Source organism: Pelobates fuscus, chromosome 12 (assembly GCF_036172605.1).
Source record: "Pelobates fuscus isolate aPelFus1 chromosome 12, aPelFus1.pri, whole genome shotgun sequence".
In the NCBI taxonomy this organism is placed as follows: Eukaryota; Metazoa; Chordata; class Amphibia; order Anura; family Pelobatidae; genus Pelobates; species Pelobates fuscus.
In genome coordinates this window covers 32,516,103-32,588,191 of record NC_086328.1, presented here as the reverse complement: position 1 = coordinate 32,588,191, position 72,089 = coordinate 32,516,103, and the positions used below count along the sequence as shown (strand labels likewise).

Below are 72,089 nucleotides of genomic sequence, written 5' to 3'. Positions count from 1 at the left end.
TCTATTCCACGAAACAAAATTGGAGTTATGGTGCAGTGTAAGTGACAGAAAACTTATACCAGCAAGTGGAGCACTTTATCATAAATAGCTTACCAAATGGTCTCTCATTCAGTCACAAAGTATACGGTACATGTTAAAAGATATAAAAAATACATTATAGTGCAGATGGTTTGGAATGATGATGCAGTTATAGTAGAAATTATATTGGTGATTTCTAAATGAATGAAACACTCACATTTAAAGGAGCCTTCGGTGTATGATGTTTCTCAAAGACAAAAATGGAGAGAGCGGACCAATGTGCAGAAGGTGTTTTAAAACACAAAATATTTAGGAATAAGTGGTGTGCTCACCTGGTCCTGAGCCTGTGGGTCCCGGCTCTAGGAATAAGTGGTGTGCTCACCTGGTCCTGAGCCTGTGGGGTAAGTGGTGTGCTCACCTGGTCCTGACCCTGTGGGGTAAGTGGTGTGCTCACCTGGTCCTGAGCCTGTTTATCTACTCTGTCTATAAAAAACAAAACAAAAAAAAACAACTCTTGCTAATGTATAAATTGCAACTTTTGTTGTATTGCATTTTATTGGAAAATCTTAATAAAAATACAATAAACAAAAAAAATGACAAATAAGGTATGCATCAGAATGTAAAAACTTCAGCCTGGTGAATAAGCAGATAGAAATAATAGGAAAAGCATTCTAGCATCAGATAACTGTAGGTGGCGGAGACTAGTAGAAAGTTGACAAAGTGTCCTATGTTATTACATGGAAATTGGGTATAATTCAGACCATCTAGCCTAGGTCTTGTAAACAACGTCTCTCTGATGGTATCTTTTTATTATATTGCACATTTTTTTAAATGATCTATTTAAAGTTATAAAAATTGGGTGCAATTTTTTTGCACAGTCACTGTTTTAAAGGACCACTCTAGGCACCCAGACCACTTCAGCTTAATGAGGTGGTCTGGGTGCCAGGTCCCTCTAGGATTAACCCTTTTTTTTATAAACATAGCAGTTTCAGAGAAACTGCTATGTTTATACTGAGGGTTAATCCAGCCTCCAAAACCTCTAGTGGCTGTCTCATTGACAGCTGCTAGAGGCGCTTGCGTGATTCTCACTGTGAAAATCACAGTGAGAGCACGCAAGCGTCCATAGGAAAGCATTGTAAATGCTTTCCTATGCGACCGGCTGAATGCGAGCGTGGCTCCTGCAACGCATGCGCATTCAGCCGATGACGTCGCAGGGAAGAAGGAGAGGAGGAGGAAAGCTCCCCGCCCGGCGCTGGAGAAAGAGGTAAGTTTAACCCCTTCCTCCCCCCAGAGCCCGGCGGGAGTGGGTCCCTGAGGGTGGGGGCACCCTCAGGGCACTCTAGTGCCAGGAAAACGAGTATGTTTTCCTGGCACTAGAGTGGTCCTTTAAGTATAAACATCTAAAATGTGAAGACTTCATAGCATGTCTAATCCCCTGTTTGCATGTATTACTTTTTTTTTTATTTATTCCTTTTTAATGTTGCTCATATACTGTTATGTCCTAAAAAGGACATCGTACTGGAGACCTGACATTATACTGAGACATTATAAATACAGGAAACATGATATTATACGTTTACAGTGAATACAGGCGGCACAAAGATATACTGAATTATAGTGAATACATAAGAGATAACCCTTCAAAGCAGTGGTAGTCAACCTGGTCCCTACCGCCCACTAGTGGGCGATTCAAGCTTTCATGGTGGGCGGTGGTGGGTTTTATCCGTGACCCTCGGTTCTCCAGCACAACCACATGCTCTGCGCATGTGCATGCCTCCCTCAAGCCATCGAGAGAAACCTCTCAAAAACGCCCAATATGCATGAGTAAACATTCTGTTTGCTAAAACTCTCTCGATGGCTAAAAGGAAGCATGCAGGCATGCGTGTTGGGCACCACTGTGAAATCTCCCCTGACAACCAAAAGGAAACATGCGCATGCATAGAACATCACAACTTGTCATCAGCTTGTCCCGTTTTGTTGCATTGTATAGTGTCATACAGTTTTTTGAAAGTATAAGCTGGTCTCTATGAACAATTAAAAACAGTAAATAATTATGCCTTTTATTTGGCTGACATTTTTAAGAGATGTAATTACATTAATTTGCAACTTCAAGGAGCCAATATAACTCTTATAAGTTGCAAAAATATTTATTACTTATCGAAAAACTTGATCTTCTCCATCATAATCTTTTGAAGAGAGAGTTTCCTAAATTGTCATCTATGAATGTGATGTAACTTCAGAGGAGATTGAAAGGTTCAGTGGCCACCTCAACGAACGTAAATTGGATATGGAAAAACGATTTAAAAACATTTTGAACTTGAAGGTGTATGACTGGATGATAAATCCTTTTACAGCAAATATTGCTGACGTTGATATAACTTGCCAAGAAGAACTATTAGAACCTAAATATGATGAAGAGAGTAAATGTAATTTCGACAGTTGTGGATACCAAAAACTCTGGCAAAATAAAAATAAAAATAAAATACCTGCGTCATATACAATTATGTGAAAAATTATATTCAATTTATTGATACCTTTTTCCTAAAACATATCTTGTAGAATCAGGATTTAGTGCTGGTATTTAGATGGTTTCTCTGTTTGGTGATAATAATATGATATGATAATATGATTATCACCTTTGTTTGTTAAAAAATCGAACCAGATATCAAATATTTAGTCTCGCAGCATCAGCCTCAAAGATCTCATTAATCATCAGTTAAAGGTAATTTCAATAAACTTTATTGTGTTTACATTTAACTTTTCTTTTGCTTCAATTTAAGCAGCTCCCGCACTAGTAGTCGCTGTATCGATAGAAATGGATAAATTCATTAAATTTAAATTATATATGTATAAACATAAAGTAGAAATAATTTTTTACCGTACATATTTTTTTAAAACTGTTTGACTACTTACAATGGGGGATTACCAGGGCACTCCGAGCACTATAGCCACTACAGCGCACAGTAGTGGTTATGGTGTGTGGCATTTTCCATTAATGGGTACAGTAAATACAAGAGGTATCACACTATACAGCACTGCTGTGAATAGAGGAAGTATAATCATATACTTCCTCTAAATATAAATACAGGAGGGGTGTGTGGCAGAAAAAAAAACAAACTACACTATAACTAACATAACTAAGTATTGGACAGCTGGTTCTATTCTCGGAATACAGTAAACACTAACTAACTTGTGTTTAGGTCGGCTGAATTAATTAATGCTACATTATTAATTATAAAAAGCGTTGTACTCACTTTTTAAGGCTTTTTTTTTTTTTTTTAAGGCTTTTCCTGTTTGCATCTATTTATTATCTTATTTGTGCCAAAATATTCCTTAGTGCTCCTGTTCCATCAGTTTAATTTATTTTAATTAATTTTTTCTTTCATTATTTATTGTGGTACACTACAGATAATGCAGAAAAATGTACCAATGCACAAAGGGTGGAGTTATATTTTTACACATACGATAATGGTGTGTGTGCAACTTAAAGTGATTTTTTTTTTAAACACAGCCTCTACAATGTTACGTGGCAACAAGCCATTATCAGCCACTCGGAAAAAAATGCAAGAGCTTGCAAACTCCACCCTCTGGCTTGAATTGAAAATGCAGCTTAACTATAGATTGCTTCCAAAAGTTATAAGGAAAGAATTCTTTCCTAGCCCTTAGATCTCCGTAAATTCACTGCTGCAAATGATTTATTACTGCGTGTGGGGAAAAGCTAATTAATTAATGTCTCCATCCTCCATAATCCTGAAAGGGCTAGGCTTTAGATCTGCAGACTAGCCCTCGCTATTACTCCACATATGCAGGAGGGATACAAACTGTCCATAGATTATCTTAGCATATTAAGAAACAGTTGAGCTCACTGTGGTGGGTAAATTGCCCGAGTGTCCTGGCACCTCCTTTCCCCAGTTTAATCTTATGTTGTCAGGAAAGGTTTGACATATACTTGGACTCTTGTTGACGCCAGAAGACCACCCCCTTCTCTGGCATATTGATAATCGAGTATTATCAGTATTATTGCAATATCAATGACAGTGTCATCCAAATTTGATGGTAGTGACTGACTGAGAGGTCTGCGGGTGGATTAACCCAGTACTCTCTGCCAATCAATGCCACCCAGTTTGAATAAAAAATGGTAGCACACAAATGTTGACATTAACAGGGTATGGGGTTGGAGGGAGTAGAGAGGGAGCCTTTAAAATAAAAAGCTGATGGAAACAGAGGGAGGTGCGAGGGATCATTCAGAGGGTGAGAGGGCAGTCGCTTTGCCTCTAAGGGGGAAAGATTAGCATGTCTGTTAGCAGCAGGGCCGGCCTTAGGTCTCTAGGCAACCTGTGCGATAAATCTTAACAGTGCCCTCCCACCTCCAGTTATCCCCCTTCATCCATGAATAGTGTGCGTCTGTGTGTATATAGGGGTGTCATTTTTTGTATAGGGGATTTATTAAATTAATGATTTATATGAAAATATTCATTCCTCCATCCCTGTTGTCACCTTGTTGGGAGAGGCTACAGTCACACACACAGGCAGACAGTCACATACAGTTACAGTCATACACACAGGCAGACAGTCACACACACAGTTACAGTCACACAGTTGCAGTAACACACACACACACACACACACAGTTGCAGTCACACACACAGGAAACAGTCACACTCGCACACAGTTTCAGTCACACAGACAGACAGTCACACAGTTACAGTCACACACAGGCAGACAGTCACAGACACAGTTTCAGTCACAAACAGTCAGACAGTTACACACACAGTTTCAGTCACACACGGGCAGACAGTCACACACACACACACACACACACACACAGGCAGACAGTCATAAACACTGTTTCAGTCATACAGAGGCAGACAGTCACACACACAGTTTCAGTTACACACAGGCAGACAGACACACATACACACACACACACACACACGCAGTTACAGTCACACACACTCATAGGCAGACAGTCACACATACAGTGACAGTCACACACAGGCAGACAGTAACACACACACACAGTTTCAGTTACACAGAGGCAGACAGTCACACAGTTTCAGTCACATACATGCAGGGCCGGTACAAAGAATTTTGGGTACATAGGCGAAGATGCATTTTTCCGCCCCCCCCCCCAAAAAAAACATCTTCACCTGTGCCTCTTAACCTCTCTTTTGTGTTTCTTATCCCGTCTTTAAATATCTGACTACCTTTACGTCCTCCCACATTTTGTGTGTCTTACTCCTCCCAGACCCTTTGTGGGACTCCTTTTCTCCCAGCCCCTTTGTGTCTTTTACTCTTCCCAGCTCCTTTGTGTGTGTCTCTTTCCTTCTCAAGCCCCGCTGTGTGTTTTTCACATCCAGCCCCTCTCCCCGTCCCTTAATGGTCTCCTCCCTTCTCTGACCCTTACTGCTCCTATCCCCTCTCTCCTCTTTTCCCTGTCGCTTAGTGTTCCTCTCCCCTCCCCCCTCTGTTCACTGTCGCTTAGTGTTCCTCTCCCCCCTCCCTCCTTTTCCTGTACCTCAGGGTATCTCTCCCCTCCTCTCCCTGTCCCTTGGTGCGCCATCCACCCCCATAGTGGTCCCCTCCCCTTCCTGGTGTGCCTCCTACCTTTCTTGTAGCGTGGCTGAGTGGAGCGAATCCCGGTACAGTAAGCTTTTCCTGTCAGTCCTGCCAGGAACAGGAAACAGAAGTTCCTGTACCACGGTACACTCCGCTTGGCCACACTACAGTCAGGGGTGTATAAACACTGACAGTCACACACACTCAATGACAAACACAGACGTCTCTGATAGCCAGACTCACTTATCTGACACACTCATTCATTGACAGACACTCACACGCACACTGACAGACACACAAATACTGACAGACTCATTGACAAACACACACACTCACATGCCCATACAGACACACATACTCACATGCACACATACACACACACACACTGACAGACACACACTCACTCACACACACTGACAGACACACACACACACAAACTCACAGACACACACACAAACTCACAGACACACATACTCACACACACTGACAGACACACATACTCACACACACACACACACACACACTGACATACACACTCACTCACACACACACTGACATACACACTCACTCACACACACACTGACAGACACACACAAACTCACAGACACACATACTCACACATAAACTCACAGACACACATACTCACATGCACACACACATACACTGACAGACACACACAAACTCACAGACACACAAACTCACAAACACACATACTCACAGACACACATACTCACACACACACACTGACAGACACACTCACATGCACACACACATACACACACTCACAGTAATAAATAAATAAATTTTATTTAAATTTCCCTTCAAGCCTCCCTACCTGGAGAGCTGGCGTGGGTCTCTCATTGGTGGCCCAGTGGGGCTGCTGGGAGGCGTGCGGCTGAATAGGATTCCGAGGTGGCGAGGGAGCTCTGATCTCTCTAATCTGCTCCCTCGTAGCCTGTTTTCTGATGCCGCGGGAGCCGGAATATGACATCATATTCCGGCTCCCGCGGCATCAGAAAAAGGCGCGCGAGGGAGCCGGTCAGAGAGATCAGAGCTCCCTCGCCACCTTGGAATCCAGTCCAGCCGGACGCCGTGCCAGGGATCCAGGAGGTGACCTGGCAGGAGGGAGCACTTCCCTCCTGCCGGTCACTGGAATTTTGTGCCCCCAGAGCCGGTGCGCGGCCGCCTGTGCCGCTTTCCATTATGGGCTGGAAGCAAGGAGTGGAGGCAGTTGCAGCTCTGCGATTGCAGATCTGCAAATTCTGCGATTACTAGCGCTTTCCTTATACTGCTGCACTGTAAATCTAAACATTTTTTTCTAACAGTTACTGGGAACTATTTTTTTTTTTTTTGTAAATCTTTCTTTTATTATGGCACATGCGTTATGGGGTACAGAATAGAGAGAGGAGGCATTGTAGGGTAACACAGGTTAATAGTAACAAGAAGGTACATACTGCACTCCGCAGAAAGATTTCCATATTTTGTGTTTTAAAGAACATTGGGGTACAAGCTTGATAACAGTAGTGAATCATGTTAATTCAAAGAGGATACTTGATGTTTAACAAAACTAGTATAGTAGACATATCTGTACAATCAGTAACCGTCAGATTGAAAGCGACCCTATTCGCTGCTTCTGGTTAGGCTTGGCTCTCAGGGTTTGATATACAAAATAACATCGCAATAAAATGATAATGAGAATAATTGTCATTCCCGAAGATTTAACAATAGGTTACTGAGCTGGTTACGTTAGCCATGCTAGCCCAAGTATACGTTTGATGCGCTACTCGTGAGGAGGTTAAGTATGGTGAGAAAAAATGTTTCATCTGGATGAACTGGGCGGGTGGCGTTTACCCGTGCTTAGTTAACTGCGCTAGTGCAACTCTGGGGGATAGGGTGAACTGTTGTGATTTACAGCATGCATATTAATTGCGCTAGGCTACCTGCGCTGAATTATAAGTGTGAGCATTAACCTAGGTCAGCAACAAGTTATACGGCATGCGCGTGTTGTACATGGTAAAATGCTAAGCGAGATACACATTATTAATAGACATAACAGTACATTGCATCAAGATCGGTTGTCTGTCTCAGAGAGGTCAGGCATGAAGTTTATCAGGACATAGTCCATTGCAACTGCGTAGCTGCGGTGGCGTGGCAGCGGTCTAGGCCGCCATGCAGCAGTGATAGTTAATGAGTCACCCTATGCCTGCAGTCGGCATTGGCAAGGCACATGTTGAATAGTCCCAAGTGTAGGAAAGGTCAGCACAGGGCGCGGGCCCCCTCCAGCCCCAGGCCCTCTTTGAGGGTGGCATCTTCTGACCACTGGCTCGATGTCTCCATGAGGTCGAGGCAATCCCATTGTGGGTGCAGTTGGTGCCGGATCTCTTTCGCCGCCAGCGGCGGGCGTTCCTCCTGCAGGGTGGCCGATGCTTTGGGGGTATTACCCTCCTGGCCTCCGGCCTGGGTGGGCTGCGTGTTTTCGCGGTTAGCCTGTGGGTATTTGCTGTGCCCGGAGTGGGACACCTCTTCCCCGTGTCTCTCGCTCCATGCTTGCGGCCTGGCCTTGGTCGCGGCTGTGCTGTTCTCTGCACACCGTGAGGTCGGTTCGGTCGGTATGCTGCCGGTTCGGGTGGCTTGCTTGCCATCGATGCTTGAAGCCTCTGCTCCAACCTGTGCCAGAAACTTGCAAAGGCTGCGTTTATGCGTTGGTGGATATCGCAGAGCTCCCCTGTTTCAGGTAAGCGGTTCAATACATGAGGATTGCTTGACGCCGCCATTTTGGAATTACCATGCGGTAGGCTGTCTTGATGTTGCACTGTGCAGGGCTGCATGCTTTGGTCGTGCTCGTTAATCCAGTCGCTTGGTTTGGACCGAGATGTCCCCCATCGGTCCATAGGGGGGGGGGGGGGGTAGGAGTTGACTCTATCGAGGGATCTTTGTCCGGGTCGGTCAGGCTGGGGAGCGGCCGTCTCCCTGCCGTCCGATCTCCGGTAGGTCTCTGGGTGTGCTGCTCGGTCTCCGGGTGATGGCTGGTCAGAGTTTGGTACCGGGCGGTACCCCTGAGTGTCCCCAACATATTAGAAGCCTTCCAGTTGTGCTCGTGGCGATATTTGGGGGGATTATCCCCGAAAATTGTCGGTTGTAGCGGGAGCCGAGGCACAGCATGACCGCTCTGTCCGGACGCTAGGCTCCGCCCCCTACTGGAAACTATTAATCCTCTGTAGTACTGGCCTGCTTACTTATTTCCAGAGTACACACTACCCGAGGCCGTGTAATCGTCTCTCCTGTGCTGTAAAGTCCATTTAACTTATGAAGATAGAAAAAAATGTGGATAAGGATTTGCTACTAGGTGCTAGGGTACTTACATGGTTTTAAAATTTTCTTTGAGGCATATTTTGGAGTTTGGAATTATTACTATTTGTGTGTATGATTTTATATATATATATATATATATATATACATATAATTTCCAAAAATGTGGCTGCACTCACGGTCCTTTCAGTTTCCAATCTTTATTCAATAATTAAAAACGAATCATCAACGTTTCAGTCCTCCGTTCGGGACTTTCATCAAGATTTATCTATTCATCAACAATAATGAATTCACATCTTCTGTTTCCTACATCATACACCACGATATTTGAATGCATATTATAAAACTCTTTTTCAGGTAAGCGGTTCAATACATGAGGATTGCTTGACGCCGCCATTTTGGAATTACCATGCGGTAGGCTGTCTTGATGTTGCACTGTGCAGGGCTGCATGCTTTGGTCGTGCTCGTTAATCCAGTCGCTTGGTTTGGACCGAGATGTCCCCCATCGGTCCATAGGGGGGGGGGGGGGTAGGAGTTGACTCTATCGAGGGATCTTTGTCCGGGTCGGTCAGGCTGGGGAGCGGCCGTCTCCCTGCCGTCCGATCTCCGGTAGGTCTCTGGGTGTGCTGCTCGGTCTCCGGGTGATGGCTGGTCAGAGTTTGGTACCGGGCGGTACCCCTGAGTGTCCCCAACATATTAGAAGCCTTCCAGTTGTGCTCGTGGCGATATTTGGGGGGATTATCCCCGAAAATTGTCGGTTGTAGCGGGAGCCGAGGCACAGCATGACCGCTCTGTCCGGACGCTAGGCTCCGCCCCCTACTGGAAACTATTAATCCTCTGTAGTACTGGCCTGCTTACTTATTTCCAGAGTACACACTACCCGAGGCCGTGTAATCGTCTCTCCTGTGCTGTAAAGTCCATTTAACTTATGAAGATAGAAAAAAATGTGGATAAGGATTTGCTACTAGGTGCTAGGGTACTTACATGGTTTTAAAATTTTCTTTGAGGCATATTTTGGAGTTTGGAATTATTACTATTTGTGTGTATGATTTTATATATATATATATATATATATATACATATAATTTCCAAAAATGTGGCTGCACTCACGGTCCTTTCAGTTTCCAATCTTTATTCAATAATTAAAAACGAATCATCAACGTTTCAGTCCTCCGTTCGGGACTTTCATCAAGATTTATCTATTCATCAACAATAATGAATTCACATCTTCTGTTTCCTACATCATACACCACGATATTTGAATGCATATTATAAAACTCTTAGCCTTCTCAATGACATCCTATAAGAGGACGTCTGTGACACCAAGGATGTCAAAGTAAATCCCTACTGGTCCTAGTGGATTTGCCTCATCATGGGCTGTGATGAAGACTACACATGCAAACTCGCTAGGAGTATCCTATACTACAGAAAGACATATTACTGATCCATAGGGTGGGTTTTACATATGAAAGTATAGAACAGAGTCTGCAAGCAGACAAGAGTAAACCGGAACAAATCGAGGTCAAGGAGTACAGAGAATAGGGAGTATGGTTAAACAGAGCCAAAGTCAGGGATTCCAGAGGTCAGAATAGTCCAAGATCAAAGCCGAATCAATAACCAAATCACATGGGCGGGGCCTGAGCTCCATTGTGGCTGGATGTGCCTCATGCAAGCTCTGAGCCTGATTCTCACAATCGGCTACTAAAATCGGCTACCAGCCAGCCATATCGATACAGTTTAAGACTTACCTGTATCTGGAGCCGGTTGTGTGGCCTCAGATCTCTGTCTGATTGTGCACAGTGCATTTGACAGAGGTTTCAAGTGGGGTGTCAGGTTTTGCATCATTTCAGACAAGAGACGTATGCCGGGGTTAACTTTATGTTCTTTATTTTGAACTTTAGACATGATTTGACAACAAAATAATAAGAGTAGCAGAAATTAAGGGAAAAGGAAACAATACAGACAAAAGGAAATAATAGAAATGTAGGTTTAGGCAATATGCCCTAAAAAGAGATAAATAGAAGTAGAACCTATAAACAAAATTATAGGTAAGTATGAAGGAGAACCTATAAACGAAATTATAGGTAATATAAGCGAAGACAACAGAAACAGAGGTTTAGGCAATACGCCCTAAGCAGGTTATCAGGATACAGGCTGAGAGAGAGAAGTACAACCTATAAACGAAAATATAGGGGTGTACAAAGGAGAACCTATAAACCAAATTATAAGGGAGTACAAAGGAGAACCTATAAACCAAATTATAGCGGAGTACAAAGAACCTATAAATGAAATTATAGGGGAGTACAAAGGAGAACCTATAAACCAAATTATAGGGGAGTACAAAGGAGAACCTATAAACAAAATTATAGGGGAGTACAAAGGAGAACCTATAAATCAAATTATAAGGGAGTACAAAGGAGAACCTATGAACAAAATTATAGGGGAGTACAAAGGAGAACCTGAGAAAAAATGAAAAGCCTCTAGGGGCCAGAGAAGACTGGGAAGAAAATTCCGAACCCAACTTCCGTACCCCTGGAGAGACGGTCACCTAGACTGGGTAATAGGGCATAACCCTGAAATTACAAACATGAAAGGGAGAAATTACCCAACCCGGGTGTCTTATAATAAGGCAACCAGATGGGTAGAAGCCCAGTCCAATCTTAAGCTAAACGTAGCAAAAAAAAAAAAAAAAAACTTTATTAAAGTCTATTAAAAGACTGGGTCAGGATAGTAGTGGACAGAGTCCTATAAGGAGAACGATAGCTGCATAGGTAATCAGCTTTCAATAGGCTGATTCTATTAGACGAGCACCTTGCTTATAGGTCGGGGCAGTATGCTAAGCCATGCAGTAATCCGGGAAACAAAACAGCAGTAGGGACAGGAGGGGGGAGAGAAAAAATAAAGTAAATAATCTCACACACAAATCCCCTAAAGTCCTGTGCTAGCCCTTATTCTCCTAAATAACACCTTCGTGGGTGTTCTATTCTAAGACTAGACTAAGTCCATACATATATAGCCCCAGTTAAATCGCTAAACGAACATGAGTGCAAAGAAAGGTGCTGAAGTGCTCAAGTAAGTGAAGACTGACTGAACCCGACGCGCGTTTCGGCGTAACCGTACGCCGTCATCAGGGGTATCTGAAGGGAGGCTGTCCCCGCGGTTTATTTAAACCGGTATCTCAATTAGGTCCACCTGGGTATCTACCAATCCCGTGTGCTCGGAGCATTAGCCGGCTGACGAATGGAACAAAGAGGGGGCGTGGCATGAATATGCCGTAAGTCCAGCCCCTCACGTGTTCACCGACCAAAAACAGAGACCAGTGCATTTAGACCGGGAGGATTTAACCCTTGGAGTGCCCAGTTGTTTCCACTGAAAATGTAATTAAGTATCTTATTAAATAAATGTGTATAAACAGGAGCCAACAGCTAGTTTGGAGTATAATTTACACATATCCGTTATAGCCGGTTTTATAACAACCTGGCAACATAGAAACAGATACTGTATTATCACTGACAAATAACTATAGATTTCCTCCAAGTTTATATATTTAAGTGAATGGTCTTAGATTGACAGGGGGTATAATAGAGCACTCAGAACAAGGGAAGCAAGGTAACCCACAGGTATACAGGGCATAGTGAGAGTATAATTTGGGGGTAGCCTGGAGGTGCCAAAAATAGAAATCAATAAAGAAATATATACATATATACAAGCTTGTTATTAAGATAACATTGTTTATCAGAATACGGCAGTACTTTAAATGAATGGAGAGTAAGAGAAGCCCTCATTCAACCCCATAGGTGAACGTGTTTTAAGATGATAGATCCAGAAAGCTTCTCTCTGTCTCAGTCTCAGATCCCAGTTCCCTTTCCTAGGGGGTTGTGGTATATGCTCAAGACCCATAAATCGAATACCCGCTGAGGAGTGGTTATGGTATCTCAACATGGGTGACTCAAAGATGTTCAAACCTCGTTCCTTTTTTAATTGTCATACAACAGGAGTAATTTACTTGCTGATTTGCTCCTGTGGTCTTAAATATGTGGGAAAGACCTTTCGCCATTTCAGACTTAGGATACGCGAACACGTCAACTCAGTTAGGCGACATCTGGAGACGCCTGTCTCAAGACACCTACACCAATACCATAACCACTCCTCAGCGGGTATTCGATTTATGGGTCTTGAGCATATACCACAACCCCCTAGGAAAGGGAACTGGGATCTGAGACTGAGACAGAGAGAAGCTTTCTGGATCTATCATCTTAAAACACGTTCACCTATGGGGTTGAATGAGGGCTTCTCTTACTCTCCATTCATTTAAAGTACTGCCGTATTCTGATAAACAATGTTATCTTAATAACAAGCTTGTATATATGTATATATTTCTTTATTGATTTCTATTTTTGGCACCTCCAGGCTACCCCCAAATTATACTCTCACTATGCCCTGTATACCTGTGGGTTACCTTGCTTCCCTTGTTCTGAGTGCTCTATTATACCCCCTGTCAATCTAAGACCATTCACTTAAACATATAAACTTGGAGGAAATCTATAGTTATTTGTCAGTGATAATACAGTATCTGTTTCTATGTTGCCAGGTTGTTATAAAACCGGCTATAACGGATATGTGTAAATTATACTCCAAACTAGCTGTTGGCTCCTGTTTATACACATTTATTTAATAAGATACTTAATTACATTTTCAGTGGAAACAACTGGGCACTCCAAGGGTTAAATCCTGCCGGTCTAAATGCACTGGTCTCTGTTTTTGGTCGGTGAACACGTGAGGGGCTGGACTTACGGCATATTCATGCCACGCCCCCTCTTTGTTCCATTCGTCAGCCGGCTAATGCTCCGAGCACACGGGATTGGTAGATACCCAGGTGGACCTAATTGAGATACCGGTTTAAATAAACCGCGGGGACAGCCTCCCTTCAGATACCCCTGATGACGGCGTACGGTTACGCCGAAACGCGCGTAGGGTTCAGTCAGTCTTCACTTACTTGAGCACTTCAGCACCTTTCTTTGCACTCATGTTCGTTTAGCGATTTAACTGGGGCTATATATGTATGGACTTAGTCTAGTCTTAGAATAGAACACCCACGAAGGTGTTATTTAGGAGAATAAGGGCTAGCACAGGACTTTAGGGGATTTGTGTGTGAGATTATTTACTTTATTTTTTCTCTCCCCCCTCCTGTCCCTACTGCTGTTTTGTTTCCCAGATTACTGCATGGCTTAGCATACTGCCCCGACCTATAAGCAAGGGGCTCGTCTAATAGAATCAGCCTATTGAAAGCTGATTACCTATGCAGCTATCGTTCTCCTTATAGGACTCTGTCCACTACTATCCTGACCCAGTCTTTTAATAGACTTTAATAAAGTTTTTTTGTTTTTTTTGCTACGTTTAGCTTAAGATTGGACTGGGCTTCTACCCATCTGGTTGCCTTATTATAAGACACCCGGGTTGGGTAATTTCTCCCTTTCACAAAGGAGAACCTATAAACAAAATTATAGGGGAGTACAAAGGAGAACCTATAAACAAAATTATAGGGGAGTACAAAGGAGAACCTAAATCAAATTATAGGGGAGTACAAAGGAGAACCTATAAACAAAATTATAGGGGAGTACAAAGGAGAACCTATAAACAAAATTATAGGGGAGTACAAAGGAGAACCTAAATCAAATTATAGGGGAGTACAAAGGAGAACCTATAAACAAAATTATAGGGGAGTACAAAGGAGAACCTATAAACAAAATTATAGGGGAGTACAAAGGAGAACCTATAAATCAAATTATAAGGGAGTACAAAGGATCTATAAACAAAATTATAGGTGAGTACAAAGGAGAACCTATAAACAAAATTATAGGGGAGTACAAAGGAGAACCTATAAATCAAATTATAGGGGAGTACAAAGGAGAACCTATAAATCAAATTATAGGGGAGTACAAAGGAGAACCTATAAATCAAATTATAGGGGAGTACAAAGGAGAACCTATAAATCAAATTATAAGGGAGTACAAAGGAGAACCTATAAACAAAATTATAGGGGAGTACAAAGGAGAACCTATGAACAAAATTATAGGGGAGTACAAAGGAGAACCTATAAACAAAATTATAGGGGAGTACAAAGGAGAACCTATAAATCAAATTATAAGGGAGTACAAAGGAGAACCTATAAACCAAATTATAAGGGAGTACAAAGGAGAACCTATAAACCAAATTATAGCGGAGTACAAAGAACCTATAAATGAAATTATAGGGGAGTACAAAGGAGAACCTATAAACCAAATTATAGGTGAGTACAAAGGAGAACCTATAAACAAAATTATAGGGGAGTACAAAGGAGAACCTATAAACAAAATTATAGGGGAGTACAAAGGAGAACCTATAAATCAAATTATAAGGGAGTACAAAGGAGAACCTATGAACAAAATTATAGGGGAGTACAAAGGAGAACCTATAAACAAAATTATAGGGGAGTACAAAGGAGAACCTATAAACAAAATTATAGGGGAGTACAAAGGAGAACCTATAAATCAAATTATAGGGGAGTACAAAGGAGAACCTATAAATCAAATTATAGGGGAGTACAAAGGAGAACCTATAAATCAAAGTATAAGGGAGTACAAAGGAGAACCTATAAACAAAGTTATAGGTGAGTATGAAGGAGAACCTAAAAAACAAATTATAGAGGAGTACAAAGGACCTATAAACCAAATTATAAGGGAGTACAAAGGAGAACCTATAAACCAAATCATAGGGGAGTACATAGGAGAACCTATAAACCAACTTATAGGGGAGTACAAAGGAGAACCTATAAACCAAATTATAAGGGAGTACAAAGGAGAACCTATAAACAAAATTATAGGGGAGTACAAAGGAGAACCTATAAACAAAATTATAGGGGAGTACTGTCAGGGTACCTGAAGCCTCTACCTCCGAAAGAGGTAGAGACTTAGTAGTTTACTCCTCCAGCAGGTCGGCTTCCTCCATCCCTCGCGGCTCTCCTACACACTCTCACGCCGGCCGCGAGGGATCCGTCTCATTTTATGACGTCACGCACGCTGCCCGAAGTCATGACGTCAGTCCGGACCGATCTGTCACTCAAGTGACTGGAAGCCACTCAGGACTCGTCGGAGGCGGGTATACTCACTGTAACCAGGGTATTTAAACCTGTTTCTCCCATTCACTCATTGCCCTGTCGTGGTTCTAGCCTGTCTAGTCACACAGTGCTCTGGCGATTTCAGTTATTCCTTTGGTTCCGACCCGGCTAGTTTGACTTACTCTGTTTCCCTTTGGTATCTTTGACCCGGCTTGTTCCTCGCTCACCTGTCCTCTCGTTCCCTCGACCTCGGCTTGTTTCTGACCATTCTCTTTACTCTCCGTACGTTAGTCCGGCCATTCTAAGGTCCGGTATACGTACCCTGTCCTGTTTGTACTTTGCGTGTTGGATCCCTGTCCCGATCCTGACATTACGACAGGGCCAATGGATCCTGCAGGTACAAACAGTCAGGTTGGTTCCTCTGATTCCAGGTTTGACGCCATGGAACACAGAATGGACCAGATGGCACTAGCACTACAGGCGCTATTATCTCGTGCCAATAACCCACCTGAGGAGATCCGTACTACTTACATCTCTCCTGTAAGTTCTGGTCTAGAGGTAGCCACTGTAGGTGCCTCTTCCCGTATTACCCCACCTGTACGTTATGGTGGTTCACCGGAGAAGTGTCGTGGTTTTTTGAACCAGATTAGTATCCACTTCGAACTACAACCTCGCTCCTATCCCACAGATAGGGCGAAAGTTGGATTTATTATCACCCTACTCATTGAGAAAGCTCTGAGATGGGCCAACCCACTATGGGAGAATGATAACCCATTGGTATATAATTATAATGCCTTTGTAGCTGCATTTAGAAGAACTTTTGACCCTCCTGGTAGGAAGGTTAATGCAGCCAGATTACTGTTGCGCCTGAGACAGGAGAACCGAACACTTGTGGATTATGCACTAGAGTTCAGGTCTCTGGCGGCAGAAGTCAAGTGGAATGAGCAGGCTTATATAGATGTATTTTTGAACGGGCTATCAGATATTATCCTTGATGAGGTTGCTACTAGGGAGCTTCCTGAGAATTTAGAGGACTTAATTTAGTTCATTTCTCGTATTGATGAGCGTTTAAGAGAGAGACAGAATACTAGAGAGAGGAACTTCAGACCTGCCTTTAAGTTAGCCCCTACATTTCAAAGTCCTGATTCCAATACCTCACTGTATCCTGAACCTATGCAGATAGGCAATACTCGCCTCTCTGAAGAGGAGAGGCAGTACAGGAGAAGGGAGGGTTTATGTATGTATTGTGGAGCCAGAGGTCATTTGCGTCTGAATTGTCCTACTCGCTCGGGAAACGCCCGCACCTAAGTTTCTCTAGAGGACAGGCCTTGGGTGTTTCTATTTTGTCCTCTACGCATAATTATAAAGATCACAGGCTTCTGCTACCAATTTCTTTAACGTGGGAGAAGGGAATGCTAAAGACCTTGGCCTTGATAGATTCCGGAGCTGCTGAGAATTTTATCGACCAAGTCTTTGCTACTAAACACACTATCCCATCCCAGTTAAGGGATACACCCTTGGCCGTTGAGGCCATAGATGGTAGACCTTTACTTGAGCCTGTTATCTCTCGTGAGACTATACCCATTAACTTAACTATTGGTATCTTACACGAGGAGAACTTATCACTTATGCTCATTTCATCTCCTTCTGTTCCCATAGTCCTGGGCTACCCATGGTTAAAGAGACATAACCCTATTATCGATTGGGAATTAGGGGAGATAATCTCATGGGGCCAGGGTTGTCAGGAGAGGTGTTTACGCAGGGTGTCTCCATTGGCTATGATTAACACACCAGATAGTTCTACCCAGTCTACAGGGAGACAGATACCTCCTCTGTACATAGACTTGAAAGCAGTGTTCGATAAGAAGAACGCTGATACACTACCCCCCCACAGGACCTTTGATTGTAAAATTAATCTTTTGCCCGGCACCATGCCCCCCAGGGGTAATGTATATCCTCTATCCATTAAAGAGAATTCTGTTTTAGAGGAATATATTCAGGAGAATTTAGACAAGGGATTCATTAGGAGATCCTCTTCTCCCGCCGGGGCTGGATTTTTTTTTTGTTAAAAAGAAGGATGGCTCACTCAGACCATGTATTGATTACCGAGGTTTGAATAAAATAACCATTAGGAATGCCTATCCGATCCCCTTGATTACCGAGCTCTTTGATCGGCTAAAAGGTTCTAAGATTTTCACCAAGTTGGACCTCAGAGGGGCATATAACTTGGTGAGAATTCAACAAGGTCACGAGTGGAAGACGGCGTTTAATACCCGCTACGGGCATTATGAGTACACGGTCATGCCTTTTGGCCTTTGTAACGCACCGGCAGTATTCCAGGATCTAATTAACGAAGTTCTTAGGGAATTTCAACAGGATTGTGTTATTGTATACCTGGATGACATTCTCATACACTCTAGAGAGATTGAGACCCACCATAGACAAGTCAGAAAGGTATTACACAAACTTCTACAACACGGCTTATACTGCAAATTGGAGAAATGCAGCTTTGACCAGACCCAGATAGATTTTCTTGGATACGTGATTTCTGGGGAAGGCTTTAAGATGGATCCTGACAAACTCCAGTCTATTCTAGATTGGCTATTGCCTAAGGGACTCAAGGCTATCCAGAGGTTTATTGGGTTCTCCAATTATTATAGGCGCTTCATTAAGGGTTACTCTTCTATTATTGCACCTATTACCAATATGACCAAACAAGGGGCTGATACTAAGACTTGGTCTACTGAAGCTCTCGTTGCTTTCAAAAATCTCAAAGAACTTTTTGCTTCTGCTCCAATATTAGTCCATCCTGATACATCCTTGCCGTTCCTACTTGAGATCGATGCCTCTGAGACAGGAGTAGGTGCCGTTCTCTCACAAAGGTTGGGGGTGGATAAACCGTTACATCCTTGTGTTTTTTTTTCCAAGAAACTTTCTGGGCCTGAGAGCAGGTATGACATCGGAGACAGGGAATTGTTAGCAGTCATTAAAGCCTTGAAAGAGTGGAGACATCTATTGGAGGGCACCTTACATCCGGTTACTATTTTGACGGACCACAAGAACTTGTCCTATATTGGGGAGGCTAAGCGTTTGTCCTCTAGGCAAGCTCGTTGGTCCTTATTCCTGACTCATTTCAATTATGTACTTACTTACAGACCTGGCTCTAAGAACTCTAAGGCCGATGCTTTGTCTCGACAATATGAACCTTTCACTGTATCTGAACCGATTCTTTCTTCTATAGTTCCTAAATGCAAGATTGTTGCTAATACGAATCTCAGGATTCATTCCCCGTTACTGGCCGAGATCATTAAGCTGCAACATCTAGCACCTAAACAGACTCCTGAGGGTCGACATTTCGTTCCTCCTACTCTTAAACTGGAGCTGTTGCAATGTTTCCATAACAGCAAGATGGCGGGACATCCTGGTATCCGCAAGACGTATGCTTTGATTTCTAAAGACTTCTGGTGGCCTGCTTTACGTAAAGATACTAAAGATTTCATCGCTGCGTGTGAAGTGTGTACTAAGACCAAACAACCTCATACGCTCCCAAGTGGATTCCTGCATCCCTTAGAGGTACCAGAGAAACCATGGTCTTGTTTGGCCATGGACTTTATTGTCGATCTACCTATCTCTAAAAAACAGACTGTTATCCTCACCGTGGTTGACAGATTCACCAAGATGGCCCACTTCATTCCCTTGCCTAAACTTCCATCCTCCCAAGAGTTGGCAGAGATATTCGCGAGGGAGATTTCGCTTACATGGGATACCTTCCCAAATCGTATCTGACAGAGGGTCCCAATTTGTTTCCCGTTTTTGGAGATCCTTTTGTTCTCAACTAGGTATTAAATTAAATTTCTCTTCTGCCTATCATCCCCAGTCTAACGGAGCTGCTGAACGTACTAACCAAAAGATTGAGCAATATCTACGTTGTTTTGTTTCCGAACACCAGGACGATTGGGTCGGTTTGATTCCTTGGGCGGAGTTTGCGCACAACAATCTCGTTTGTGACTCTACTCATTCAAGCCCCTTCTTCATGAACTATGGCTTTCATCCATCTATTCTTCCCTCGGTTTCTCCTTCCCAAGGTGTACCGTCGGTTGATGTACATGTTGCCAATTTGAGGAAGTTGTGGGATCAGACTCGACAAATTCTTCTACACAATTCTATGCTGGTTAAGAAACACGCCGATAAACGTAGAAGGGCGGCTCCGATTTTCGTTCCAGGCGATAGAGTATGGTTAAGCACTAGGAATATTCGGCTTAAAGTTCCTTCCATGAAATTCGCTCCTCAATATATTGGCCCTTACAGGATCTTGACTCGAATTAACCCAGTGGCGTATCGTCTAGCTCTCCCAGCTGCCTTACGCATCCCTAACTCCTTTCACGTTTCATTGTTGAAACCCCTAGTTTGTAACAGATTCTCCTCCACGATCGCCCCTCCTCGCTCTGTTCAGGTGGAGGGTCAGGAGGAGTATCAGGTTAACTCCATCATTGATTCTCGTATCTCTCGGGGGAGAGTACAATATTTGGTCGACTGGAAGGGATATGGTCCTGAGGAGAGAAGTTGGGTACCACAAGAGGATGTTCATGCTCCTCGCCTTCGCAGGGCGTTTCACTCACGCTTTCCGTCTCGTCCCGGTTCCTTCCGCCCGGTGGGCGTATCTGAGAGGGGGGGTACTGTCAGGGTACCTGAAGCCTCTACCTCCGAAAGAGGTAGAGACTTAGTAGTTTACTCCTCCAGCAGGTCGGCTTCCTCCATCCCTCGCGGCTCTCCTACACACTCTCACGCCGGCCGCGAGGGATCCGTCTCATTTTATGACGTCACGCACGCTGCCCGACGTCATGACGTCAGTCCGGACCGATCTGTCACTCAAGTGACTGGAAGCCACTCAGGACTCGTCGGAGGCGGGTATACTCACTGTAACCAGGGTATTTAAACCTGTTTCTCCCATTCACTCATTGCCCTGTCGTGGTTCTAGCCTGTCTAGTCACACAGTGCTCTGGCGATTTCAGTTATTCCTTTGGTTCCGACCCGGCTAGTTTGACTTACTCTGTTTCCCTCTGGTATCCTTGACCCGGCTTGTTCCTCGCTCACCTGTCCTCTCGTTCCCTCGACCTCGGCTTGTTTCTGACCATTCTCTTTACTCTCCGTACGTTAGTCCGGCCATTCTAAGGTCCGGTATACGTACCCTGTCCTGTTTGTACTTTGCGTGTTGGATCCCTGTCCCGATCCTGACAAGTACAAAGGAGAACCTATAAACAAAATTATAGGGGAGTACAAAGGAGAACCTATAAATCAAATTATAAGGGAGTACAAAGGACCTATAAACAAAATTATAGGTGAGTACAAAGGAGAACCTATAAACAACATTATAGGGGAGTACAAAGGAGAACCTATAAATCAAATTATAGGGGAGTACAAAGGAGAACCTATAAATCAAATTATAGGGGAGTACAAAGGAGAACCTATAAATCAAAGTATAAGGGAGTACAAAGGAGAACCTATAAAAAAGTTATAAGTGAGTATGAAGGAGAACCTAAAAACCAAATTATTGGGGAGTACAAAGGACCTATAAACCAAATTATAAGGGAGTACAAAGGAGAACCTATGAACCAAATTATAGGGGAGTACATAGGAGAACCTATAAACCAAATTATAGGGGAGTACAAAGGAGAACCTATAAACCAAATTATAGGTGAGTATGAAGGAGAACCTATAAACCAAATTATAAGGGAGTACAAAGAATATATAAACCAAATTATAAGGGAGTACAAAGGAGAACCTATAAACCAAATTATAAGGGAGTACAAAGGAGAACCTATAAACCAAATTATAATGGAGTACAAAGGAGAACCTATAAACCAAATTATAAGGGAGTACAAAGGACCTATAAACAAAATTATAGGTGAGTACAAAGGAGAACCTATAAATCAAAGTATAAGGGAGTACAAAGGAGAACCTATGAACAAAATTATAGGGGAGTATGAAGGAGAACCTATAAACAAAATTATAGGGGAGTACAAAGGAGAACCTATACCTATAAACAAAATTATAGGGGAGTACATAGGAGAACCTATAAATCAAAGTATAAGGGAGTACAAAGGAGAACCTATGAACAAAATTATAGGGGAGTATGAAGGAGAACCTATAAACCAAATTATAAGGGAGTACAAAGGAGAACCTATAAACCAAATTATAAGGGAGTACAAAGGAGAACCTATAAACCAAATTATAAGGGAGTACATAGGAGAACCTATAAATCAAAGTACAAGGGAGTACTAAGGAGAACCTATAAACAAAATTATAAGGGAGTACAAAGGAGAACCTATGAACCAAATTATAGGGGAGTATGAAGGAGAACCTTTAAACCAAATTATAAGGGAGTACAAAGGAGAACCTATAAACAAAATTATAGGGGAGTACATAGGAGAACCTATAAATCAAAGTACAAGGGAGTACAAAGGAGAACCTATAAACCAAATTATAAGGGAGTACAAAGGAGAACCTATGAACCAAATTATAGGGGAGTATGAAGGAGAACCTATAAACGAAATTATAAGGGAGTACAAAGGAGAACCTATGAACCAAATTATAGGGGAGTATGAAGGAGAACCTATAAACGAAATTATAGGCGAGTATGAAGGAGAACCTATAAACAAAATTATAGGCGAGTATGAAGTAGACGAGAAGGAAAACCTATAATAAAAATTACAGGTTACATGACAATTATATACGACTAAACAACAAAATATAGGAACAAGTAATACGATAAGTTTGACGTTTAGAGGATCAGTCTCTTTGGTTTTGGAGGTTGTACAGCAGGGTTTTTCAATAATAAATCAAAGTCCAGTATTTAAATAAAGTTGGTTGGAACAGAACATCAGGATATCCAGGTTGGTTAAATAGTTACCGGTAATTTGTAGGAACAAAGCAATAGTGAAACAAAGTCCAGTATTGACTAAAGCTGTTAGGAATAGATGATCAGAATAGACGACCAGGTTGGTTAAGCAAAATAACCAAATCACACACCACAATTAAAATGAACTCTCAAGATAACAGAACAGGACAAAGATCAGAGTCCAGAACAGGACATAGAGGAGAAGTCAGAGTGTGCTAATAGAGGCTTATGTCTATAGGTCTATGTAAAAAGTTACCACAAAAAAGTGTAACTTGCATCGCTGGATCAACACGGAATGAAGTAGCATCAAAAAATTACGCAGGCATCGGGCATATAAATGAAGTGCTAACAGGAGCAGTCTGCTTCAGGCCGGAATGACACTAAGCGCATATACGTCAGCGTTCAGAGGGCCCAGAAGCAATGACAGTCAGGGACTGAGCACCACCGCTTTATAGATCTTGAAGACTTTAAAGGGACACTATAGTCACCAACATAACTTTAGCTTAATGAAGCAGTTTTGATGTGTAGATCATGCCTCTAAGTCTCACAGCTCAATTCACTGCCATTTAGGCGTTATCAGTTTTGTTTCGGTCCATGTAGCAGTAATCAGACATTAACTTACTTTAGAAAAATCTATTTCCTGCTCTGTAAATTGAACGCTAATCACAAACAAGAGGCTCCTGAAAGGTCTTGCAAGCTATTCACAGTGCAGGAATTAAGAAATTCTAACTTAAACAGAATTTGCAATAAAGGAAGTGTGAACAATAGATCTCACATTACAGGAAGTGTTTAGGAAGGCTGTGCAAGTCACATGCAGAGAGGTGTGACTAGGGCTGCATAAACAAAGTCATTTAACTCCTAAATGGCATAGAATTGAGCAGTGTGACTGCAGATACATGATCTATACAGCAAAACTGCTTCCCACAAGTGACCCTGTAGACTTACCATGCATGTGGTTAAAGGCCACCTTGCCCTTTTTGGACCATAATACCCCAAATTGAAGCAGCCTTCTATTCAGATACACTAACATTTCTTGCAAGCCAGAGTTAATCTGAAAGGCTATGGTAAGAAGATGGCCTTAATGCTCCAGTTTTATTGCACTGTGTACAAAACAAGCAAGCATGATCCCATAATCTTTTGTATATTGTGGGTGACAAAGCACACTGGAGTTCCTGGCAGGCATAATGAAAATAGAGGTTAAGCTTTGTGGCTAAAATAATCCTCTTTATAGAGCATGTCAATCTGTATAAGCTAAACAACACAAGCCTTTGCACTGGCAGTTTATGGGGATATGATCTTTGATAATGACATATGGTGGAAACTCTAGGTTCTATACACAGTGTCTATAGATTGTACAGTTATGTGTCTCTTATATTCCAAGTGAGAGGGTTAAGATACTGGTCTAGTAAACCACTCTAGGTTGGTGTCAGACTTACTGGAGCCATAGTGGGGATTTAACCAGTATCAGCAAACCTATATGCTATTACATCCTATCCTAAAGAGGTTGCCTGAAAATAATCACATGCTTTATTAGATTCCCTATAAAAGTCCGTAGTTGTTGTCAAGGGAGGGTTTAGGTTTTTATCAATCTAGTACAGTCCTGGCACAGCCAGGTCAAACATTGAAAATGAGGAGAAGAAATAGGCAAACAGTTTAATTTTGAATCTTTTCTGTATATTTTATCTGTGCTTGCTGCCTGAGAGCTTTGAGCATTGAGGGTCCCAGTTGTAAAGGAAAGAGGCTTGGATAACTACATTTAATTGTATTTTTTACACCTCACAAATAATTTTTTTGTTACATATAAAGAATAAGTAAACATAATGCTACCAATTCTGAGAAATGAAATTTCCCCTTTAATCGGTATCATGCGGCACACCAGTGTGCCACAAGGAAGTCAGATGCAAGATGCAAGAAACCAATTTTGGCATTGACCCTCGTTTGTATCAGTAAGACTATTCCATTCTAAGAGTTTGCAGACAGTGGATTGTTGTGGGTGATAGCAGCACCTTTTGGGCAAATTATAAGATGAAGGGCTCCTGGTCCTAATCCAGAATCCTGCATGCTGCCATAGTTTATGACCAGCTCAGCAGCAATGTTAGCATACCTGTGTCCCCTGACATTGCTGACTGTTTGCCCAAATGTGTGTTTCTATGAATGTGAGCTCCTGTTAGTGAGTGTATATGTGTGTGTGTGTTAGGGGATACATGGGAGTGTTTCCTTTATGTTTGGGAATTTGTAATCTTGTTTTGGAGTCTTCGAATGTGTTCCTGTATGTGTCGTATCTACGGATGTGGGTGTTTGTGTCTCTGGACATTTTTAGAAATACTTCTGGGCTGTCTTAATAAAGTAAAGGGAACTGTATGGTATATTTTTTATGAGGGCACTTTGGTACTTTACCGAGTTTGCCAGGTTTCGGCTGTGCTCTATACGAAATTCAAGCTAATAATATAGCTTGAATACAATGAAGGAGATTTATCACAGACATCTGAATAATGATATAAAGTACTAAGCGTATTCCAATCACCATGGAAACCAGTGGAACCGGCAGTGACATTCCATTGGTGACTCTTCACCTTTTACATGTTTACACCTCTTTTTAGAACAGAACAATATGATAGGTCTCCCCAATGAATTCAAAAGAGGGGGCAAAGGTACCTGCAAGTAATGTAATGTACTCTATCAGAGTGCTATAAAGCTGGAGATCATTTTAGGAACCTAGCAACGCTACTGTCCCTATCACAATCTCATAATTCAATAATAGTGACAGGCAGCAGAGGTATATGCTTAACCATTAAAATATACAAATGATATTTATATGATTTGTAAATTTGGCTAGCACACTGCATATATATGAAATGCTATTCTCTGTATAATGTCACATTTGCATGGCAGATATGTTTTAACCCCTTAAGGACCAAACTTCTGGAATAAAAGGGAATCATGACATATCACACATGTCATGTGTCCTTAAGGGGTTAATGTCCCACTATTGACCAGAGAAAGGTCTACTTAGTAATGAAAATAAAGTGAGTTTGTTTAGGTGATTTCACAGACCACGAAAATAAATAGTTCTATATTGAAGCACCTTTTATGAAGTAGAAAATGGCTTAATATACATGAAATATTTGCATCTTCAGAAAAATAAGGATAATAAATTGCCCCAACTTGTGAAAAACCTTAATGAAAATAAATATTTCACAGACAAACACATCTGCCAGTGACTTCCTTATACGTCATTTAAAAGGGCAACTCCATGTTTAAATTAAGATTTTCTGATCTCAGATGTGGCCACTGGAGGTCCCCATAACACAACTGGAATTATTTCCGAGCGCTTCTATTTCGCACTGCCCACACTGTCCTATCCTCAAAAAAGTCTGTCGCAGTCTGAACGTATCCTTGCGTAACCCCTCTTGTCCCAAAAACATACTACTATCACAAATCATGTTCCTATCCAGTCAAAAGACAAGTGTTGAAAACTAGTTAGAAACATGAAATACTTCTCCAGGGATTCAGTTCTAGTGGTTATTTGGAGAACCCACCTTCAAATTCAAGTAGATTGCAGTCAAAATATTTTTAAGGATTGATGAATCAAAGCACAATTTTGACTCATGTTGAATATTTTCAGTTTACTTAGAGACATTTCTGTGAGAAAATCCATAAAGGTTTTTGATGGACCCCACTCGTCATACCCTCGAAATCAGCGCATCCCAAACTTTTATGGGCCGAGACCCACTTTTGAAAACGGTGATTTTTCAAGACCCACTTGCTTTTAATGCATATTTTAAAAATTTATAAACTTGGCACATCATGACCGCTTTAGAGGCAGAAAATTAGCACACCATGGCAATCAATTTTAGGTGCATAAAACTGCCACATCATGGCAATCAGTTATAGAGGCATACAATTGGCACAACATGGAATTCATCTTTAGAAGCATACATTTGGCACACCGTGACAATCAGCTTTAGAGGCATAACATTGGCACACCATGGCAATCCTTTTTAGATGCATAAAATTGCCACATCATGGCAGCTTTGGATGCATAAAATTGGCACATCGTGGCAATCAGTTTTAAAGGCATATAATTGGCACACCGTGGAATTCATCTTTAGAAGCATACATTTGGCCAGAGGCGGCTCTAGACTTTATGAGGCCTTAGGCAAAATGCAAACATGAGGTCCCACTAACAAAAAAGTGTCACATATACACATTGATGCACTGTCTACCTGTGTATGTGCCTGAGAGTGTGTCTGACAGAGAGTAGCGTTGTGTCTGTGAATGTATGTCTCTGTGAGCATGTTTGCGTTTTTGTCTGAGACCCTATGTGTATGGGGTCTGGTGAGAGGAAGCGGGGGGTGTGATGGTGAGAGGGAGCGGGGGTGATGGTGAAAGGGAGCGGGGGGTGATGGTGAAAGGGAGCGGGGGGTGATGGTAATGTGAGAGGGAGCGGGGGGTGATGGTAATGTGAGAGAGAGCGGGGGGTGATGGTAATGTGAGAGGGAGCGGGGGGTGATGGTAATGTGAGAGGGAGCGGGGGGTGATAGTAATGTGAGAGGGAGCGGGGGTAATGTGAGAGTGAGGGGGTAATGTGAGAGTGAGGGGTAATGTGAGAGAGAGGGGGTAATGTGAGAGTGAGAGGGGGTAATGTGAGAGAGAGAGGGGGTAATGTGAGAGAGAGAGGGGGTAATGTGAGAGAGAGAGGGGGTAATGTGAGAGTGGGGGGTAATGTGAGAGTGGGGGGGTAATGTGAGAGTGGGGGGGTAATGTGAGAGTGGGGGGGTAATGTGAGAGAGAGGGGGTAATGTGAGAGTGGGGAGGTAATGTGAGAGTGGGGGGGTAATGTGAGAGTGGGGGGGTAATGTGAGAGTGGGGGGGTAATGTGAGAGTGAGAGGGGGTAATGTGAGAGTGAGAGGGGGTAATGTGAGAGTGAGAGGGGGGAATGTGAGAGTGAGAGGGGGGTGATGTGAGAAGGAGGGGGTGATGGTGAGTGGGGTGAGGCTGAGGGTGGTGACAGAGGGTTATGCTGAGGGTGGTGGGGGGTAATGCTGAGGGTGGTGATGCTGAGGGTGGTGGGGGTGAGGCTGAGGGTGGTGGGGGGTTAATGCTGAGGGTGGTGGGGGGAGTGATTCTGAGGGTGGTGATGCTGAGGGTGGTATGGGGGTGAAGCTGAGGGTGGTGGTGGGTGGTGAAGCTGAGGGTGGTGAGGGGTGATGCTGAGGGTGGTGGGAGGTGAGGCTGAGGGTGGTGGGGGTGTGACGAAATGCCTTTTGTCACTGGGTTTATTGGTGACAAGCTGCCCTTTACCCCTGGCTGTCGGAGGAGCCTGATTGCCAGCCTCTTACCTGTTGACTATGGTCCCTGGGAGATTTGGCCCTTCAGGTGCAACATTTGGGCATATTGGATTTGTATGGTGCTGCTGCTGGCCCTTTAAAAACCATCCGTGGACATATTATGACTTTTAGGAACAATGTCCCTTTAAGACTGTGTAGCAGATTGCATTCAGGCTGTCTTCAATATTATGTATGCTATTATGTGTTAGGTAAATTGTAAATGTGTAGGTTCTATGTGATAAATGTAACAGTATGTATTTTTACGTCTTTTATTGTCCTTTGTCTGCCATGTGGCTAATGGAGTTTTACCTCTGTCCTTGGAGATAATTGGATTACTTCCCAATTATCTCCAGGATAGAGACTCTGTGGAACTGTTTTGGGAAGAAAAGCCATGCTTCATTTGGTAACAAAGGACTTTCCCTTAACTTTTGAACCACTGGTCTGATTCGCACCATTTTTTAATATGTTGTTCCCCTGAATGGATTGATTGCTAATATGTATTTTTATAGAGATTGGATGTATGGTTTTAGAGTTATGAAAGTTGGGTAAAAAGTATGTTTTAACTGTATGTATAATTGAGTTTCCTCTCAGGATAAGGGGAGGGGATATGTGGGATGTGACTGTGATATGATTGGTTGTTTTATCCCTCCCTGTGGGCGGTCCTGTATTTGCAACAACTGTAATAAAAGCCAGACTGGGTGTGCTAGCACCTCAGATCATCTTGTACCTTCATGAAGTTTCGGCTCATGTTTGGGGGATTGGAGAACTACACTCTGGGGATTGCTATAATCACTATACTCCCCAGGGTATAATCGCTGAGCTCTGCTAAGAGCTTGTTCCTGTTCCTGCTCTCTGGAATTCGGAGAGGTCCACCTACTGGAAGCGGACCCTGGTCTTGGGTCCAGAGTGGGTGTAGTCGGCGAGACCCCAACCAAGCTGCGGCGGTTCGTGGGGTCTGCAATGGTTATGGTGTCAGGCAGAGTGCTTAGAGACCTCGGAAAGCACTAGGAGCATCCGTCAGCGGAGGGTACCCGGTCGGGGTGCCAGCGGTTCCGTTACAGGGGGTTATGGGGGATGGTGAGGCTGAGGGTGGTGGTGGGGTAATGGTGAGGGTGGTGGGAGGTGAGGCTGAGGGTGGTGGGGGTTATGGGGATGGTGAGGCTGAGGGTGGTGGGGGTAATGGTGAGGGTGGTGGGGGGTGAGGCTGAGGGTGGAGGGGGGGTTAAGCTGAAGGTGGTGGGGGTGATGGTGAGGGTGGTGGGGGTGATGGTGAGGGTGGTGGGGTGAGGGTGAAGGGGGGTGAGGCTGAAGGTGAAGGGGGGGTAAGGCTGAGGGTGGTGGGGGGTGATGGTGAGGGTGGTGGGGGGTGATGGTGAGGGTGGTGGGGGGTGATGGTGAGGGTGGTGGGGGGTGGTGGGGGGTGAGGCTGAGGGTGGTGGGGGGTGAGGGTGGTGGGGGGTGAGGGGTAATGGTGAAGGTGGTGGGGGGTGAGGCAGAGGGTGGAGGGGGGTAAGGCTGAGGGTGGTGGGGGTGATGGTGAGGGGTAATGGTGAGGGTGATGGGGGGTGAGGCTTAGGGTGGTGGGGGTGATGGTGGTGGGGGGTGAGGCTTAGGGTGGTGGGGGGTGATGGTGAGGGTGGTGGGGGGTGATGGTGGTGGGTGATAGTGGTGGGGGGTGAAGCTGGGGGTGAGCCTGAGTGTGGTTGGGTGTGATGGGGAGGGAGAGCCTACCTTTCCCTGGTGGTCCGGTGGCCACTGCTTCCGGTCTGCAGCTCCGCAGAGCTGCAGACCGTGTAATCTTGCGAGATTTCAGAGCGTTGCCGTGGTAACCCGCGGCAACGCTCTGATTGGCCAATTCTCGCGAGTCACATGGTCTGCAGCTCTGCACACTGCGGAGCTGCAGACCAGTGTCTGCGATGGTGGCCGGGCAGACAGGAGGGGCCTCGCAACCCGGCGGCATACCGGCAAGCCGCCGGGCCCCCTCCTGGTGTCAGGTCCTCGGTCACTGACCGAGGACCTGACACACTCTGCCCACAGGCGGTTTAGGCGGCCGCGAGGCCCCAGCCAGCGCGAGGCCTTAGGCGGCTGCCTAAACCGCCTAATTAGAGAGCCGCCTCTGCATTTGGCACACCGTGACAATCAGCTTTAGAGGCATAACATTGGCATACCATGGCAATCCTTTTTAGATGCATAAAATTGCCACATCATGGCAGCTTTGGATGCATAAAATTGACACATCATGGCAATCGGCTTTAGATGCAAAAAATTGGCATTTCATAGCAGCTTTAGAGGCATACAATTGGCACACCATGCCAATCCGCTTTAGAGGCATAAAATTGGCACACCATGGCAATAAGCTTTAGAAGTATAAACTAGGCACACCATGGCAATCATTTTTAGATGCATAAAATTGCAACATCATGGAAGCTTTAGATGCAAAAAATTGGCACACCATTGCAATCGGCTTTAGATGCATAAAATTGGCATACCGTGGCTATCAGTTTTAGAGGCATACAATTGGCACACCATGGCAATCAGCTTAAGAGGCATAAAATTGGCACATCATGGCAATCAGATTTAGATGCATAACATTGGCACATCATAGCAATCAGCTTTAGAGGCATACAATTGGCACACCATGGCAATCAGCTTAAGAGGCATAAAATTGGCACATCATGGCAATTAGTTTTAGATGTATAACATTGGCACATCATGGCAATCAGCTTTAGATACATAAAATTGACATACCATAACAATCATTGAAACACATACACACGCATGCAAATACACAGACACACAAATACCCAGACTCCCGCGGTAACGCTCTGTGATTGCCCGAGCTCGCTGCCAGTGGCGGAAGGGAAGCTGCAGACCGGAAGGTGCACAAGGCTTTCTCCCTGTTTCAGAGGGGCCCTGAACCCAGCGGCACATATTGCAAGCCGCTGGACCCACTCTTGGTGTCTGAGTGTCTCCCGAGTCCCCGGCGTGGGTCAGTGCAACCCACCAGAAATCAGCTTTGGGAAATCAGTTTGGGAAACCGTGCTCTAAATTAAACATCCTAAACTCTGGACCTCCAGATATTACTGAACTACAACTCTACGCTAAAATGTGCAGTTTTACTGTATTGGGGGTGGGGGTCCAAGAACCAGTCAGTATCTGGTGTGAAGACCATTTGCCTCACATCTCCTTCGCATAGAGTTGATCAGGTTGTTGATTGTGGCCTGTGGAATGTTGGTTCACTCCTCTTCAATGGCTGTACGAAGTTGCTGGATATTGGTAGGACCTGGAACACGCTGTCGTATACGCCGATCCAGAGCATCCCAAACATGCCCAATGGATGACATGTCCGGTGAGTATGCTGGCCATGCAAGAACTGGGATGTTTTCAGCTTCCAGGAATTGTGTACAGATCCTTGCAACAAGGGGCCGTGCATTTTCATGCTGCAACATGAGGTGATGGTCGTGGTTGAATGGCACAACAATGGGCCTCAGGATCTCATCACGGTATCTCTGTGCATTCAAAATGCCATCAATAAAATGCACCTGTGTTCGTTGTCCATAACATACGCCTGCCCATACCATTACACCACCGCCACCATGGGCCACTCGATCCACAATGTTGATATCATCAAACTGCTCACCCGCACAACGCCATACACACTGTTTGACATCTGCCCTGCACAGTGAAAATAGGGATTCATCCGTGAAGAGAACACCTCTCCAAAGTGCCAGACGCCATCAAATGTGAGCATTTGCCCACTCAAGTCAGTTACAACAACGAACTGCAGACAGGTCGTGACCCGATGAGGATGACAAGCATGCAGATGAGCTTCCCTGAGATGGTTTGTGACAGTTTGTGCAGAAATTCTTTGGTTATGCAAACTGATTGTTGCAGCAGCTGTCTGGGTGGCTGGTCTAAGACGATTTTGGAGGTGAAGATGCTGGATGTGGAGGTCTGGGGCTGGTGTGGTTACACGTGGTCTGCGGTTGTGAGGCCGGTTGGATGTACTGCCAAATTCTCTGAAACTGCTTAAGGTAGAGAAATTAACATTCAATTCACGGGCAACAGCTCTGGTGGACATTCCAGGCCAACCCCCGGAGCGAATAGGGAGGGGGGAGCATGACTGTCCCCCGAGGAGTTGGCATAGCAACCAAAAGGATACAGTTGGTTTTACAGTTGAAAGCATGGAATTCTGGGAAAAATTACCAGACTACTGGTGAACAATACTGAGGGAGCCTGGCAGTGTCTTTCCTCTGGTAGTCTCTGTAAAAATGACTTTATTAAATTGTGTTTCCCTCCCTGAGGAAACCTGGCAGTGCTGTTTCTCCTTAAAAAAAAAAAAAGAAAAAAGCAAGAAAGTACTTTTACCTTCTACTGGGGGTACAGGATGGCCCACACCCCTGCTGGGTCTAGAGAGGCCCTGCTTACCCTATTGCAGGCCTTCCAGAGGACCCATGGGGCTGAATCCTTCAACTCGCTGCTCCACAGTGCCCAGGGCGAGCAGGCTGCTTAGGAGGGGCCGGTGAAGGAAGTGCAGACTAGGACTGGACATCGGGCCCACCATTCCAGACTGCATTCCAGACTGTCACCTAGTCCAGTGCGGAGGTCCAGGGTCGGAGTACCACAAAAGGGTCCGGGGCTGAGTGAGGCTGGCTCCAGGCGGCAGGATGCGGGCAGCGCGAGGCGGAGGAATGGCAGCAGGTGCTGCAGAAGCAAGATGGCCGGGCTGGGCCTGGGCAGCAAGATGGCGGTCCCCAAGATGGCGCCGGAGGCGAGGTGAGGTCCCACAGTCCTCACCCTTCTCTTCCGGTGGCTGTGGAAGTGACGTCGGCGTGTGCGGCCGCACGCAGAAAGAGGCGGAGCGCCTCTCGCCGGAACTCGGGGGGCGCGTACGTGACCTCTGCAAATCTCGCAACGCAGACGTCACAGGCCCCCGCCGAATCCGGAATTCCCAGAGCTCCTTGGACTGGGGAATCGGAGGAGAAGCACAGCTGGCTCAGGGCAAGTGGGGCAGGCCAGCGTGTGGTGACGTGCTGGTGGAGGATCTCACCAGCTTCTGGACCGGAGGCCAAGGAGCACCAGGGAGGGACGCAGGATTCCCCTCCACATACCTGGCATGGACGGACTGGAACTCCCTGGGGTGTGAGCCTCCGCTCCACTGGCAGAACAGCAGGTAGGCGGACTGCAGAACCCTCACAGCAAGAAGGACCGGAATTATAGCCTGGGATAGAGAGACCCCTTCTCCTGAACCGTGAGTTGGAGTGCGCTTGCGCTTGGCAGGAGTTAGGGGGGGACTAAGGGCTAGTGGGGGGGGGGGGTCAAGGAGAATTGGTGTAATTGCTGCGCTTAGCGCTTGGCCGGTCGGCGCCTGCAGGGACCATTGGGGCAGCAGACATTTGCAGGGCTCAGCGCTTCCCTCTGGGGCTCCCCCTTCAGGTACAAGTGAGGTGAGTACTTCAGGGGGAACTGTCTGTGACATTGCACCCCTGGGGTTACATGTGTCTTTGGAGGTGAGAGAAAAGATACTTAAGGGTGTGTATGTGGACCTACTATCCTTGGTACCATTTGACAAGGAGTAGGCGGATAGACTGCGTTGGTGTGACGCAGCTGAGGGCGAAAAGGTAAGCAGATCCCCCATACCTCAGGAAATTGGTTGCATCCTATCAGCTAGGTTTCCGGAAAAGGCCCCGTCACGTTTTTTGCATCTGGACTTGATTTGTGGGGCTTATAAGGGGTACAGGAGGCAATGCTGGTTTAAATACGACCAGCAGTTAAAATAAATAAATTTTAAAAAAACAAAAAAATACAGCGGTTAGGCCAAACTTGGATTTCGGTGTGAAAGACGGAAACCTATGGTTGCTTCTCATTAATCCCTGTCGTCCGTCGGGTTCTTACTTTCCGTCGGCCGCCGGCACTTCCGGAGGAGCATCGGCGGGTCACAAGAAGGGCATCTGTTGGCTCTTTAACGTTTAAGCATGAGTGCTCCCACTGTGGTGGGGCTCACCCAGCCGTCCGTTGTTTTCAGAGGTGAAAACTCCACCCGATGTCGGAGTCCAAGGATTACGTTCCTTGGGGAGAGGACGCCATTAAGGGCAGAAAGACAGGTGCCGTGGCTCTCACTCTGTCTCAGGCGTTCCCATTTACTCCATCGGGGGAGGCGTCATTGCGCCTAGCCTGTCCTCGGTTCGGGGTAAGGAGGGGGTCAGTCGAGCTAGGGGAGGAGGTGGAGCTGTAGGAAATCTGTCTTATCCGTCGGTGTCCTCGGTTCATGATGGGATTTCAAAGGAGGACTGTCGGGTGCGATACGCTTCTTTTGATCGGGCTTTGGATTTGGTTTGTGGAGTAGTACCCGGGGGCCCTGTTGGCGACGTCTGATATCCAGTCGGCTTTTCGGGTGCTGCCAGGTCACCCAGATTGTTTTCATCTGTTGGGGTGTCAGTTCAGGGTGATTTTTCTTTGACATGTGCCTTCTCATGGGTTGTTCGATATTTTGTTTTTATATTTTAAGTTTTTCAGTTCCTTGTTGGAATGGATCGTGGCGTGGGTGTCGGGCTGTTCTTCCCTCCTTCACTATCTCAACGACTTCTTGGTTGTCGGTTTTCTAATTCATCACAGTGTAGTGGTTTGTCCATCTCTTTCTGCACTAGTCGGGTTCGCAGGTTTGTACGGACTTGTTTTTTCACTTTCAAAGGGTTGTGGCGGATTTTGGGGTTCCAACTAGTACGATTTTTCTTCCTGGGGATTTAGATACAGACTAAGCTTTAGGTTGTCATATCTCGTGTCATATCTAGGGGGCTACCTATTGGGCTATTTGAATTCTGCAATCCCAACAGGGCCATTTGATTTTTGGCTGTAAGACATGCCCAGTGGTGTATCCTGGTTTTGTGCTGCCCTAGGCAGGACAAAACTCAGGCGCCCCCCTCCCGCCCACGCCACCCCCACCCAACCCTCCCCCCCCGCCCGCGCCACCCCCACCCAACCCTCCCCCCGCCCGCGCCACCCCACCCAACCCTTGTGAGTGTGTGCGTATTTGTCAGTGAATGTGTGTCCCGCCTTCTAAATACACACACACACATTCACTGACAAATACGCACACACTCACTAACAGACACACACACTCACTAGCAGATACACACACAGTCTAACAGACACACACACACTTACAGACACACACACTAACACACACACACACTGACATACGCACACACTAAAACACACACTAACAGACACACACTTACAGACACACACACACACACACTAACAGACACACACACACATACACACACACTAACAGACATACACACACACACTAACAGACATACACACACACTGACATACACACACACACTAACAGACACACACACTAACAGACATACACACACACACACTGACATATACACACACAAACACACACACACTAACAGACACACACAGACCCACACAATAACAGACATACCCACACAATAACAGACATACACACACACACTAACAGACACACACTTACAGACATACACACACTAACAGACATACACACACTAACAGACACACACACACACACACACACACACAGACATACACACACTAACAGACACACACACACACACACACACACACACAGACACACTAACAGACATACAAACACACTCACTCACTCACATATTTAATACATTTTTTTTTTAAATTTAACCCCCCCAGCCTCCTTACCTTTGGGAATGCTGGGGGGGGGGGGGGTATCTGTCTCCCTTGTGGTCCAGTGGCTGCTGGGCAGTGCGGGTAGGTGGGCGGCCGGCGAGGGAGCACTTCCTCTGAGCGGTCTGCTCAGCTCCCTCGCGCGCCGCAGAGTGAGGCTGGGAGGCGGAGCCGGAATATGACGTCATATTCCGGCTCCCAGCCTCACTCTGCGGCGCGCGAGGGAGCTGAGCAGACCGCTCAGAGGAAGTGCTCCCTCGCCGGCCGCCCACCTACCCACACTGCCCAGCAGCCCGCCGGCCGCCCAGCATGCCTTGTTAGCCGCAAGGCTAACAAGGCATTTGCCCTGGGCATTTGGGGGCGGCTTTTTTTTGCCGCCCCCTGAAAAATGCCGCCCAAGGCAAATGCCTTGTTTGCCTCGCGGCTAATACGCCCCTGGACATGCCCATGGGGCGTGCTTTCAGTCACTTACTTTCCTTAACTGTGGTTGGTATTCATCTACCTTTTAACTTTACTTGCCTTTTGGGAGTTTGGAGTTTTGTTCCTCGTGGGTTACAATGGTCAGACATTTTGGCACAGTAAAACAGTGTCTAACTTGGTTTTGGTGCTTTTTTCTGAGGGCTATGATGTTGGCGTGGTCAGATTCCTTTTTGGTGCTATTCTCGATTGTAGTGTCGGCCAAGCTCTGGGTCTCAGCTTTGGCAAAGAAGCAGGTTCTTTTCCATGCAAAACCTTAGTGTGGTTCATATTGTTAACCAGTTATCTTTGGGTTCTCTTCTGGGATGGGCTTTATTGCGACGGTTGGTTCTGCATTGCTTGGAATTTAATATTTGTTTGGGTGCAGGTGCCAGGTGTGTCTAATGTATTGCCGACTCTCTTTCTCGCTTCCAGGAGGATGAATTTCAGGAGGTGACTCCAGAGGCAGAAGCTTGTGGAGGGCCCTGAATTCTTCTGGAACCTCAGTTTTGGAACTTGACTGACTTGATTGAGAGATCCCTGTCTCCTAAGTCTTGGGCAGCATACTTGACGGTGTGGGATCAATTTGGTTGGTCTTCTTCAGAAAGTAGATTGTTATCCACTTAGCCTTTCTGACTTGCGGCATCGAGGGACATCTGTGTCAGTGGAACAGGGTATGTCAGCTCTTTCAATCTTAATGCACTTCATGTGAGGGGAAGATGTGCATTTGTGGTTCAGCGGGTATTGCACTGTTGGAGACGTAAACCGGTGGCGGTCGTTAGGCATCCTGTATTTCTGCACTTTCTGGTAGACATGGGTGGGATCCTGCCTGCTATTTATGTTTTCCCATTGGAGGCAATTCTTTTTCGGGTAGCCTTTTCTGTGTGTTTTTATGCAACTCTATGCGTTGGCAGATTGGTGGAGTTCTAGAGCTCAGTCACCCCTTTTTAGGAAGGAGGTTCTTTAGTTTAAAAATAAGTGAAATTTCTAATTTGGCGATCTAATACTGATCAAGCGGGTAGTGGTAGAGTGATTAGGATTGGAGCGTCCATAATTGGAGATACGTTCCAGTGCTTGCATATGGGTTATTATCCATTCACTAGAATGTTTATGTTGCTGTTAGGAGTTAGGAGTGGATTATACTGTATTGCGCTTGTTAGGAGTGGACTCCCAAACAAAAATAAAAAATGATAGTGGTTATTCAACTCATTCATTCCGCATCGGTCTGACTCTGCAGGCAAGCAGGTTAGGTCTGTCAGACTCTTCCCTTTGGCTGCTGGGTCGGTGGGAATGAGCAGGTTTTCAATTGTATGTTCGGCCTTTAATAGGTGCCTGGGTATGGTTAATGTTCGGTTGATTTCTTTATTGCTAGATATTCTTTATATGTTTGGATCCTTGGGCATTCTTTTATTCATTGGGCAGCTTGTCAGGTAGACCAGAGGTCTTGGGATCTTGGGATTACTCATCACCAGGTCAATGTTAGGTGGTGTGGGATCAGGGGGTTGCGCTGGCAGCACAGAGATCGCTTCAGCGATATGTGATGGAACCAGTTATACTGCTGATTCTGCTGATCCACGCTGGTGGTTATTACCTGGATCAAGAGCGCGCAACGCAAAAAAGGGATATAATGAGGTGGATGCCGCTTCAACATGACAATATCACGATTCGTATAATGCTTGGGTGAATTGGTTCCTCATGTTGAACTAGAAGGAGATAACCATAATGCTATGCATACTGTTTTGGTACATCTTACTCATGTTGGTTTGGATACATTTAAAATGTGGTTACAAGCAATAATGACACAGGCGCTGGCTTTGGGGGACACATCCCCCTCCCTCTAGTAGGGGTGGGGTCTGTGGTGGCGGATTTCCTGCTCCAGCAAGTTTGGTAAATGAATAATGCCCGGACGGGCTTGGGGAGTCGCAGCCTGAATTTGGTTGATGACGAAGGACAGGCTGAAGAGGCTCTGGAAGAAGTTTTAAGTGTACCTGTCTGCTGGGTAAAACCATCAGCTGACAGTATTTGGTTATGCTGGTTTAAATAAAGCTGTGGCCGTTGCCCTTACCCACTTAACATGGTGTTGCGTTACTTATTGGGAATGGAAGGGTGACGGGATTTGGTGATCGAAGGAGTCAGCAGTCAAGACCAACCCCCGGAGCGAATAGGGAGGGGGAGACTGACTGCTGCCCTGAGGAGTTGGCATAGCAACCAAAAGGATACAGTTGGTTGTACAGTTGAAAGCATGGAATTCTGGGGAAAATTACCAGACTACTGGTGAACAATGCTGAGGGAGCCTGGCAGTGTCTTTCCCCACCCACCCTCCCCAACTGTTCTGTTCTGGAATTGTTGTTTTGTGTTGTGTTTTCTTTGTTCTCATTTTGTCACAGCTGCGGGTTTCCTGCGCCAGCAAGTTTGGTAAATGAATAATGCCCGGACGGGCTTGGGGAGTCGCAGCCTGAATTTGGTTGATGACGAAGGACAGGCTGAAGAGGCTCTGGAAGAAGTTTAAAGTGTACCTGTCTGCTGGGTAAAACCAGCAGCTGACAGTATTTGGTTATGCTGGTTTAAATAAAGCTGTGGCCGTTGCCCTTACCCACTTAACATGGTGTTGCGTTACTTATTGGGAATGGAAGGGTGACGGGATTTGGTGATCGAAGGAGTCAGCAGTCATGAGGTCAGCATGCCAATTGCACGCTCCCTCAAAACTGCACATTTTAGAGTGGCCTTTAATTGTGGCCAGCCTAAGGCACACCTGTGCAATACTTATGCTGTCTAATCAGCATCTTGATATGCCACAACTATGAGGTGGATGGATTATCTCGGCAAAGGAGAAGTGCTCACTAACACAGATTTAGACAGATTTTTGTTTTGAATATGTTTATTTGAGTCACACAAAAAGCGCAGGCAAACTTTTTTTTTTTTGAATTGCTAAAATAACATTTGGTTGCCTGCGCAGAGGCATATAGATCAGATGAGACATGCAAGTTAGTAAGGTAAATTGGATGTACATAGACTTTGCAAGATTTGGTATAACAAGGGCATTTAACAGGAATAAACATGCTGGTAATGAAATTAGGTATACATTAACTGTGCAAGATCTGTTTTGGCTGCAGAGTAAACTTAAAGAACTATAGCCATATGACTGCCAAAAGGGAAGCTTAATTATGATTAAAGGTTGTGCATCTGATATGCGGGTGTGAAGTATGAAATGGTCGATAAGTGCAGGATGTGCTTAATTGCATGGCTAAATGTTCAGGTCTGTATGCGTGAAGTAGGTTCTGCTCGAGCCAGGTGCATGCGCTCTAAGGTACAGTGTGAGCATGTCAGCATACGTTATATATGACATCTGTCTGGCTATCTAGTTAACAATAATAAACGGTATTAAGCGGTTGCCCCCGGGGGGCTCTAAAATGTAAATAGCAAGGTCATCTGTTGAATTATGCATATATTACCTAACTAAAGAATAAAGGTATATTGCGATGCATAGCGGCCTGGTAGCGCAATCACAGGTATTAAGGCTTCCCCATCTAATGGATTTCAGAGGCCTGGTGCAGACAGGTCATATAGTTAAAAAATTTTGCAGCAGCTAGGCAATTACAACTTAGGTATGCCATAAAATGAGTATGCAATCATTTATGAAGACACGGAAGTGGTTTATATGCGTAACTGGCCAGCTAACGGTCCCTGAATTCTTAAAGGGTCTGTATAATGATGCTACCTGAGTAAAAATTAAATGCATGCGTGGAAATAATAAAGTAAAGAAAAATAAATAAATGCGAATGCAAACTGTAGAACGGCCGGGTGGCCCTGTCAGGCCGTAATGCCGTCTAACTGGGTCGGCTCAATATGTAGACTGGAGTCACTTCACTGGAGGAGGCGTTTTATCGCCCAGCATGCGGGGGCCATCCCGCCCGGAATCACCAGCCTCCCGACCACCCCCACAGACTTCCTAGTGTTACGGCTTCTGCTTGCGTTGAGGCAATATAAGCATTTGTTTGCTGCTCTCCGACTTCGCTTCACCACTAGTCCACACAAGGCATGCATGGTCATGCTGGGCAAGTTACCCACATCCAAGTCCCCCAGACACCTCCAATATGGCGCACCCCCAGTCCTTCCCCCCCCCTCAAGGCATGCCCCCGAATCAGCCGAAAGCTCCGTCACGCTGTGGGCACTCAGATACCGGGGTAGTCCAGCGGTCTCCCCCCCTGTAGAGTCCGCAGGACCCCCGTCTCCTGCACCTCCCCAGCTGCATCGGAACCCCCATGGAGCTCCAGCTCCGGTATGCCTCACCCGCCTCCGGTCTCATGCTTGGTGCCGGCACGCGCCCACCCGGCCACCGGTCCGCCGGGGGGCTCATGCATCTCAGCTCCACAGGGCTCACAAAGGTAGGGGCATGTTCTCCCAGACCACCACCTAATCCAGGGACCGGGGCCGGCTCCATGCCGATCAGTTTGACACCCGGGGGAGTTCAGCCGCGGGGTTCACCACCTCGGGGGTCGAGGTGTCTCGGCGTGGTACTCTGGCGTTTGTAAGCGTGGCATGTTGTGTGGCTGTGTCGGTTTGAGTAGTCCGGCGGCCATTTTAACCCCGCGCGGGCAAGCTCCCCACGCCGGGTAATCCTCCAGTTTTTGAAGCTTGGACTCCTGGGCCGGGATCACCCCCCCGGCCAGGGGGGGGGGAGCAGGGCCAGGCCGGGACCCCATCCTTCGTTCTTTCATTGTGTGTTACGGTCGTCGTTTGCCCCAGGCCTCAGGGTTTTTTTCCGCCCGGTTTGGGCTGCCAGCATGGCAATTGGCACGTCCCTTTACTCCTGGGCATGTCCCCACATGGTTGTCCATCTTTTCACCAGGTTCTGGTGGGTTTTCTTTTCATTTATCAATGTTTTAAGCGGCTAATAGCCAGAGCTCGTGTAGATGGCTGCCGCTCGGCTCGGCGGCCCGGCCCCGCCCCCCTAGACAGATTTTTGAACAATATTTGAGAGAAAAGGGCCTTTTGTGTACATAGAAAAAGTGTTAAATCTTTAAGTTCAGCTCATGAAAAATGGGGGGAAAAAACAAGTGTTGCGTTTATAATTTTGTTTAGTGTAGAACTAAAATTTAATTCAGAACAAGAACAATGTATCTCATTTATACAGAATGATTTCTAAACACATTTGTTGTAGTTTAAAGACACAAAAATGTGAGTATTATTGCTGTGGAGCTCTGTTATACACTCTCTGTTAGACACATGGAACAGCTCTGTTAGACACATGGAACTCAAAGAAAAGAGGGATATTAGGAAAGAAAACAGGGAAAGATGGATTTAAGTCCAAATTAGGGACTGTCTATCCTAAATAGGGTCAATTTGGAAGGGATGATAAAGTAGTTGTAGTCACACATCCCATACACAAAGTTTGCTATGTAACAGTGTTCTCATAGCATGTTTAGGATGAACACGGCTCAGACTGCTCAACACCTGACACAGTGATTGCTATGTGAATATATTTGATTCACTAAATATATAAAATAAAATTTTAAAAATCCCCCTTTAACAACAACAAATTAGTTACAATACTACATGCAGAACTCATTGGTGATTAGTTTCAGAGGGATACGTAGACCCACTTGTATCTAATATTTCTAATCTAATAAGGCTATCCAGACTATAGTAATGTAATCTGCATTGCATGTAATTTTATAAAGAATAATACGTATTGGCTGAATTCACATACATTAGAATTGTGGAGTATTGACATAGGAATTACTCATTTTTTACCCAAATCAAAAAAATTGCTGAGGTTTTGATAATATTTTCCAATGTGGCGATTTTGAAAATCTCCATGATTCCTGGTTAGTGAATAAATCTTTCAATTCAGCAAAAGTTGACTGGGAAAGTGACACATAAAATATAATGAAATTATGCGGATAATTTACCTTCACATCTTGTTAACATTCATCACAGATTGACACATCAACATGAATTAAGATATCTTACTTGTAGATATTTTTTTCTGCTGAAAACAGATCACATGACCACATTCTGCAGAAGGAAGTGCTTTAACCACCATTTTGTAACAGGGAACAGAAAGATGTAATGGAGGATAGAGATAGTGCTTGTATCTATTTGTTTTAAATCACAAACTGGAATTCTATACAGCATGGGGATTATTCATACTATTTTCTGTAATGAACAGGGAATAATACAAGTTGCAGGCCGTATTCTCAATATACATGTCCGGATTAGTGGAAGTTAAATTACCAAGTGGCGGCTAAAATGCTGCCTCTAACTGTAACTAAATCCCAGCAGCAATGGGACATTGCCAACAGATACAAAGTGATACATACACACATTAAAACATGCACATAGGCAGATACGTAAAATGACACCAACACGCTGTCACACACTGACATATGCCCTTAGACACACACTGGCAAAGGAACACAGACAGGCACATACTGACAGGTGCTCAGACACACAGAGACATATAAACGTAAACACACATGAACTTAGACACACTGACAGGTGGTCACACACCAACTGACACATAAACGTAGACATACACAGTAACACACTTGCATGTACACACAAACAGAGTGACATGTGCTCTCAGACAGACACACACTGACACACAGAGGCGGCTCTCTCATTAAGCTAGTTAGGCAACCGCCAAAGGCCTCACACTTGCTAGGGCCTTTTATCAGACCCCTTCTAGAGCCTTAATGTCACTATGAGAGCATCAACCAGGGTCTCTTATTTTAGGTTTTGCCTAAGATCTCACACTGACATATTTACTCAGACACACGCATTTAGACAAGCTAACACATACTCTCAAACACAACACATACAGTCAGACACACTGACACATACACTCAGACATGCTGACACAGTTACATAACTGCGAGATGCTCTCAGACACACTGGCACATGCTGACATGCATTCACACACAATTACACAGACTGACATATCATTCACACACATACACTTGAATACACTGACACATACACTCACTGGCACATGCCGACAAACCCACACACAGTTACACACACTGACCCACGGTCACATACTGGTTGGTACAGACAGTTACACACTGACACACTGATTGGTACAGACAGACAGTCACACACTGACACACAGTCATACACTGGTTGGTACTGACACACAGTCACACACTAATTGTGCACAAACACACAGTCACACATTGGTTGGTACAGTCAGTGACACAGTCACACACTAGTTGTGCACAGACCCACAGTCACACATGGGTTGGTACAGACAGTGACACACATTTACACACTGTTGCACACCGACCCACAGTCACACACTGGTTGGTACAGACAGTGACATACAGTCACACACTAGTTTCACACAGACAGACACACTGACACACACTGGTTGGTACACACAGTCACACACTGGTTAATGTACAATCAGTGGATACACAGTCACACACTACTTGGTACAGACAGTGATACACAGTCACACACTAGTTGGTACAGACAGACACACAGTCACACACTAGTTGGTACAGACAGTGACACACAGTAACACACTGGTTGTTACACACAGTCACACACTGGTTAATGTACACTCAGTGGACACACAGTCACACACTGGTTGGTACAGTCAGACAGTGGCACACAGTCACACACTGGTTGTTACACACAGTCACACACTGGTTGGTACAGACAGTGACACACAGTCACACACTGGTTAATGTACAGTCAGATAGAAGCAGCTGAAAGGGTGGCGGTGGGCGGGGCCTACGGAGACGTGATTGTATGGGCGTGGCGTCGGGGGTCAGGGAAGGGGCGGAGCGAAGAAGCGCGACCACCGGGCGGGAGACTCCCGTAACGAGGAGATCGGGGGGCGAGCGCGAGGTCCGTGACCCGGGTGACAAGATGCCGCGGGTTGTCCCAGACCAGAGGAGCAAATTTGAGAATGAGGAGTTCTTCCGGAAACTGAGCCGGGAGTGCGAGGTGAGCACCGGGGATGGGGGGGGACCGGGGGGAGAACACTGGGGATGGGGGGACCCGGGGGAGAACACCGGGGTTGGGGGAGAACACTGGGGTTGGGGGGACCAGGGGGGAGAACACTGGGGTTGGGGGGACCAGGGGGGAGAACACTGGGGTTGGGGGGACCAGGGGGGAGAACACTGGGGATGGGGGGGACCGGGGGGAGAACACTGGGGATAGGGGGACCGGGGGGAGAACACTGGGGATGCGGGGAACGGGGGTTGAGACACCGGGGATGGGGGGACCGGGGGGAGAACACCGGGGTTGGGGGAGAACACTGGGGATGGGGGGACCAGGGGGGAGAACACTGGGGATGGGGGGACCAGGGGGGAGAACACTGGGGATGGGGGGACCAAGGGTGAGAACACTGGGGATGGGGGGACCAAGGGTGAGAACACTGGGGATGGGGGGGACCAGGGGGGAGAACACTGGGGTTGGGGGGGACCAGGGGGGAGAACACTGGGGTTGGGGGGGACCAGGGGGGAGAACACTGGGGATGGGGGGACCCGGGGGAGAACACTGGGGTTGGGGGGACCAGGGGGGAGAACACTGGGGTTGGGGGGGACCAGGGGGGAGAACACTGGGGTTGGGGGGACCAGGGGGGAGAACACTGGGGTTGGGGGGACCAGGGGGGAGAACACTGGGGATAGGGGGACCGGGGGGAGAACACTGGGGATGCGGGGAACGGGGGTAGAGACACCGGGGATGGGGGGACCGGGGGGAGAACACCGGGGTTGGGGGAGAACACTGGGGATGGGGGGACCAGGGGGGAGAACACTGGGGATGGGGGGACCAGGGGGGAGAACACTGGGGATGGGGGGACCAAGGGTGAGAACACTGGGGATGGGGGGACCAGGGGGGAGAACACTGGGGATGGGGGGACCAAGGGTGAGAACACTGGGGATGGGGGGACCAAGGGTGAGAACACTGGGGATGGGGGGACCAGGGGGGAGAACACTGGGGTTGGGGGGGACCAGGGGGAGAACACTGGGGTTGGGGGGGACCAGGGGGAGAACACTGGGGTTGGGGGGGACCAGGGGGAGAACACTGGGGTTGGGGGGGACCAGGGGGGAGAACACTGGGGATGGGGGGGACCAGGGGGGAGAACACTGGGGATGGGGGGACCTGGGGGGAGAACACTGAGGATGGGGGGGACCAGGGCTGAGAACACTGGGTATGGGGGACCAGGGCTGAGAACACTGGGGTTGGGGGACCAGGTCTGAGAACACTGGGGTTGGGGGGGGACCAGGGGGAGAACACTGGGGTTGGGGGACCAGGGGGGAGAACACTGGGGTGGGGGGGACCAGGGGGGAGAACACTGGGGTTGGGGGGGACCAGGGGGGAGAACGCTGGGGTTGGGGGGGGACCAGGTGGGAGAACATCGGGGATGAGGGGGACCAGGGGGGAGAACATCGGGGATGAGGGGGACCAGGGGGGAGAACATCGGGGATGACGGGGACCAGGGGGGGAGAACATCGGGGATGACGGGGACCAGGGGGGAGAACATCGGGGATGAGGGGGACCAGGGGGGAGAACATCGGGGATGAGTGGACCGGGGGGGAGAACATCGGGGATGAGTGGACCGGGGGGGAGAACATCAAGGATGAGTGGACCGGGGAGGAGAACACTGGGGTTGGGGGGGACCAGGGGGTAGAACACTGGGGTTGGGGGGGACCAGGGGGGAGAACACTGGGGTTGGGGGGGACCAGGGGGAGAACACTGGGGTTGGGGGGGACCAGGGGGAGAACACTGGGGATGGGGGGGACCAGGGGGGGGGACACTGGGGTTGGGGGGACCAGGGGGGAGAACACTAAGGTTGGGGGGACCAGGGGGGGAACACTGGGGTTGGGGGGACCAGGGGGGAGAACACTGGGGTTGGGGGGGGGCCAGGGGGAGAACACTGGGTTTGGGGGGGGCCAGGGGGAGAACACTGGGGATGGGGGGACCAGGGGGGAGAACACTGGGGATGGGGGGACCAGGGGGGAGAACACTGGGGATGGGGGGGACCAGGGGGAGAACACTGGGGATGGGGGGAGAACACTGGGGATGGGGGGGGACCAGGAGGGAGAACACTGGGGATGGGGTGGGGACTGGGGGGGAGAACACTGGGGTTGGGGGGGCAGGGGGAGAACACTGGGGTTGGGGGGAACAGGGGGGAGAACACTGAGGATGGGGGGGAACACTGGGGTTGGGGGGAACAGGGGGGAGAACACTGGGGTTGGGGGGAACAGGGGGGAGAACACTGGGGTTGGGGGGAACAGGGGGGAGAACACTGGGGTTGGGGGGAACAGGGGGGAGAACACGGAGGTTGGGGGGAACAGGGGGGAGAACACTGGGGTTGGGGGGAACAGGGGGGAGAACACTGAGGATGGGGGAGAACACTGGGGTTGGAGAGGACAGGGGGAGAACACTGAGGATGGGGGGTACAGGGGGAGAACGCTGGGGATGGGGGGACCGGGGGGTGAACGCTGGGGATGGGGGGACCAGGGGGGAGAACACTGGGGATGGGGGGGACCAGGGGGGAGAACACTGGGGATGGGGGGGACCAGGGGGGAGAACACTGGGGATGGGGGGGACCAGGGGGAGAACACTGGGGATGGGGGGAGAACACTGGGGTTGGGGGGAACAGGGGGGAGAACACTGAGGATGGGGGAGAACACTGGGGTTGGAGAGAACAGGGGGGAGAACACTGAGGATGGGGGGTACAGGGGGAGAACGCTGGGGATGGGGGGGACCGGGGGGTGAACGCTGGGGTTGGGGGGACCAGGGGGGAGAACACTGGGGATGGGGGGACCAGGGGGGAGAACACTGGGGATGGGGGACCAGGGGGGAGAACACTGGGGATGGGGGGGACCAGGGGGGAGAACACTGGGGATGGGGGGGACCAGGGGGGAGAACACTGGGGATGGGGGGACCAGGGGGGAGAACACTGGGGATGGGGGGGACCAGGGGGGAGAACACTGGGGATGGGGGGGGCCAGGGGGGAGAACACTGGGGATGGGGGGGGACCAGGGGGGAGAACACTGGGGATGGGGGGGACCAGGGGGGAGAACACTGGTCATGGGGGGGACCAGGGGGGAGAACACTGGTCATGGGGGGGACCAGGGGGGAGAACACTGGGGATGGGGGGGACCAGGGGGGAGAACACTGGGGATGGGGGGGACCAGGGGGGAGAACACTGGGGATGGGGGGACCAGGGGGGAGAACACTGGGGATGGGGGGACCAGGGGGGAGAACACTGGGGATGGGGGGAGAACACTGGGGATGGGGGGGACCAGGAGGGAGAACACTGGGGATGGGGTGGGGACTGGGGGGAGAACACTGGGGTTGGGGGGGGCAGGGGGAGAACACTGGGGTTGGGGGGGCAGGGGGAGAACACTGGGGATGGGGTGGGGACCAGGGGGGAGAACATTGGGGATGGGGTGGGGACCAGGGGGGAGAACGCTGGGGATGGGGTGGGGACCAGGGGGGAGAACGCTGGGGATGGGGTGGGGACCAGGGGGGAGAACGCTGGGGATGGGGTGGGGACCAGGGGGGAGAACGCTGGGGATGGGGGGACCAGGGGGGAGAACGCTGGGGATGGGGTGGGGACCAGGGGGGGGAACGCTGGGGATGGGGTGGGGACCAGGGGGGGAACGCTGGGGATGGGGTGGGGACCAGGGGGGAGAACGCTGGGGATGGGGGGGACCAGGGGGAGAACGCTGGGGATGGGGGGACCAGGGGGGAGAACGCTGGGGATGGGGGACCAGGGGGGAGAACGCTGGGGATGGGGGGGACCAGGGGGAGAACACTGGGGAGGGGGGGACCAGGGGGGATGGGGGGGACCAGGGGGAGAACGCTGGGGATGGGGGGACCAGGGGGGAGAACGCTGGGGATGGGGGACCAGGGGGGAGAACGCTGGGGATGGGGGGGACCAGGGGGAGAACACTGGGGAGGGGGGGACCAGGGGGGATGGGGGGACCAGGGGGGAGAACGCTGGGGATGGGGGGGACCAGGGGGAAGAACACTGGGGATGGGGGGGAACAGGGGGGAGAACACTGGGGATGGGGGGGACCAGGGGGCAGAACACTGGGGATGGGGGGCTCCAGGGGGGAGGACACTGGGGATGGGGGGACCAGGGGGAGGACACTGGGGATGGGGGGAGAACACTGGTGATGGGGGGGGCCAGGGGGAGGACACTGGGGATGGGGGGAGAACACTGGGGATGGGAGGGACCAGGGGGGAGGACATGGGCATTGGGGGGAGAACACTGGAGATGGGGGGGGACCAGGGGGGAAAACACTGGGCAATGGGGGGGGGGCACTGGGGATGGGGGGGTCCTGGTGGAAAACATATCGGGGATGCGGGAGGGAAACACAGCAGGGATGGGGGAGAACACCAGGGGTGGTGGACCGGGGGGAGGACACTGGGGCGCAATAGGAGATGGGACGGGATGTGGGGGACTGAGGGGAGAGCAAGGATACAGGATTGGGGGATGAACACTGGGAAGGAATGAAGAGGCAGAAACTGTGAGAAAGGGACAGGCAGGATGGGCAAATGAGAAGTGCTATCCTGGGTGGATAATGGGAGTTAATGTGCTGTGGCTGATGTGTATACAATCCAGTTATGAAATTAGAAAGGGAAATGAATGGGTATGATGGGACTTATTGTGGAGCGGTTTATGTGTAAAAGTCAGATAATATAAAAAATATGGTGCAAAAGTTTACATTTTTTTTTTTTTTATTAGTGTTATGATACATAAAATTACTAAATGTAATTAAAAATGACATCAAAGCTCAAAAGTACCTGTAAAATACCCCAAATGTTGTGTCTAGGAGCAGAGTAAATGAATACATAGAATGTATTCATTCATTTGCTTGGTGTTTTCATTCATTTATGCTCCTAGCCTAGGCACTTTATTTGAGATATTTTTTAGTACCTATGAACTTTCATGTCTTCTAATTATATTTTGTATTTAGTATAGGACTTATTGAAATACAAGTTGTATATGTTTAGACCTCCCATCTGTTTTATATTTAAAGTTTTTGTTAGTCACCCAGAGACTGATGATGATAACAGTTATGAGTGTAAATAATTTAAACCAATATTCTTATAATTAATATGGGATAAGATTTGCCGTGTCTTCAATCTCTGGAATGAAAATCCAGGAAAAGTTTTTTTTATATATATATTTTTCACCACTGTCAATATGTTGAAGCCTTTTTTATTTTTTTCCTGATTGTCTGACTTTGCTTAATTTCAGATTAAATACACAGGGTTCCGGGATCGACCCCATGAAGAACGCCAGGCTCGCTTTCAAAATGCTTGCAGGGACAGTCGTTCAGAAATAGTAAGACCTCCATCATGTTTACTTAAGCAATTAAAAAACCCAAAAAAAAAAACTTCACCCCAAATATACAATTGATGGGTCTCAATGAATGGGTCAAGATTCATCATTTGTATCTTACCAAAATTCTTTACTATTGTGAGTGTACTTTTGTAGGAAAATAAAATTGGCATACAAACATTAAAAGGTTTTCAAGAAAACGTGACGTGCCTCGAAAATAGGCCCTAGCTTATTTTCAGGGTATGCTCGAAATAGAAGTCCTACCCCGAAAATAAGCCATAGTCACTAGTTCGCTAATCTATGTTCAGAGAATTTTCCCAGAACATAGATTTGCGGGATTCCATACGTCAGTGAACTGGCCTATATTTGGGGGAATTCCCCCCCGAACGTAGATATGCTTGCTACCGTTTACCCCCGAAAATAAGCTGTAGTGCGTTTTTGGGAAAATATGGATGGAGAAGTGAGTGAGTGTGTGTGTGTGTGTATGTATGTATGTATGTATATGTTCGTGCACATATTATAGGGAGCTACTGGGGTATATATGTATGTATATGTGTGTGTGTGTGTGTATATATATATATATATATATATATATATATATATATATACACACACACACGGTGGGGGGTGGGGGGGGGGAGTCTGGATGAAAACTCCATCTACCTGAAATAAGTGGATAGTTAGTATATTGCTATACACACACCAGTAAAGCCATAAGATTAGCTTTTTCCACAGAAATCTCAAGTGCTCTCACTACTGCAAGGGATTCTGGGTAGGCGTATGCAAATGAGCTCAACAAAGAACCACATTTTTGCCTCATAATTCCACTTTATACATGGAATCCTGGGAGTATGTGTCTGCTGTGTTCAACATATATATATATATATATGTTAAATATACACACTCGCTTATTCACTGACTAAACAATGATTTCAAATCTCACAGATTGTAATAGTTGTATTTAAAAACACCTCACCTAGGCAAAAAAAATTGATCCTGATATGAAAGCTCTGTTTAGGGGCTGAAATGTCGACTACTGGATTTATTAGAATAAAGATTGATTTACTAAAACCTTGGCATGCTGGTATTTTTGTGCAACTATATATTTTATGTGACCAGTGCACCATGTAACCCCCCATTTATTTTTATTTTTTTTGCCTAGGTGAGGTGTTTTTAAATAAAACTATTACAATCTGTGAGATTTGAAATCATTGTATAGTCAGTGAATAAGCGAGAGTGTGTGTGTGTATGTATGTATGTATGTGTATGGGGTACATTGACGTTGTGGCAGGCTTATTCAATGTATGATCATATAATGTAACTAAATCCCCATTATTATTTTTTTGCCTAGATTAGGTGTTTTTAAAAAACTTTTAAAAACTAATAAAATCTGTCAACATTGAAGTTGCTGTTTAGTAGATAGGAGAGTGCGCTTGATCTTGTGTATTGTTTATATTATATATATATATATATATATATATATATATATATATATATATATATATATATATATTACATCCCACCCCTTGTCTTTTCCCGAAAATAAGATCTGGTCTTATATTTATTTTTTCCCCAAAAAAACTCACTAGGGCTTATTTTCGAGTAAAAACAGTATGTGTGTATATATACACATATATATATTTCTTTGTGAGTTTTAATGTAAACATCAAATGCAGAATCTTTAATTTGTGTGGCATTATGCAATACGCTGTAGCCAATCTTTTTGAAATGTCACTCATTCAAAAATGTATGCATGAAAGTCACCGTCAGGTAAGTTGTGAAAGAAAATGAATCTGTCCCATATGTTTGAACTCCCATCAATCAATAGCATGTTGGTTTGTTTTTTTTTGTTAGTGTTACAAACCCATCACAAAGCATTTTAAGTGATGGGGATGTGCCTGGGGGAATTGTGTGAGTGTGAAAAGGTTACTGGTGGGGGGCCAGTTATACAATCTCTGTGCCTTTTAGTTATGGGCCACCTGCTTTTCTCTGCTTCTTTCAGTCATAAGGTTAAAAGTTGACACGGAAGGAGCACACATAATATGATCTGCTTGTGTGAATGATTGTCTTTATTTTGTTATCAGCCTCTGGAGTGTGAGCAATATTCCAATATGACCGTTCATGCAAAAAAAAGGTTGAATAATCTATGCTAATATGATTACTAGTGAATATATAGAGTAATATTCCGTCTAGCCGCTAAGTGCTGGGTCTGCCTTGGCAATTTCATTCACCCACATTGAGCTCTGTTAAATTTTATTTTCTGTTGACCGAATTGAAACCACATTGAGCCAGAAAGATTTCAGCTATCTTCAAAGAGATCTCCATGCAATGGTGAGAAACAACCAAATGTCTCTGCTATAAAGGGGTAGAGACAATACTAGGGTAGATTTTCGGCATGTGATTCTGGGTTGGGGAATTGTTATAGAGCAAGGATGTTTGTGTTCTGGTGGAGTTTTTCAGGTTTACATGGCCTATTTTTCTTGTCTTTATTAAGGTTAGAGCATTACATAAAGGGAATCAGTTGCCATGCGGTTAGAATTTGGGGGTTTGTGATTTTTAAAATATGTAGAGCAGTTCAGCAAATGTCTGCATGTTTGCAGATTGGTCTACCCAAGACTAATGGACTCCCAAGCCACAGCCGCCACCATTTTAACTCTGCTCAAAGAGCGGTGAGGAGCACAACCATTTTATAACTGTAGATCAGGTACCTTCTATATTCAGGTAAAATGAGGGGGGGGAATGTATATATTGTTCAACGAGGCATGCCATCTAACACAACATTCTACAGACAACAGTGTACTAAAGAAGGATATTATGGCACTAGAAAGTGCAAAGGCGGGCTACAAAATTAATAAAAGGAATAGAATATTTAAGCTATGAAGAAAGGTTAACAAATTTAAACCTCTTTAGTTTAGAAAAACGTCGCCTCAGAGGGGATATGATAACATTATACAAATATATCCAGGGCCAATACAAATCATTGTGTGGAAATCTATTCAAAAGCAGAACTACACATAGGACACGAGGTCATGCGTTTAGACTAGAAGAAATGAGATTTAGTTTAAGGCTAAGGAAATGTTTTTTTTTCTTCTTACCGTAAAAACAATAAGGATGTGGAATTATCTGCCTGAAGAAGTGGTTTTATCAGAGTCTGTACATATGTTTAAACAGCAACTATATGTATGCTTGCAAAAACATAATATTCAATTATATAATGTTTCAGCTGTAGGGTAATAGTTTTTTTTGATCCAAGGATAACTGCCATTCTGTGGTCAAGAAGGATTTTTTTTTTTTCTTAGTTTGTTGCAAAATCGGAAGTGCTTCAAACTGTTTTTTTTTTTCCTTCTTTTGGGTCAACAGCAAAAACAAATGTGAGGCTGGACTTGGTGGACACGTCTCTTTCCAGTCTATGTAACTATGTACTGGAGGATTCCAGTGGCCATAGTCTGTTTTAGCCTACAGACTGCTTTAGCATTGTGTCCAGCTTAAATCATGGTCTATATCTGTTTTTAAAATGTAGGCTCTATTCTGGCTACAACCTACTGAATCTTGATTGATGTCCTGACTCTGTTTCCCATCTTAGCAGGATTTGCTTCAAAGCTGTATCCTTTTGCATGTGCAAGAACCCAAAAAGTCTATTTGAAAAGCCATCATATGAATAGATTTGTCCAACTCATGTCCTTTATTCGGCTAAAGTATCTTAAACAAAACTGGAAAACAATACTTTATACAGTCATACGAGTCACACTGTGTCACAGGAATCAATGTCAATTACCAGATCCAGTAGTTCTAAAATGATACATTCTTATTGTACCCACCAAGTGTTATTCTGGTTCTGTTTTATTATACCCATCATCTTGTTTTTATAAACATTGTATAGATGGCTTATAGCTTTAACGGTATTGCAATGGACGCCAAGTCATTTGTGGTGTTCGTAGGAGCTATGCCGTATCTTTGATTGTTTCAGTGGGAAGCACTATCTGATGCCCGTGAATAATTGTATTTCAGCTAGAGCCTCATTTCTTGTACTGGCTGCAGATCAAGTGATGGGGAAAATATCTTGCTGAATAATTGATGTCTCTGACTTGCTTTCTATTGATTTTTTTCTTTTTTTAAGGCATTTGTGGCCACTGGAACCAACTTGTCCCTGCAGTTTTTCCCAGCAAGTTGGCAGGGGGAACCTCGTCAAGCACCCACCCGTGAATATGTGGACTTTGAAAGAGAACCTGGGAAGGTATGGACAGAGCCATGTTAATTTCATTGTATGAAAAGTGGCTGTGTAATAATTGAATCAACTGTTTTTATTAATATAGAAAATAAGCCTACATGTATTAGTCTGTACTGCCTAGATTTGATAAATATATGTAGTACATCTAACAGCTTACTCTGGCTTTACGTGGGTAGCCATCTTTAAGTACTCTTTGGTTGGAAACACCACTTGTCCATGATTTACTTTTTGATAATTTATCATTAAAACCGGTTCATAGGTCATTTTCGACATGTCCAGAGAAAATGTGAAACGTGCACAAACTCATGATTAATTGCATGGATTTATTATAATGGCCTGTGTGTATTATTATAAAAGGCTAGCTTTTGTATGATCCTTTATGTTATAAAACAATAAAAAGCAATTATGACAGTTTTCTAGTAAGCAGAATGTTTTAGGAAACTCCATTTAAATTTGGGCAAGTAAAATAAGCACCAAATGAACAAACAGGCAGGTTAAAATGTATGTGCCTCCTATCACTGGATATCACTACAGTTGTATATACACTGAGGAGCATTAACCTTCAAACCACCTACCTCTGAACATGTCCTGTGGTATCTGGCACCAAGACATTAGCAGCAGATCCTTTAAATCCTGCAAGTTGTGAGGTTGGGGCCTCCATGGATTGGATTTGTTTTACCAGCACATCCCACAGATGCTCCGGTTTGGAAGATTTGCAAGCCAAGGCAACACGCTGAACTCTGTCACGTTCCTCAAACGATTCCTGAACAACTTTTGCCGTGTGTTTTCCTGTTGAAAGAGGCTATTGACCAGACCAGCTAACCACTCCCGGGTTAGCCCCCCATATTGAGAATTTTAGCAAACTATTATTTTGTTAGATCAATTTTTTTGTTGTTGTTGGATCTACTCTAAAATATGCAATATTAACAATCATTTTCAGGGAGGGCTAACCCGTAGCGAGCCCCCCTCAACAAAAATTTTAAATGATTTTTATTGATTTTGGTAGATGTTCTTGAAATCGGGTGAGATCAACAGTTTTTATCGTTGGATCTATCACGCAAGAGGCAATTGTAGCAGACCACGGGTAACCTGACCTGTTACCTCTGCTAATCCCCTTCATGCCCACAAAGTCAGCCAGTGAATCCTGCCTCTTGTGTGATAGATCTAATGGAAAAAACACTGTTGATTTTACCTGATCTAACGAATATCTACCAAAATCAATAAAACATTTTCCAAATTTCGGTTGAGGGGGAGCTAACCGGTAGTCTCGCCTACAAAGTCATTCAGTGAATACCGCCTCTTGCGTGATATATCTAACAAAAAACAGTTGATCAAACCTGATCTAATGAATATATACCACAATCAGTAACATTTTGTCCAAAACTCTCCTAATTATATATGCAATATCTCAGTAATTTGATCTAACAAAAATGTTACCTGATCTAACGCAGAGCTATCTACGGGTTAGCCCCCCATGAAAATAATTGTTAATATTGCATATTTTAGAGTAGATCTAACGAAAAAAAAATGTTTATCTAACAAATGGAATAATCTTTTTTGTTAAAATTCTCAATATGGGGGGGCTAACCCGGGGGTGGTGACCAGTTAGCCTTCACTCCCCACATGCATCAATGAGCCTTTGCGACCATGACTCTGTCACCGGTTGTCCCTCTTTGCACCACTTTTGGTAGGTACTAACTGCTGCATACCAGGAACACCCGACAAGACTTGGCGTTTTGACGATGCTCTGACCCACTTGTCTAGTGATCACTATTTGGCCGTTGTCAAAGCCACTCCGATCTTTTCACTTGCCCATTTCCCCTGCTTCTAACAAATGAAATTAAAGTACTGACTGTTCACTTGCTGTAGAATATATCTCACCCCTTGATTATTAATGATATTATCAATGTTATTCATTTTATTAGTCAGGGGTTTTAATGACGTGGCTGATCAGTGTATGGTATAAAATGACAATGCTCAGCAAAGTGGCAGAGCTGTAATGTTAACGGCTTTTGATGGTGGAGCAAAAGTGACCCAAGTAGCTTCTGTGCATTATTGTAATGTGTGTGTTTTGGTTGAGCAGGGCCTTCTTCACATCTTGTCTATTAAATTCTGTATGTCCATTACTTGTTGTCAAATACCCAAATTCTATAATTGTAAAGTGCTGAAGAATATTATGTTGCTTTATAAATGTTATAACTGTATATGCACACCTCCAACAACACAAAATTGTCAAGATTGTAAACCGTTTGAATAGGTGCAACCAGATCAGAGCGTATTCTTAAAATGTCTACCACTTGTGCATGAAATTACCACGTTTGGATATGCAATGTTTAGAACCAGAGAATATTTAAAGATGACTGCCCCTTTTGGGAAAAAGAAGGCCAGGAAATGCACTCAAATACAGTAATCTCATATATGCATGTGTCTCATATCAATACACACAGATGCTATAATAAACATAAGCAATGTTAAATCCTAAAAATCCATGATGATGTCCGAGACAATACAAGTTAGCTGACTGGCCATTAAATATCTTACTGTTTCGTAACGCATTCTTGACAGTGCGTCTGATTGGTATTTGTTGCCATTCTGTTTGTTTCAGTCCAATCTTGCTGGCCAGACCTAAAATGTAGTGGCTACCGCAAAATGTCTATATACCTTATTTTAGTGTGTGCAGCATGGAGTGTCCATGTGCGTGAAGAGTCATTATTATTTGAATTTGTGAGTGTGTATTTGCAAACTTTTTCTTCCGCCTTTCACTTTACCCTTTCTTCACATGGCAAGTGACTTTGTTAGAGCCAGTAATAACTCTCCCTCTGTTTCTTCTTCCTTCTCCTTTCAGGCCCTTCCTTTATCATTCCCTCTACCTTTGTGAAACCCACTTTCCCACTCTCTTGCTGAAGTCAGCAATTTTGTTAGCAGTTTAAAATATATTATGCTACTTGTGTATGAGTGGTTCCCATCTATTTTTAAGAGGCTTCAAGCAATTTGCTGGGGAATCTTATTCAAAGCTATTTTTAATACAAAGGATCCATTCGCAGACTATAACTGATGACATGTAGCTTCCAAGTCATGCTTGAAATTTGGCAAAAGCTAAACTATTTAGTAGACATAGCCACAATGAAAACTGCAAAAAAAAATGCATGCATTTAAATTTTTTTTTTTTATTGATATATCTTGAAACAGCTTGCAAAACCTGCAATACTCTTGCCTGCTGCCTTTGCAAGCCCTCCCCTTCTGATCCAGCGCAGACTTTCTATGTCTGTCCAATCACAGACTTTCCAGTGCTGCTCAATGAGAAGTCTTGGCAACGCAGGTGCCCTAGCCAATTGCTGCCTCTTAAGTTTGCTGCACTAGACTCAGGCATTCGTTTTAAGACTAATTTCAGCTATAATTCCATTCGTTTGAAAGCGGAATCAACGAATAGACCTTACAACAAATGAAATGAAGGCTGAATTGCTTGTTGGCAGAAATTGCGATCTGCAATTTCTTCTTTCGTTTGTTCTTATAGTTTATTACAAGGAGGGAGCTACTGACTTGCGGCTCTCTATACTTGGTAATATTTAAAAATAGAAGTGGCAAAGAGCTGAAATCCCCTCTCACTTTATGGGGGTCAGTATGATCCCCATATTAGTAAAAGGGAGGTTAAATCTTCCCTTCTGCGCCTACCTGCTGTGCTGCAAGTGTAGGCATGTTTAGTAAAGAGCGAGCAGCCACTGACGAAAATCCCTTCGGATTAAACGAAAATGTGGTCGGCACCCAATTGTAAGCTCCACTGAGCTAACCAAACCAGGAAGTAATCGGACGGGTGCCTGCTTGAAAGTCAGTGTGTGCAAAGTGTCAATTTCTATTGAAATCAAAATTAAAATTAAAAAAATACACTCTTCACACATAGCATTTCAGCAAGCTAAAGTGCTTTATGGTTCTGGAATGTCCCTTTAAACTCTCCAGGGTTGTGTTATGTGTTTTGGCTAATTTTAAGAGTTTTATTTTCCTGAAAGGTGCTTTATTTGATTAAACCTTTTTGAAAGTTAGTGCTTTCAATAAATACACAGGTGATTTGTTTTCTCAATAAATTAAATGTCAAAAACCAGGTTATAAATCATTGTGAACGTAGACCATGTATTAGAAACAAATATACCCATGGGTTTTCGAAAACACATGAAAATAAAGCAGCAACAAAAAACAAAACAAAATAAATGACCCACATCTCACTTGGGGTGAAAAGGTTATTCCAAGCACCATGAGCACTTCAGTGACTTGGAAGTGGTCCTGGAGTCTGTGCGTCATTGGGGTGTCCTCAGGCTAATGTCAATTCTGTACAACTTTCATTGCACAAAATGTACGTAGCTCAGCGTGGTCCTATGACACTCTCAGCCAATGAATGATGACGGCTGTGACTCTGCAGAAGCTGAAAGTGCGTCACCGGACCACCACAAGGCATCGGAGCCCCCCTGGGAACCCCAGTAAGGTGGCAGACTGTAGTTAAATGGTTTGCTCCAGAGGAGCCAGGGTACTCTTGATATCGTAATTATTAGAGCGGGCTGTAGTGATTTTTGGAGTAACCCCTTTTATGGACTTTATGTCCTTTTGTGTATGATGGGGAGTACATCTTACAGCCAATAAAAACCAAAAACCTATGAATGATCAGAATTCAATTTGGCAAACCGTTTATTTTATGTTTTTTAAGTACGCCTTCCACTAGGAATGGAGACCAGCAATGATCACGATTCGGCTAAAACTACATTTTGTAGTGCACCCGACAACAGGGACTGGACTTTAGATCAAAACAAACACTTTTGTTCAGTGTACCCCAGCTTTTTCTGACATGGTTTAGAACGGAAGAGCGTTTTGAAGCATTGTTCCTTAAGCTCTAATTAATACTATAAATAATATTGTATTGTAACACTTTATCTAAATGGCAAGAATCTCCATTCATGTTTCTTTATTTGTAACACTTGTTCTTTCTTAACTATCAGTGTCTTATTAACCCCTTAGGGACCAAACTTCTGGAATAAAAGGGAATCATGACATGTCACACATGTCATGTTTAAGGGCTGTTGGTTTTGTTATTTTTGTTTTTTGTTATATGTGGGCGACAAAGGTCAGACCCTCACAGACTGTTACTGTACACAGTCACTTTAGTTCTTAGTCACCACTGTGTGGCATTCACAGATAATGGCTGATCTCATTTCTGATTGATGTTAACCAGTCACTTACTGTTAGACTTGTCACATAAAATTTACAGCTATTTCCTGTTGTGGCTAATATCTTTTTTCTGAAATGAAATAAATGTTAGTTTTTTTTTTTATTTTTTGTTTGTGTCCTTCTTATCTGTTCTGTTTGGTTACTCTTTCATGTCCTGTATTGTGTGTGTGTGTGTGCGTGTGCGTGTGCGTATGACATCTATTTGTATGTAACTAAGTTTCTCTTTCCTACCAATTGCTGCTACCCTTTGGGGGAGCTGATTCTGGCAACCACGGAAGGAGGAAGGATGGACGTTTTAGGCAAGAGAGGAATTTTGTTTTACCTGCTTCTTACCACACACCACTGATATCTGCTAGTCTGAGATAGAATCGTTGCTAGGTTCTCAACCAAATATCTGTAAAAACGGTTAAACTGATGGGGAAATGAAAATGCACCAAGCAAGCTATTCATAGTTCTATTGTCTAGCTGTGTCTTAAAACGATTATAGAAAATCCAGGGTCAACTCCTGTGCGTTGGTTGCGTTATACACATTTTGCAAAATGGCATATGATGAAAATATAATGCTAATTTCTGCTTTTGGTGCCTTGCCACCTCACATGGTGTAAAGATAAATGTCTATGGCAGGGATAGGCAACCTTCGGCACTCCAGATGTTGTGGACTACAGCCCCCATAATGCTCTTACACCTATAATGCTGGTAAAGCATCATGGGAGGTGTAGTCCAAAACATCTGGAGTGCTGAAGTTTGCTGATGCCTGGTCTATGGCATCTCGTTGTGCATGCGCATACTGATCTGTGAAGGAAGCTACAATGTTGAATGGTCTGCCGTAGACCCTTGCTCTATACTCTACTTCATGCACAGTAGTACACAGATAAAGTAGTTCCTGAAAACTTGATATTCTGGGAGCTGGAGGCAGGTAACTGTCAGTGCTGACATAGAGCTTCAGATAAGCATTAACGCCTCGTCTCCCAATCCAGATGTCAAAATGAATGCAGAGACCTAATAAGTGACTGCTCTAATCTAGTGTGAGGCCCTGCGACTTTTTATGTGATGTTTGACCACTTGTGATTTCTGTCAGCAGAGCCTAAGAGAGATTTGTGTGCATACCCAGTGAGGGTTGTGGTATATACATGGTTAATGATTGAATTGTGTCTCTAGGAGATACTTAAAAAAAAAAGAGAAAAATCTCAACATATCCTTCCTGGTAAAAATGTTTTACTTACATCGTCTCTCCCAGGCTGCCATCCAAGTACTGAAATTCTAGCCAACTTTGATTCGACACTCACTAAATTCCTCCCTTATCCTACAGACCTTGGCAGGAAGCCCATGTGAAATTGCTGTTCTATGGAGTGTGCCAGTGCTGTGCTTGATAGATATGAAGATATGAGCCTACAAGGCAAATTTAACCCTTCGTTGGATCAGGGTAAATCCCAGCCCCATAGACCGAACAGCATCTAATTACATATTCCAGATTTGACTTCAATTCTTATGTCTTCAGTCTATTTCCAAGATCCTCCAGTCACTATTAGCAGCAATTGCATGTTTGGTGGTCACAAATAGCATACATGTATTAAGAAAACCAGTGGTAATGCTGTGCCTCTATAGTTTAATACGCCATTCACAGATCATGTTCAACTTCTACTTCTCATTGACACATATTGTACCAGTAGACGTAAAGTTTAGAAGATGTATCCTCCGCTCCTAATATGCAAGTGCTTGCTAAGCATTCTGGAATGCTTTCACCCCTATAGATGTTGCCTTTACTGCTATACTAAATACCTTTTGAACTATGCATTGTGTAATGTGTGGGTGTGTATGTATACATATATACATACATACATATATATGTATACATAATGGCTCCTGACTGATTCCTCTTCTGCAACTGTCACTAGTCTAATACTATCCTTACCTTTTTGTGTCACTTTACCCCACTCCCTCTAGCATGTAAGCTCATTGAGCAGGGCCCTCAACCCCTCTGTTCCTGTGTGTCCAACTTGTCTGGTTACAACTACATGTCTGTCCGTCCACCCATTGTAAAGCGCTGCGGAATTTGAGGGCGCTATATAAATATAATAATAATATATATATATACATACATACATACATACAATAAGGATGCACTCTCCGGTCTTGTAAAAAAGTATTTAATCCATCAAAGGGTTTACAGTTTTCAGATCGATGATATTGCACTTTATTGCATGGCATGCTATCACTTTAAATAGTACTTTAAGTAGTACTTCTAACAGCATTTTATAAATAACACATATATGTCACAATTTGCACTTTTAACCATTGGCACTTTAAGCTACACTGTATGTCCTTCTAGTATAAACCTTTATAGGTTCTTAATCACTACATGTAATATTACATTCAACATCATCACCTCTTTCACTCATGTTCTTTCATACACACTCATACATGGTGGTTTTAATATTTAAAAACAAACGTACTGTACGCATTGCGTTGCCTAGCAACGCGCCCCCCCCCCAAGCCGGTATTCATGACGGCATGTACCACGTGCACATTTGAGGGTGGCGCTTCAGGATAAGTGCTCGCGCACACCCAGAAGCATAGCCGATGCTTTAGGCGCGGTTGATATGCCGCACCCCCTCTCTATTGATTTGAAGGCACTCCATTACGTACAGGAATAGGGGTGGAGCTGGGCGGTCACCTAATGCGCATACCCGGAAGTATGCACGGCGGAAACGCCATGGGCACCATGCACCTGGGTGAGTCACTTTCAATTATTGTTATAGCTATATATTGACATTTACTGCATGCATTATGTGTTGTCCTATCATTTTGTCTGACCCTGAGGAAAGTCCCGAGCGGGGACTGAAATGTTGGTCACAGATTTTAATATGATTTAATAAAACTTTTGCATTTCTTGTTAAATTGACACCAAGGTGTGGTTGCCATTTTCATGGTTTTAATAACAAATCAAATATCAGTGGTCTCTCTGAATCCTAGCCGCGCCACCCCATCCCCCAAAAATCTGATCCTGCTTACTAAGAAAATTTATATTTCAGACAAGACCAAACAAATTGTGATGGAGACCTTGCTGTGTGGCATCAATAGTTTCACATTAAGTAACACTTGCTCCTCCGGTGATTTTATCTGTGGGATAATCAGTTTGCTAAGAAACAAATTGTTCATGACATCTAATGTCCACCTAACCTCCTCTATTTTGGCTTTCCATCATAGCCCACCCCTATTGGGTTGTAATATTAGGGTAAGGTGATCCCATTCACCTCGTATGTCAGCTGACCTCTTATTAGTTATACAGTTAGTTGCAACACAAAACTGATCACCCCCTGATCTTGCAGAATGGGCCATGAATACATTTTGGGATTTATTCACATAGTAATGAGAGTGGATGAGCACAGATGTATATCTTTTTAGACTCCACTTGCAGTTTAGCTTTGCAAATTGCTTGTTTTCTCCTTCCAACAGTCATAATTGACTCGCAGTAATAATTTACGCTCGGGAACCTGATCACGTAGTTGGGTTTTATTTTTATTTTTTTTTAGTAACATCTGCATTATGCTGATTTATATTTGGTTTTGTTATTTTGGCAGCAATGCAGCACATGCTTCAAACCACTTCTGATTTAACCTTCTCAATTTTCTGGATGGTATAATAAGGCTTAACACTCTGGGTGCCAGTGCTTACCCAGTCCTTCACTTATGGTCCTCGAACTGCAACAAAGCTGTGTGTTGTTTTTTTTTTTGTTGTTTTTTTGTTTTTTTTCCCTGTCTTTCTTTTACAGAAAACTGGGGACAGCACTCACTTCTTAGTACTATAACCACCTAAAAGAAATGTAGTTGTTATGGCACTTAAAGTGGCCCTCTAAAACACATAAACTTGCACAACAGCAACAGTTTGCCAGTTAGTATTGCAAGACTATATGAAGTGGTGGAAACCTTGGTCCATAAAATGTTTTTTTTTTTTTTTGTGGATATGTGTCTTTATTTTACATACCGTAGATCTCTAAGGGTGTGCTTTTTTTTTTTTTTATGCCTGCCTTCTTAAGTAGATTGTCCCCCAATCAGAACACTACCCCTCCTGCTTTAAAAGTTCTTTTTTTTTATTTTTATTTTTTATTGTTTCCCCTATTAAAAGACTGCTGGCATTAGTGCACGTGTTCTCCTGTCTTATGATTATGTGTTCAGTTTCACTACTGTTGTCCTCCTGCCTGTTTCATTTCTAATCTTGTACCGTTTTAAAATAACGCTGTATAGAACAAAACATTTCTCTATAGCCCTTGCAAGCCGGCGTATAGATCAAAGTATATTATTATATCTTAATGTGTGTCCATGTAAATGCCAAATAATTGGAGTTGATAAGTAATGCTAACTACATTTTAATCATTATAATTGCGCTACCAGCATCATGCAGATGTTCTGATACCTTGATAAATCATCCGTATAATGCATAGAACAATCAGATATTTCAATACAAACAAATTTGGTTTCAGTAGTGCAACTTTTGAATATACTGTAGTTTATGTAAGAGAATATATTCTTGTAGTCAATGTAGCAAAGGAAACTACTGCACCCAGTGGAGACTTTACATCAAACTTATAATATGGGAAACGACAATGCTCTATTATTGCGATACGTGTAAATGAATTGCTGACTGTGCAGTTGTTTTGAAACCTGCATTTCTCTACAATGCATTGTTCATAATTGCAATGCCTTGCTTGCATTCTAAAAGATACCGGTGCTCCATCTACGGTTAAAACTGTAACAAAATTTTAAAAAGTTCTTACGCCATGCCTCAAACCCATGCGAATAATAAATGAGGATTCTTAGTACCAATACGTGTCTGTAGAGTGTAAGATTACCTACCAAATGTATGTGATTAGTTCTTTTGCCACTAATTTGGAAATTATACAAATCCTATGTTATCCTCTGTTGCAGGAATTGGTAGCTTTTTGTCTGTTGATGGACTGCAACTCACACAATCTTCATCCAGGCTTTATAACACTATGGTGCACTGGGGCTGCACTTCCCTTTACCTATAGGGCCTTATGGGCCCCCCAGATGTCTAGCTCTCAGATCTATTTCAATATGGCCATGCCTTGGTTCCACACTTCCATGGCACAGGAAGTTTTATGCTGCTTAGATGTGCTGGATCTAACACAATGGCTCCCTTGTGCTTCTGCCCTGTAAAAATCTGCTTGGATAGCAGTTTATTACTTTGCAATGTGTTAACGGCGTCCCTGCCGGATTGGCTAGTAATTGCATATCTCTGCGTTTGGCTGTTATTACATATTGGTGTGTCCTGTGTTAATGTGGATCTGTGTGCCTGGCCTTGTTCTGTTTTTTTCTGCAGAGTATGCAGGATCACAAGGTATCGAGACAGGAAGCTGTATCCTACAAACTGCAGGCGCAGCTGAAACCACAGCCATGCAAGGCTGAACACACAACATCCTTTTCCTGTGACTGCCTGTTAACGAATGCATGTACTCACAGACACAGATTCTGTGTATGGCCCTCCCTCTCATCATATTAATCGTTCCCCCAGTCTGGACGCACTGCCCCCCTTTCCCCGCTCGCAGTTTGGGCATGCTGCCCCCTACTGCTCATTTCCTACTCCCAGTCAGTTGTGTTTTTTGTTTTTTTTTATTTTTTATTTTAAAGATTTTTGTGTTATGGGGAAAGGGGTACAGAAAAGAGTCTGGGGGTAAAAGTATATTATACATTCTTCGCATAACATACATAGTATTTTTGTATCAATCATACAGTTTGAGCAGGTATGCAGGTGTTTCGTCAGTGGTTACAGCATATGTTTTTTTTTTTTATCTTTGTTTCTTCGTTTTCATTCACAAATTTGGGAGCACACTCAACTTTTAAAATACTACTGATCATTCCCCACTCAAACTATGCACACTGCCTCTTCCCCTTTTTTCATTATGCTATTCTTCATTCCACGCTCACACAAGCCGTGAGCACACTTCCTTTTCTGTTGTCTTGCTGTGACTATTTCCCCACTATCAACCACTGAGCGACCATTCGGCCCCTGACATTATCTTGGAAAAACATTTGCTCAGCAGTAAGATTAGCTATGTCTTCAATTGTCTTCTAAGGTATTGCAAAATGTATCCAAACACATTCATTAGACCTTTCCCAGTGTCGGGGTGATCTCCACTGATCCGGGGGAGGAAGGTCCTGTACAGTAAACAATATATTGTGGGCAGCTGCTAGAAATTATATGATGTCCCTGTTTGTTAATGGAGGCCCATTAAAAGAGCGTAGAAACAACATTTTAGGTCCCTTCAAAGAGGAACCATTTCTTCTATGGAAATTACACCATTTGTATAAAACATTGAAAACCACTTAGGAAATGTTTTTAAGGGTTTTTTTTCCCCCACTTCTTTTCTAATTACATGTCCTTGTTTCACTTATATTACAACACCCACCTCTTTCACAACCCATGTCCAAGCACGATAAGCAGCTAGACAAATCACTGCAAACAGTCCTGTTAACAAAACTGTGAACTGGGCTGTGTATAAATGAATAGCGGGGTGGGGACGGATGGTTTATTGGAACCTCATCTGTTGATGCAGGAAATCTGTCTACAGCTAACACTTACCTGTGGAAGTGCAACAGATTTCATTAAGATAGATAGAAAGATATATAAAAAAAAAATTTTTATATGCTTTATTTTTACTATCATTTCCTGAAGTTTTTTTGTGTGCTTTTTAATGTGCGTACTGTATAAACACTACTCCGTTATTGGCCGTGGATTAAAAAAAAAACATAAAAGAAATGTTGACGTATAGTATATAAGTTTACGCGCACTAGACTTGATGGCATGAACAAATATCTCATTTGCTATTGCACCAAATACACACACATGCTTTTATTTCTCATGACCTCATTAGCATACACCACATGTTTGGCACCAGTAGGCCACTGTGTGTGAATGTAGCCCAGTCATGCTAATCGTGTCATGTGTTTACATTTATAATGAATTGTTTGTGTATTTACACAGTAACCGGTTTTCATTACAGGTTTATCTAAAGGCGCCGATGATCTTGAATGGAGTTTGTGTCCTATGGAAAGGTTGGATAGACCTCCAGAGATTAGATGGGATGGGCTGCCTGGAATTTGATGATGACAGAGCGCAGGTAATAGTTTTTAATTACCAAATCTGAACAATACATGTTATGGTATATAAAAAAAAAAAACAGGCAATAAAAACTGTCTTTTTTATATATAAGATCATTGTAAAATATATCTCAACGGAGCTCACCGACTCGTTGACCCGAAAATTATCGGGTAATTGTGAATAAAAATCACAGTAGATAATTCTAATAGAATTAGAAATGTTATCATGCTTTTAAAGGAACACTATAGTCACCTAAATTACTTTAGCTAAATAAAGCAGTTTTAGTGTATAGATCATTCCCCTGCAATTTCACTGCTCAATTCACTGTCATTTAGGAGTTAAATCACTTTGTTTCTCTTTATGCAGCCCTAGCCACACCTCCCCTGGCTATGATTGACAGAGCCTGCATGAAAAAAAACTGGTTTCACTTTCAAACAGATGTAATTTACCTTAAATAATTGTATCTCTAAATTGAACTTTAATCACATACAGGAGGCTCTTGCAGGGTGTAGCAAGCTATTAACATAGCAGGGGATAATAAAATCTTAATTAAACAGAACTTGCAATATAGAAAGCCTAAATAGGGCTCTCTTTACAGGAAGTGTTTATGGAAGGCAGTGCAGGTCACATGCAGGGAGGTGTGACTAGGGTTCATAAACAAAGGGATTTAACTCCTAAATGGCAGAGGATTGAGCAGTGAGGCTGCAGGGGCATGTTCTATACACCAAAACTGTTTCATTAAGCTAAAGTTGTTCAGGTGACTATAGTGTCCCTTTAAAATATACTTTCCCTTTAAGCTTCAGCAAATGACCCTTTATTTAGGGAAAAAACATGGGAGTCAAAGGTTCGGCTGGGACTTTTCCACCAAAAAGTGGACCATCTGGACACCATGGGTCATTATTATTATTACCATTTATATTATGCCAACAGATTCCGTAGCACTTTACAATATTATGAGAGGGGTGATTTAACTATACATAGGACAATTACAAGAAAACTTACAGGAATGATAGGTTGAAGAGGACCCTGCTCAAACGATCTTACAATCATTGATGGTTAATTGTAGTACTGCAGAACTGATTGTTGTGGCTTCATTCCTCATGATACTCGAGCACCCTTTGTAGCCCACACATTAACACCACCACTGTGGACTTGAGTAATAGGGCTTAAGTGTTAAGAGAAAAACAGGAGCATGTTAATGACTGACTGGTTTCTCGATATCCTGAAAATACATTAGTACCTTGCCATTTCCAGAGGTTAAATTTGTTGTTCTATGTTTTGGTAATGTTGAAGACGCCGCATGTAAGGACTTTGTCAGTTTTTCACCAAACTCTGCATTTTGGCAAATTAAATCTGAATGGCAAAATTCAGACAGGAATAGAAATAGCCAAGCTGTTTCTGTTGGATACTTTTTCAGGGTCCATTCATTTTGCCTGAATTTTATTATTCAAATTTAGTGTACTAAAATTGAGTTTAGTGAATAACCCAGTCTTCAAGCTGGGAAACAGTTTGATCGATGTAGACTACGGCGAGAGGTGAGAGTGCAGTTATTAAAGTGCTACTGGAAACCGTTTTTAAATATCCATACAGGCATATGGTTGTTGTTTTTGTTTCCATTTAAATTCTTTTAGTTTTTCGTTAAAATCTTCCTTAAAATGTTTGTACGTAGTGTATAAAAGTCACTAATATGTACACCACTTGGGCAGCTTAGATATCTTATCAGGTATGTAGACTTCCTGTTACATTTTTCTCTGATGTTCCAGACAATTTTCCATTTCTAAAACCACTTGCTCGTCCACCTGATATCTTGGTGATTTATATTACAGGAGTTTTATTTCCCTCCAAAGCCCTAATTTGCATTATCTTTATGCATCTGGACCATGGATCCTTGGGTTTTGATCCTGTTAAAAGGTGGAAGAGGGAGTAATGACTGAGATCTCATGATTGCATATCTAGGTTATCCCAGTAATGTGTCTTGCATATCCTTGAGTGTTGGCTCTCTTTGGCTGAACTTATGTATCATAGTTGCCATTTACAGTTCAGTTCCTGTTCCAGTCTGATATCAGGGACAGAACTTGTGTAATTGTATTTCCTTATAGGAAGGCTACCAAGTTTGTGGGTAAACCTAATTCCTTGTTTGTCTGTTTCTCAGGCTGGTATTGAGACACAAAGCTTTGGCTAGTTTGATCATAGAATTTGCCAGAATTCTATTTTTGCAGGTTGTTCTGCCTTCTCTATTGGAGAGGTGATAACCTCTTGATAATTCCATCATTAGGTTTTTCAAAGGGGTTTGCCAAGTGGTCCATCCCTACGTATTGTACCTGGTGTTTTTTTGTTTTTACAATGTTTTAGAAGGAAATATAGGACATTGTTTGTTTGTGTCTAGACCCCTCCACTGTGTATAAATGAATAGCGGGAGAGGGAAGGGGGCACAATTGATTGGAACCTCATCTGTTGAGGGAGAAGGTCTGTCTATAGCTCTTACCTGTGCAAGTGCAACATATTTCATGAAGATGAATATGTAGATATATATATATATATATATATATATATATATATATATATATATATATATATATATTTTTTTTTTTATGCTTTATCTTCACTATCATTTCCTGTAGGTTTTTTTTTGTGTGTGTGTGCTTAATGTGCGTACTGTATAAACACTACTCTATGTAAATGGCCGAGGATAAAAGCAACATAAAAGAAATGATCACGTATAGTATATAAGGTCACGTGCACTAGGCCCACCAATTGTGCCCACGGTTCTTCTAACCTTGGATGTAAAGATTCCTTAAAGTATGAGTTGATGGTCCTGAATACACAAGGATCTTCATAGATAGCCACTACCCCAATAATATAGCAACTTTGCATGTACACGCCAGGTTGTTTTTTTTTCTTATATATTAACATTTACTGTCATGAAAGCAGTTTAGAGAAGAAAAACCTTAATCAATACTTCTAAAATTAGTACCTGATTTTACTCATTGCAAGTGTTATTGAATTCTAATCTACCATTGTGACTGGATATCACACACCGTGTATGTTTTAATTCTTAAATTGTATTTGTTTTGTCCCCCCCTTTTTATGTGCTTTTCATGTTTTCTTCTACGTTTTATGCAATCTATTCTCCTTGTTGCCTCTTCTATCCTTACCCTTGTTTGTAACATCCATGAGCATATTTCCTGGTACTTCGTTTCAGTCCTTCTGGCTTCCTTGCCAGGTGATGCAATGTGAACTTGTGCATGCGTTTGCATCTCAGGTGGGCAGCTTGATGACCTCATACCTGGTTTTGAAGCCTGTCAGATTTAAATTCCATTCAAGAAAGCGGCATCATACTCATAAGTGAGGAGGAAAGTGAAAAAATAAGAATGCAAAGAAACTCATTTGAATAGTATATTTGAAGCCATCTAAAATGGGAATGAACAAACCAAATGTGTGTGTTAGGTGGTGAACATCCCTGTTGCATCTAATTGGCTTTTTACCCCCCCTTCCTCCTCTTTCCTTGAAGCATGAGGATGCTCTGGCACAACAAGCCTTTGAGGAAGCTCGCAGAAGAACACGCGAGTTTGAAGAAAGAGACCGCTCTCACCGGGAGGAAATGGAGGTGAGAGTTTTACGACCTCGCTGCCCATAACTGGTCAGTACCCTTTAAAAAAAAAACAAAACAAAAAAAACACTAACACCTGTATGCATGTGCTGCTAAGTGGGTATTGTGGAATTTGTGTAGAGCTGTGCTGCCCAGCTCATTGTAGGGAAGGCCCCTATATCTTTCAATGCCCAAGTTAGCCTTGGCAACCCACATGTTTAAGTCCCATTTCCAGTGATGCACAGCCAACTTTAAAAAAAAAAAAAAAAAAAATTTCAGTATTTTTCTTTTATTCATCATTTTGATTAAACAAAATTGAGCTTGTACAAAAACACAGAGGCTGGGTCCCATCTCTTCCTTTTAAGTCACACGTATAGTCAATTTGTAGTATTCTGTGAAAAGCAACACCATCTATGTACAGTTTCCTTATTTAGAGCTTCAGGGCTCATATTCTCAGTAGAATGCCATCATCCTTTTGTTTGAACAAAATACTATCTTTTTGCCTTACTAAATCTCCTCCCGCTCATCCCTCTGGTGTCTGTATCACAGACCAAGTTGAGCCTGTTTCCCTCTAATAATGTCGTAATTGTTGCTAGCTCAGTGTACAGAACGTTGCTAATTTAATATATTTCAGCTCCCTCTTGTGACCATAGTTATCGTAGCATGTTATGTTTATCATACTTCTGCATTAACCTCTCCTCCTTCCACTTCCTTAAGTGAAATCCCTTTCCCTGCTGCCTGTTGGAAATAGAAGCTTTGGAATCCGCACAATGTAAACAGACTTGTCTGTAGAAACCTTGCCTCGGATATTTTTTTCTGCTATTGTCCCCAGCACATATTTAGTGGTAACCCAGCTGTACACAAGACTTGCACATGTTCTTAAGATGCTTAGTACGTTTGTGTCTGAATAATGTGCTCTTGCCTTCTATTTTTGTCTTCTGACTTTTGTAGAGAAAACGTGCCTCTTGTTGTTACCCCCAATACAATATTGACGTCCCTTAATAAGGTCATGCCATTTATTTAATGGGATCTTATCTCTTGTGGTCTAGTTATGAGGGATCCGAGGTCTGCACTGTCATTTGTACAAACACCATTCATAAATTCATAGTTTCTCTGGGGTCTAATACCTTGTGCAGGGTCTTGATAAAGCATGCAATACCTTAATGTCATATCTTGATGACATCAAAAGTATTAATACCCTTTTACCAGTGCTGGATCAAGAGGGAACCTGAACGATGGCTGTACAGGTGTCTTTTCTGAGCTTGGGCCCCATGCCATTATGCTGGTGGGAGATTCATTGAGATAGCCTTGTGTAGTCCAATAATGGCTATTTTCTTTTTCAATTATCTGCACCTGGATGCTTGTTATTGCTCTATTACTGGCTTTCCTTCTTGCACACTTTAACACCTATTTCTCCCTGTAAATGTTGTTACCTTTCTTTTCGTGCCTTGTGCCTGTTCTGCTGTTCTTCTGTTTTTAATGCACCAACCGCTCTGTTAACTCTAAATAGTCTTTCTTTTTGGTGTAGGCTCGACGGCAGCAGGACCCAAGCTCCGGTCTGGGCAGTGGCGATGACCTAAAGCTCCGTTAACGTTTCACCCCAGAGCTCACCAAGCTAGATCATCAAGACTAGGAGAGAGGAGACACCCGTACGTTTCTCAGCCCCAGAGGTCACTCGCGATCCTCACTCGTTTTATACTTCTATTTCTAAGCATGTTGCCCTATATTAACGGTTCACATTGATCCCTCTATGCAAACTCTGCCAAGTGCAGCTAGTTCTTCTGGAAGCTGCTGGATTTTATTTACATTTTAAGTATAAATAGGTCATATTCTTTTCGAAGTATAGTTTTTGTTCTGTGTCAAACTGCTCCTTTTTGTTGCTGTAAATTTTAGGATCCAGTTTTTAGGTGAATATAATATTTGGAATACTATTGTACAACCCACCTCAAGTAAAAAAACAAAAAAAAAACGGTCACTTTAAACTTACAGCACTCCAAAATTTGTTGGCTCTTTTAAATAGTTTTTTTTTACTTTTTTATTTTTATTTTTTTTATTGATTCCAGTCTACCTATCAAAAAGAAACCTATTTCACATTTTTGCCCAGGTGAGGTATTTAAATAAATAGGTTCTTTTAAACCTACAAAATACATAGCCAATCAAGAAACAGAAGTCTGGATTCTGGGAAATGCAAATGGCCATGTGTTACTAAAACCTTTTTATTTAGAATGTTAGCACAAAAATTATATATATATATTATGTAAAATTTTG

At 44.3% G+C, this 72,089-nt stretch overlaps 1 protein-coding gene across 3 annotated transcripts; it reads left to right on the top strand.

Annotated features, from left to right (window-relative positions):
- The first annotated feature begins 44,135 nt into the window (after nucleotides 1–44,135).
- On the top strand, nucleotides 44,136–71,801 carry CBFB (core-binding factor subunit beta). 3 transcript variants are annotated; one of them, XM_063437355.1, is made up of 6 exons: nucleotides 44,136–44,312; nucleotides 49,591–49,677; nucleotides 53,792–53,908; nucleotides 66,135–66,251; nucleotides 69,744–69,839; nucleotides 71,350–71,801. In XM_063437355.1, the coding sequence occupies exons 1-6, from the start codon at nucleotides 44,235–44,237 to the stop codon at nucleotides 71,410–71,412; spliced, it is 558 nt and encodes a 185-aa protein (XP_063293425.1). In that variant the 5' UTR covers nucleotides 44,136–44,234; the 3' UTR covers nucleotides 71,413–71,801. The 3 variants fall into 3 exon arrangements, with proteins under 3 accessions (XP_063293425.1, XP_063293427.1, XP_063293426.1); XM_063437357.1 differs by having other exon boundaries at nucleotides 69,744–69,872; XM_063437356.1 differs by having other exon boundaries at nucleotides 66,135–66,257; nucleotides 69,750–69,839.
- The last annotated feature ends 288 nt before the right edge of the window (nucleotides 71,802–72,089 follow it).

Bases quoted from the DNA above. Each gene is read 5' to 3' on its own strand.
- CBFB (XM_063437355.1), top strand. From the start codon at position 44,235: ATGCCGCGGGTTGTCCCAGACCAGAGGAGCAAATTTGAGAATGAGGAG. The intron at 49,678-53,791 runs GTAAGACCTCCA...TCTTTTTTTAAG, and splicing joins GGGACAGTCGTTCAGAAATA to GCATTTGTGGCCACTGGAAC. The intron at 53,909-66,134 runs GTATGGACAGAG...TTTTCATTACAG, and splicing joins TTGAAAGAGAACCTGGGAAG to GTTTATCTAAAGGCGCCGAT.